Genomic DNA, 72089 nt, shown 5'->3' with positions numbered 1-72089 from the left:
CTCTCCAAATGTGCAAACATTGTGAAGGTCTAACCAGAAATTTCAAGAAAATTATGGATAAAGGCAAAAAGGTCAGTGAAGAGCTAGACCAGCTCCGAGACGAAGAAAAACAATTGAGAGCAACCATTCGAACCCTAACTAACCAGCTTAAAAAATTAGCTCCAGGAACAGCAACTGCTCCATTCCTTAACCTAGAAATCAGACAACTCACCAGTGAGGAATTTGAACACTTGAGTGCTAGAATGTATTTCTTCAGGCATTCTATCATTCGATCTTTTTGTGAGAAAAGCCAATAAATAGAAGACCTTAAACCCTCTATATACACCTTAGCCGAAGATAGCAGAAATAGTGAACTAGTCACCATACAACAGTTTCTTCAGGATCTTTCCATAGCAGGAGTTCACTGCCCTGGTATAGCTTATCAATGGACTTATCTTTACGAAGATGAAGAGCAGCCCTGCTTAGAAGATGAAAGATGTATGGACAGGCCAGTATATTTTGGTAGATGCCAGTGTAATTTAGACTTCAGCATTTGCCTTTGCCAGATAAATCTAGCAACATTCGAGCCGTTGGAGATAGAGATTAGGGACAAAACGCTTTATCTAACAGCTTCACAATTGTTAGATTATGGTTTTGTCTCTAGAATAATTTTCTCAGATCCAGATCAAATAGATAGTTTTGGAAATAAACTTGCCCATGCAGTATTCTGTGTAATGGAAGAGCATCATCCATATGTAAAAGCGCTAATTGATAACAAGCTACCAAAGTGGAAAGGAATAAGGTGCATCCTAGCTAAGCATAAAATGTACCTTAGAGTAATCTCAACATTTCCAGGGTACCCAGGATTTCTCAATCGAAGACCCTGGCCATGCAGAAAATTTTCACTCAGAGATCAGCTTAATAAATGGAGGAAATTTACTAATAATCCTCTATTAGCGTATAATGGAAATTATGGATATCTAGTTTGCAAAAATAGAAATCATAAGATATACTATAACTTGGCTATCCCAGGTTATCCCTTCAATAAAGAAACATTCGTCGATGAAAGTCAGTATCCCAATTATCAGCATAGCGTCTCTCATGAGTCACCACTAATGGGAGAAGATGACCAAGATAACCAATGGGGGATTGAACCAGCTATGGGGGATGATTTTTACAACCAACTTTCAGCAGCCGATCTTAACAATCTCTCAGATAGAATGTATGGGTAAAATAAAAAAAAATAAAAAAAGTACACACCATAATTAGACTCTTGTAATATTTGGAAAGTATCTTTGCCTCAGAGATTTTCTTTTGACTCTTTAAAATTTTGTAAATCCGCCTTGAAGACTCCCTCCATGTGTCCACATCAATTATTGGCATCTTAGAAGAAAAAGACAAAATCTATAGAAGATAAAGCCTCTCTTCAGCGGTTAGAGAAAAGCACGCCAAGAAACGACAAATAGCTATTGTATATATTTATGTCTATAATTATTTGTGTCTGTCAGTGATAAGGCTTCTCCTTCACTCACTACTTTAATAAAGCAGATGACCCCTACCCTGCTTCATTAAAGAAAAGCTGTGAGAATCCTTACACGTGTCCTGTAATAAATTATAGTGTCAAAATTTTATCAAAAATGGAGGATTGAATGATGTGCGATGGGGCCCAAAGCAGTACCCAGAATCATTATCCAAACCCTCTACTTGTTTTTATCTGCGTAGAAAGTTTGTCAAAATAGGCATATAATTGTATGCATAAGTCTTGTCTTTATTATAGATTTTGAAAAAGCCTATGTCTAGGCTTGAATAGACCTTAGACTTTTAGGAAAAGTTTGGACGTAAGATATGGAGTTTAGATTTTGGGTTTTGTTTTTATTTTCCTTCTATATTGTATAAATTGCCATTCAGGCCAACGGAAGATGCAGAATGAAAAATTTCCCTTCACTCCACTTTGCATAAATTTCCAACTCCTCTCAAAAAATTATAAGTGATCCAAATCTTTCAGAATTTCAGAGTCTGTAATATAGTCTTTATAAGTATACTACTTATTAATATGAAGTGTGAGTAGTCTCTCTTTTTCCTTAAATATTTCAAAAAGGTAACTCTTCTATTCTAAAAATTTATTTTCTTTTTGGAAAAACTAAGTTTATGGAATGCTTGTTTGCTTATTAATATTACATGCTTTGCACCTTCGTAGTATCTGTTGTTTTCTATTTTATTACTTAGTGACCTTAGTTGAAGAGCCCGTGTGAGCCGTGGTTAGGCATTTGAGGGCAAATTGTAGACAAAAAGGGAAAAGTAAAAAATAGAAAAATATACTATGTTGAACGAAGCTTAGCTTCAAAGTGGGAGTACATGTAATGAAAACAAACATTGCCTAAAAATAGTTTTGCCAAAGAAAAGAATTTTAGAATACTGTAGACACCCCATTTTTGACCGACCTTAAGATTCAGACGTCATCGATTGGGCGCTCTGTGATAGTGCATGTCGTGCTCGTTTCGAGGTTTCGAAGTTTTAGCTGAGAGCCTTCACTCCAGGCCTCTAAACTCTTTGTGCTTTGGCTCGGTTTGTGGACCGAACCTTGTTTCTCTTCCCTGGAGGGAGGGAGTGGTCTGTAGACCACCTTTTTGTGGTCGTAGACCACTTTTCCTGCTTGGAGACCAGTTTTCAATTTTCGGAGCCTTCGGTCGCGCGCCTTGACTCGGGACCGCTTAATGTTCTCTGTTCGGCGTGGCTTTTGAACCATGCCTTGTTGCCTCTGCCTAGAGGGACACTGTGGTCTGGGAGACCATTTTTTGTGGTCGTAAACCACTTTTCTTCCCCGCCAGCCAGTTTTCTGGTCGGCCAGCTGGTTTTTTAATCGAACAACCCTCACTAAATCAAGCCTATCCTTTTGTATACTTGGATTTCAGCTATGAAGCCACCACCATTGGAAAGCTTAATTTCGGGGGTTCATTTTGCACTCAAGAATCTCCTAAAGCCAAGTTTGGATGGGGGAGATATGGTTGGTTGAAGTAGGGCATCAATCCGGTTGGATCGAAACTGCACGGCTTCACCAAAACAGGCATAACTTTTTGCATAGTTGGAATTTTAATGCAAGGCTGGCGCCATTGGAAAGATAACTTCTGAGGCTTCAATTTGGACACCTGGCCAACCACTTTCTCTTCTGGCAGACCAGAAAAAGTAGCTAGCCAACCAGTAAAAGTAGCTGGCCGACCACTTAACTGGTCAGTAGCTTTCCTTCAGCTTTCTGAAGATATTTTCCTGCCAGCTGTGCTAGCTGGAAGGCACAGAAAGCATCCTTCATACACGTGTATGGAGGGATTGCTTAGAGCTCTTAGTGTGTTCAACAAGCTTGAACTTTGTTTTGCTATATAAGGAGCCTCCTCCCTTATGCCTGAGGTTCAGAAAAATTGCCTTGAGAGTTATAGATACACCCTTGTATCTATCTTGCCCTTTGCCTCATATTTGTGCTTCAAAAGTGTAGTTTTATCATACTTTTAACACACAAACACACACTCAAACACCATCCTTGTGTTGCTGAGGCTTCTTGAGGTTTGTTTTGGTGTTCTTGGATTGGTTTGAGCTCAAAGAAGTTGTTGGAGTTGCAGCTTTAAAGGTGGTCTTCAAGGGTGAGTTTCTAACCCTCAAACCCCCCATTTTTTCTTAAGCTTTTAGCCCAAATTGCATGTTGTTTTAAGCTTAACTCTTAACTAGAAAAAGTTCTGTTTTTGCATGCTTAAAAAGTTTGTTTAAGGTCACTTTTTCGTTGGGGGTGATCTACCCCCTCTTAGGCCTTGTTTTGAGCCATCCCTGTAGGCTCTTGTTGTAGCCTTTGCATGACCTTTTTACCACTGAAACCCAGAGGATTTTCAGTGGTGGAAAGGTGGTTTTGGAGTCCTAAATAGGAGAATGTCATCCCCTCTCCTTGTATTTTGAATACTTGCTTCATGTGCCTCATGTTTGAGCATGTTTGTTAAGCTTATGTTCGCCATATCTTAGCATGTATTTGGGGTTATTTTGCTGTGGCATGCCACTATTTTTACTTTGTTTGGTCACTCCATGCATGCCTTATACACTTGTAGTGTAAATCTTACAAACTAGCTTTGTGTGTCTCATTTTTGAGCATGTCTCTCTAGCTTGTTTTGGGGCCATCTCAATAGATTTTTGGTGTTGTTTTAACATGCCTCAGATCTGTTTTGGGTTGGTTTGGTTGGCTCTTACATGCCTTATACACTTGTAGTGTAAATCTCTTAAACTAGTCTTGTATGCTTTATGAAGTAGCATGTCATTCTAGCTTGATTTAAGTCCATTTCAACATGTATTCGGTGATGTTTTGCCATGTCATACCTCTGTTTAGGTTTGGTTTGGTTGGCCTTTGCATGCTCCTTGCACTTATAGTGCATTTCTATGAATTAGCCTAATGTGTCTCATGTTTTGACATGTCATTCTATCACGCTTTTGGCTTAACTTAAAGAAGCTTTGTTCATGTTTTAGCATTCTTAAGCTCTGATTTTGGTTGTTTTGGTCATGCATGCCATGTTTTGTATAGTTATAGTGCATTCTACCTTGTTAGCTTTATGTATCAAGTCCACTAGTATGCATTGCTTGGCCTATTTGAATGATTTGACATCATTTGTTATGTGATTTCAGTTCATGTTTCATGGCCATACACTTGTATTTATTACTCATTCAATACGTTGGAGGGTTTTCCCCTTTATGCCTTAACATGAACCATTGCGCATGCGTTCATGCCTAAAACTGTAGACGCGCTCTCGGGAACTCCTCGACATCCGCGCGCACGACAAGGCGGCGCGAATCTCGCTTTGTTCTCTGAGCTACTACAGTTCGGACTCAAATGTCACGGTGTAGACGCGCCCGCGGAGGGGGACCTCGCTACTACAGTTCGGACTCGATTTGTATCACGGTTCTTAATCTGAACCAAAGAGTCCAAATCCGGCAAATTGTTTTGAGAAACAGATTTTTTGAAAAGAAGTGCCAAACATGGACTGCTTTGCCAGATACAGAGTCGCTACCTAAATATTTTTAAATGGGGAAATTTAGGAAACCCTGACTCGGTGCCGAAGGCCACGTGTCCGTCATCACCAAAGTTGCCTCGGCTCGGGAACTTGGGTACGATCGGGGAAGGTCAGCTATGAGCACCCCCTCTCGCCCGGTCTGAAGACCGGCCTCTATTAACCGTGATATCCGATTTTGAAAACGTTATGTGTTCTTATTCCAATTTTTAGCCTAGAATTGCTATGTTATGCGCGCAGCAAACAAGTATAAACTAGATTGCCTGATTTGGAAATAAACATTGCATATCCGTTTGTTTTGGGAAAATGTTTTGGAATTTGTTACTCGCAAGTAGGCTAAAATACGGATTTCAACGAGTTTTTCCAACTCAAACAATCCAACCTTCACCCACAGGCATTCAAAGAATTTATAACACATAAGCATCTAGCCACATGTTAAGCATACTGTCATGGCAACACTCACACGCATGCGGGATGTTAAAGCATAAACACTTACATCATACTCCGTGCCAAAACAATAAACTAGTTAGCAAACATGCATGATCCTAGTTCATGTTAAAAATGGCTAATGCAACACATGCAAAGATGCACTCTAAACAGGCTCGGCTATCCTAAAGATGGCATGTGAAATGCTGCAACTAACAAGTACTCCACTTGGAATTGAAATACGAGTGCAGTTAGCATGATGTACCGAGCCTGGTGCATGCAAGACAAATGTATGAATGCACGCATGCATAGCATAAGGTATGCTAATTTAAATATGCCCTAGTCTACCATCATAAGCAGGTAAATAAAAGGGAAGAAAGACGTGGGGTTGGAAGACATACATCACACGCACGCACACTTATTACAAATATGCCCTCACTCGGAGGGACCAAAATAATAATACAAATTAATTAACTACGCAAGCTAATTAAATATTACAAATTGCTTAATTAATTAACAAATTAACTAAACTAAAGAAAAACAGTAAACCGCCTCGGGGCGAGGGCCAGATGCAACACATGCTCGGGACTGGCTCGGAATTGCACTACCATGCATAGTTTGCCTCTGTTTTCCCTGCTCTGCTCCTCTGAAAACTGCCAAAGTCTCAGGGATGCCTCTCAGGACACTGGGGGATATCATCGGCTGAGCAGAATTTCCATCGGCAGTAGCATTTAGTCATCGGCACAAAATAGATCCACCGGCCATCGATTGACTGCCGGTCGGCACTAAATACTGCCGGCCGGCAATAAATTCCTGCAGAACCTGCAACTCACAGCAGTAGAGGGCAAAATCTTGCATGGCATTACAGTTCAAGCAATTTATGCACCCATCACATTCCTTATCATGTTAATGACTCAAAGGAGGATGTGCCCCAATTCTCGGACCACCAATCACGCATTTCCATGCATGATGGCCCAAAGAATCAAGTGTGCAACTTCAATTTCAAAATGCATGCAAACCAAACAAACACACAAGGAGGCCTAACCTCTATCATACTCATCTCAAGAGGCAAGGTGATGCATGCAAGATGCAATGCAACTTAGGCATACGAGCTAAGGATGCAACATGCCGATACAAGCAAACATGCAAGGTGAGCATGCAAATAAGCAAAGGATGGTCTTAAACATGAATTAGGCAGCTCTAGTTAGGCCCAAAACAGTGGCTAAAATGCTAAGTGCATGGAGGCAAATGACATGCAAACATGCATAGATACATTGGTCCAAGACTTAAGCATAATGAAGCCACTTTTCGACGCATTTGAAAGGCACAAACATGGACAATTTGCATGCAAATTTCAGAGGTGATAGGTGATGCAAAACAGCCCCGAAACATAATGAAACGGCACTCAACGCATGGAATAAATCCCGAAATGCAAGATTTGGCACATGAAATGGCTTACAGCTATACAAAGCATGCACAATATGGACATGGAGCATGAAGACAGAAGCAAGACAGCCCTGAGACAAGCATTTTTACAGTTTATGACATGGCCAAAAAGCAAGCAAAGATAGGGCTAAAATGGCATACAAAAACGGCCCTAAACATGAGATTATGAAGCAACTCACAGCTGCTGACCCCAAGCATGTTAGGGCCCTTCAACAACATTGAAGAGGGGCCCAAAATAAGCCACTTTACAGAACTGTAAAAACCCCAAAAACAAACATAGATATGGCTAAGCTCTAATGCAAGAAAATGGGCCAAAAGGTGGCCAAAGAAGCAAGTGGTATATGCAAAGCCCAAACTGAAAAATGCCCTTCTACAACATTGAAGAGGGACCAAAAATATGCATATTTACAGTTCATGGAAGCCCCGAAATCAGTATACCAACATGCTAGAAATGCAATGCAAAATGAGGCTCCAAAGTGGCTATAACATGAGGTATACAAAGCATTCACCAAACAAGCAAAGACCCTTAATAAAATATGTTAAGAAGGTCAAAATAAGGCCACTTTCAGTTCTGACCATGGTCCAAAAATAGAAAAATGATAGGCTAGTGAAGCATGCAAGAATATTGACATACAAGTAGATATTGAAGCAAGTGCAAGATGGGGGGCTCAAACAGGGTAAGACCCTTAGTGAAAGATGAAATACAGCTCAAAAAAAGGCTACTTTCAGTTTTGGCCGGAGCTCAAATATACAAGCAACTATGGCTTAGATATGATGCAAGAATAGGCTAGAAAAGGGAAGAAGAGGACTCACCTTTGTAGACCAATGAACCAGCAGCTTTTGGTTGAAGTTTGGGTGCTCCTAGCCTCTGCAAATGACCTCCAATGTGCTGGAATGAAGTGTAGGGGTGTGGTGCTATGGATTGGTGAAGAAATGGCCCAAGAACAAGGGTATTTGATGATTGAATGAGAGAGATATGGAGAGAGATCGAGGGTTGTATGTTTGTATATCAGATATACATGGTATATCTCTGGTTTTTTTGCTTCAAACCATCCAACCTTGACAAAGGGAGAGGAATGGTGCTTATATAAGGCAAGGGAAGCACTTAACTTATAAGCTAAGTAAAGGGAAAGGGGTCAAAGGGGTTCATGAGGGGGTGCAAGGCTTCTAGAGGAAGCTAAAACAGCTGGCCAAGCTTCTCCAAGAAGCTTGGCCAAAAGGTTCAAGCTTCTAGAAGGTTAGGGGGTTCAAAGGGTGTGCAAAGGGTGCAAAACAGCCATACACGTGCATGGGGAGCAGGGTCTGTGCATTCCAGCTGTCACAGCTGGCATCCATTCAATCTGTAGAATACTCCGGAAGGTCATCGGCTAGCAAAAAAGGTCGGTCGGCTACTTTAATCTTCCGGTCGGCAATCTATTTGGCCGATCGGCCATCTGTTCTGGCCGGTCGGCCATCTATTTGGCCGGTCGGCCATATATTTGGTCGGTCGGCAGGAAAAATCTACTCTGCAGGTCCAACTTCAAACGGCATAACTTCTTCATATGAACTCCGTTTTAGGTCAATATTGTGTCCAAATTGAAGCCCCGGAAGTACTCTTTCCAATGGCACCAGCCTTGCATCAAAATTCCAAATGTACAAAAAGTTATGCTTGTTTTAGTGAAGGCTGCTCAGTTTCAGTCCAACCGGGATGATGCCCAACTTCAACCAATCATATCTCTGCCCTCCGGTCTTGGATTTAAGAGATTCTTGAGTGAAAAATGAAGCCCCAGAAGTCTTCTTTCCAACGGTGGTGACCTCATAACTAAAATCCAAGTGTACAGACAGATAAGCCCGATTCAGCGAGGGCTGCTCGACTCACTTCTACCCGGATTCATGCCGAACTTCTCCCAAACTAGTTTTCTCCTCTCCTTTCCTCTCTTCTTCAACTCCAAACCCCTAAACAAAGTGTTTTGAAGGATTTGCTTCTCTCCTTGCCGAAGAAACTGAACATTTGCCCTGCACACCTTTCTCCGCCAAGCAAAACATCAGTGGTGCCCAAGGCTTAAGGGCGGTCAAAAATGGGGTGTCTACACACGGTTCTGAATCTAATCTTACAATGTCCGATGTAAAACCGATAAATCACCAAAGAGTCCAAATACGGCAAATCATTTTGGAAAACTGATTTTTATAAAGAAGTGCCAAACATGGACTGCTTTGCCAGATACAGAGTCGCCACCTAAATATTTTATTTTAGGAGAATTTAGAAAGCCCTGACTCGTGCCTAAGGCCACGTGTCCGTCATCACCAAAATTGCCTCGGCTTGGAAACTTGGGTACGAGAGGGGAAGGTCATGTAATGAGCACCCCCGCTCGCCCGATCAAAGATCAGCCTGTACTAAACATGATATTTTGTTTTTGAAAACACATGCGCTCTTATTCCGGTTAATTAGCTAGAATTACTATGTGATGCGCACAACATACAAGTATAGACTAGATCACCTAATTTGGAACAAAACATTGCATATCCGTTTGTTTGGAAATGGTTTGAAGTTTGCTACTCGCAAGTAGGCTAAATCGAGGATTTCAATGAATTATTCCAATTCAAGCAATCTAACCTTCACCCACAGGCATTCAGGCAGTTATAGCAAATAAGCAATTAGCCTCATGGCAAGCATGCTTTCATGGTAATCGATAACGCACATGCAGTATGCTAAAGCGTAAACACTCACAGTGTACTCCGAGCCAAAACAAAGAACTAGTTAGAAATCCTGCATGATCCTAGTTCATGTTAAAATGGCTAATGCAACACATGCGACAATGCAACTAAAATAGGCTCGGCTATCTAGAATGTCATGTGAAATGCAACTTGATAGCATATTGTTGAACACGTATTCAAGTAAATGTATTGAAAATACAATGCTATTAGTATGATGCGCCGAGCCCGGTGCATGCAATACAGATGAATAGATGCACGCATGCAAGCATAAGGTATGCTAAATCAAATATGCCCTAAAGCTAACCATTGTAAGCGGTTAAGTAAAAAGGAGAAAGAAATAGGGATTTGAAGACATGCATCACACACACGCACGCTTACTACAACATTACGCCCTCTCGAGGGAGAGACCGAATAAGAAGCTAACTAGCTAATCTAAGCTAATTAAACTAATTATTACAAAACAAATTAATTAGCTAATCCTAGTTAACTAATTATTATAAAACAAATTGAAATAACTAAACGCATTAACTATTAAAGTATAAAACAAAGCAAAAGCTAGCTATCTAAGTATGGTAGCTAAGGAAAGCAGTAAATCAGAAGCCTCAGAAGGAGAGGAATGCATGCATGCCCGGTTGCCTCGTTCGAAAATCCAATGTGATGCCCCGATTTGCCTCTGTTCTTAATTGTTCTCAGAACATTGCACAAAGCTCCAGAAAGCTGAAACTCCACCTTGGGGACCTGTGGAAGGGTGGCCGACTAGTTGTTGGTGTTTGCAGCCATGGCCGACCACCTATCTTTGTTGAAAGCTAGAAAAAGTGGTCGGCCAGCTAGTTTTTCTGGCTGGCCGACCAGTTGTTGCTGCTGAACTGCAATTTGCTGCAACAGAGATCAAGAGCCTCGGCGACCGAGAATTAAGTCACGTTTCATCATTTCAAGTATGAAACGTCCCTCGTTTCCTGTGTTTGGACTAACACCTATTCCAAACAAAATGCAACACAAACATGCAACATGAACAACCTAATAAGGCTAATGGTGTGCACAATGCACAATGTTAATGTATGCATACTCAATACAAGACAACATAAGCATGCAACAATATGACACAATGCAAATAGCATACACAATGCAAATGCCACTTAGCATGCTCAATGCAATATGATCATGGCATACACAATGCGAATCAAGAGCATGGCATGCGCAATGCAAACAATAACATAACATGCACGATGCACGATGCGATGTAACATGGCATACACAGTTGGACTTAAACCAAAATGGATAGACCTCAGCCATGTCCAAAATAGAGGCCATAACACCAAAACAAAAGCACCAAAAGGGCAAGGCATGATGCACAATGCATTGGCCAACCAACTAGGCCTAAGAGCACAACCCTCAAGAGTGCTCAAGGAGTGATAAACATAGAAGTGTAACAACACTAAATGCACTGAAATTAAGTAAGAAATGATGCCAAATCATTCAAACAAAGTAAGCATAACATGCAAAGGTCCTTAAAGCATGAAGCTAGTAAAGAGGACTACAAAGGGAGCATGCAATACATGGCACATATGCATGAACCAACCATGGACAGAGCTGAAATAGGTCAAAACAATGACCAAACACATGCTAAGATGGAGGCTCAAAGGCCCAAGTAAGATGGCATACATGCTAGGCTTCAAGTAAGGCAACAATGCACAACACTTAAAGGCATTCAAAGCATGAAATAAGTGGGAATATAAGCATGCTATAAGCTCTGAAATGAAATATTAAATGATGTCAAATCATCTAAATAGCTCAAAGATAGCATGCATGAGCCAACAAAACACAAAGCTAGTAAGGCCAATTGCACTACAGCTATACAAAGCATGAAGGATATGGCAAAGGTAACCAAAAACAGTCCTAGAACATGTCAAAATGATACTAAAACATGCATGGAAGGAAGTCAAAACAAGCTAGCCTGAGGGGCATAAGGCATGGTGAATGCAAGGCAAATAAGGTGGATTACACTACACCTATTAAGACCAAGCATGAGATGACTTAACCAACAAAAATCAGAGTTATGTCATGGCAAGTTGTCACGACCCAAACCCACCCCTATAGGTTTAGCATCGTAACCGGCCAGTAATCCGTGGATTACCAAAGGCCTCTGAACAGATTAGCAAATAGTAAGGGGCTGCGGAAGCAATAATACAAAATAGACAAGGTCCAATGAGCTGTGATAACGTACATGGGACAGAACATTTCAAAACTTACTTATAGATATATGTACATGCCAGTCCAGATACACAATATTTACAAAATATTTACAAAAGTGAACTTCCCAAGATCTGACTTTACAAACAGTTACAGAGACTAGCATGAAAACAAAAATAGCCTTGGCGTTAGACTTCGATCGGAACCTCCTCGGCAGGTACAACGGTTGGCTGACAAAAACAGTACAAAAGGCCGTCAACTCTGGCCCTAGTCATGTGCCGGCTCACCTACATACATAATATAAACTGTGAGCGAAAGCCTAGTGAATAATAACAGAGTAAAGGGGTTATATGAATGATGTCCATCACAAGTTAGAATCCAGTATTTAAATCAGAACATAATCAGACTTCAAAACAGAAATAGATTCATATATATTTTCATATCCAGATTCTGCATAAGATCATACGTGGTACACCCATTAGCTATCAGAACAGATTGGTCCAGAGACCCACATACATACTTGGTACCAACAACCATAAAGGTCCATAACTTGCGCGCAAGTAGCCATGGTATTGTTACCCCCAGGCAAGGGCCACGTGCAGATTGGCCGCGGTATTGTTACCCCCGGGCGAGGGCCACATGCAGATTGGCCGTGGTATTGTTACCCCCGGGCGAGGGCCACGTGAACTAAGGGTGCCACAAATACTTTTTAGAAAATTGGACATTCATTCATCATTCGTAAGATAGCATTTCAAAAAACAAATTATACCATACCAATCAGAAAATACTTAGGTTAAACATAACTTTACAGAGTTATTACTCACAGTGGGCTTGGAGACAGACAGACAAAGCAGATCGATCAGACAGGACGTGGCACGTAACCTACATGACACATAACAGATACACACTTGAAACACACGTTCTAATTGTACAAAACTTATTTCGTTGGCTCTTAGTGTGTTTCTAATCTCTTAACCTCGTTATGGGATCTTAAACATGGCCTAGGAATGCCTAGGATGGAATGAGGATGCAAAGATGCGCTTTAAAACACTTTTCAGAATTTTCAGAAAACAGGGGTCTCGCTCGAGCGTGGCTTTCTACACTCGAGCGTGGATTTCTACGCTCGTGCGGACATGCAGACAAAGGATATCCGCTCGAGCGCTACTTCCTTCGCTCGAGCGGACTGTAAACTACAGTAAAAGTACTGGATGCATGAAATTCACGCTCGATGGGCGCTAGATACCCGCTCGAGCGTGAGACACAAGTCCTCGCTCGAGCATGCATTTCCCCGCTCGAGCGGACTGTAAACACAGGCAAAGTACTGGATACACGAAATTCCCGCTCGAGCGTAACTTTCCCCGCTCGAGCGTGAGTCCAAAATCTGGAATTTCCAGATTTGAACCTCAAGCTCAAAACTCAACTACAATGCATCAAATTCGATCCTTTTGGGCTAATTTTCTGGAAAACTCTTGTAAACTCATAACATGACATGTTTCAAAGATCAATTTGAGAAATCAAAGCCCAAAGGTAGTTCAATTAAACACAATTTTCAAATAAACTTCAAGAACATGAAGAACAATGCAAATTCAACACATGCATGGGTTCCTTGAAACTCCAAAGTTCTAAAACAAGTTAAAATGTAAGATTTAACCTCAAAACATGGTGAGTTCATGGACTATAGCAAAAATGTGGACATCCATGCAAGAATTTCTATGAAAACAACCTCAACTTCATGATATACACATGCATGCATTACTTAAGCTTCAATTCAACAATCTAAACCAAAACTTGACTTCAAACTCTAATCTTCCATGAACCATGCAAGAATTAAACTTAAATGCACAATTGAAAGGGAAATCTCCTACCTTAAGCCTTGAATTCCAAGTCTAAGAGCTCAAATATGCAAAGCCTCTTCAATTCTCCTAAGTTCCAAGCCAAAACTCTAGATGAATTCAACCTCCTACCTCTCCCTCTCTCTCTAGTCGGTTATAACAAGGAAAATGGCTGAGGAAATATGTTAAAGCTAACATAAGGAATCAAACAAATGGCTCATGGAATAGTCCATTAAGTGGCGTTCTTGTAAATAAGTCCAACTTTGATAATTTAGCTTATTTAATCCAATTTAATCATACCAAATCACATTTCAACTAAATTTACCATAAATTCACATAAAATCTAACTAACATAAAACATTAATCAATTTCGGAATCGAGCGCCGATAAGACTTTCAATTTGCAGTTTAAAGTCAAAGACATGAACAGATCATTTTATGGCAAACAGATAGAAATACATAAATAATGCAATACACATGCAGATAAATCCCAAATCCTTCCTAAATTACTGCTAAGCATAATTAATCTTGAATTAGCATTAATCGGAGGTCGGGGTCATTACACAGGCTAACCCCCAAAACACATTGAAATGATGGCTCGCAAGCTAAGGCATAAAGGCATACGCAATGATTCATGTTAAGGCATAAAGGGGCAAACCCTCCAACGCATTGAATAAGTGAAAGATGTAAGTGTATGAGCATGAAACATGGACTGAAATCACATAATAAATGATGCCAAGTCATTCAAATAAGCCAAGCAATGCATGCTAGTGGACTTGATACACAAAGCTAACAAGCTAGAATGCATTATAGCTATACAAAGCAAGGCATGCATGACCAAAACAACACAAATCAGACCTTAAACATAGTAAAACATGAACAAAATCTTCTTTAAGTTTAGCCTAAAGCATGCTAAAATGACATGCCAAAGCATGATGCATGTTAGGCTAATTCATGGAATTGCACTACAAGTGCATGGGGCTATCAAACCAAACCCTAACAGAGGTATGACATGGAAAAACATCACCAAAAACATACTGAAATAGACTCAACATAAGCTAGAAAGACATGCTACTTCATGAAGCATACAAGACTGGATTATGAAATTTACACTACAAGTGTATAAGGCATGCAAGAGCCAATGAAACCAACCCAAAAAAGATCTAAGGCATGTTAAAATAACACCAAAAACCTACTAAGATGGCCCTAAAACTAGCTAGGAAGACAAGCTCAAACGTGAGGCACACAAAACTAGTTTGTAAGATTTACACTACAAGTGTATAAGGCATGCATGGAATGATCAAACCAAGTCAAAAAAGATCTGAGGCACGCTGAAATAGCCCCAAATACATGCTGAGAACAAGCTAACACAAGCTTAATAAACATGCTCAAACATGAGGCATATGAAGCAAGTATTCAAAAAACAAGGAGAGAGGATGACCCTCTCCTATTTAGGACTCCAAAACCACCTTTCCATCACTGAAAATCCTCTGGACTTCAGTGGTAGAAAGGTCATGCAAAGGCTATAACAAGAGCCTAAAGGGATAGCTCAAAATAAGGCCTAACAAGGCCTAAGAGGGGGTAGATCACCCCTAACAAAAAAGTGACCTTAAACAAACTTTTTAAGCATACAAAAATAGAACTTTTTCTAGTTAAGAGTTAAGCTTAAAACAACATGCACTTTGGGCTAAAAGCTTAAGAAAAAATGGGGGATTTAAGGGTTAGAAACTCACCCTTGAAGACCACCTTTAAAGTTGCAACTCCAGCAACTTCCTTGAGCTCAAACCAGTCTAAGAACACCAAAACAAACCTCAAGAAGCCTCAGCAACACAAGGATGGTGTTTGAGTGTGTGTTTGTGTGTTAAAGTATGATAAAACTACACTTTTGAAGCACAAATATGAGGCAAAGGGCAAGATAGATACAAGGGTGTATCTATAACTCTCAAGGCAATTTTTTTGAACCTCAGGCATGAGGGAGGAGGCTCCATTATATAGCAAAACAAAGTTCAAGCTTGTTGAACACACTAAGAGCTCTAAGCAATCCCTCCATACACGTGAATAGAGGATGCTTTCTGTGCCTTCTAGCTGGCACAACTGGCAAGAAAATATCTTCAGAAAGCTGCCGACCAGTTAAGTGATCGGCCAGCTACTTTTACTGGTCGATCAGCTACTTTTTCTGGTCTGCCAGAAGAGAAAGTTTTGGCCAGTTGTTGACAAGGCCAAAAGTGGTCAGTTAGGTATCCAAATTGAAGCCCCAAAAGTTAGCTTTCCAATGGCTCCAGCCTTGCATAAAAATTCCAACTATGCAAAAAGTTATGCCTGTTTTGGTGAAGCCGCGCAGTTTCGATCCAACCGGATTGATGCCCTACTTCAACCAACCATATCTCCCCCATCCGGACTTGGCTTTTGGAGATTCTTGAGTGCAAAATGAACCCCCGAAAATAATCTTTCCAACGGTGGTAGTCTCATAGCTGAAATCCAAGTATACAAAAGGATAGGCTTGATTTAGCGAAGGTTGTTCGATTAAAAAACCAGCTAGCAGACCAGAAAACTGGCTGGCGGGGAAGAAAAGTGGTTTACGACCACAAAAAATGGTCTCCCAGACCACAGTGTCCCTCTAGGTAGAGGCAACAAGGCATGGTTCAAACATCGCGCCAAACAGAGAACATTAAGCGGTCCTGAGTCAAGGCGCGTGGCCGAAGGCTCCGAAAACTGAAAACTGGTCTCCAAACAGGAAAAGTGGTCTACGACCATAAAAAGGTGGTCTACAGACCACTCCCTCCCTCCAGGGAAGAGAAACAAGGTTCGGTCCATAAATCGAGCCAAAACACAAAGAGTTCATAGGCCCGGAGGCAAGGCTCTCAGCCAAAACTCCGAAACCTTGAAACGAGAACGAGCATGACATGCACTATCATCGAGGGCTCAATCGATGACGTTTGAATCTTAAGGTCGATCAAAAATGGGGTGTCTACAGTTGCCCCTCTTTGACAGAACTTGGAAGTCATAAGTGACAAGAGTGAATGTCAAAGCCTAGAGACGACCCATTTTTGACAAGGCCGAAGACTTAGACAAACAAGCAAGATAATAAAGAGATGTGCCCGCAGGCAGGGGCAAAATGCAAATGACATGCACAACGCTGAACATAACTTATGATCATGCAAAGAGAGTTACGATGAAGCAATTATGCAAAATAAATGCAACGTTTTAAGCGAATGCTATGCAAGCAAGTAAACACGAACCAAACTACATCTCATGCAGGAAGAATGTAGGAAAATTATGCAATCTTAGCAAACATGTGTGATAAATACACAAAAGGTGAACGAAGCGTACAATAGATACGCAAAGTGAGTAAGTATGTGCGATAGATACACAAAAATGAAGAGAGTGTGATGGATATACTATACGAATAAAGTGTGATAGGTACACTAAGTGAAGCAAAGTGTGATAGATACACAAAGCGAAAAGAGTGTAATGGATACACAAAACAAATATGTGATAGATACACTAAGCGAACGTGTGTGATAGATACACAAAGTGAACGTAGTGTGATAGATACACTAAGCAAACGTGTGATAAACACACACAAAGTGAGCGTGTTATAGATATACAAAGCGAGCGTGTGATAGATACACAAAGTAAGCATGGTGTAATAGATACACAAGGTGTACATAGTGTGATAGATACACTAAAGGTGAACACGAAGTGTGATAGATGCACTGAGTGAACAAAGTATGACAGATACACTAAAGGTGAACACAAAGTGTGATAGATGCAGTCAGTGAACAAAGTATGATAGATACACTAAAGGTGAACACAAAGTGTGATAGATGCACTAAGTGAACAAAGTATGATAGATACACTAAAGGTGAACACAAAGTGTGATAGATGCACTAAGTGAACAAAGTATGATAGATACACTAAAAGTGAACACAAAGTGTGATAGATGCACTAAGTGAACAAAGTATGATAGATACACTAAAGGTGAACACAAAGTGTGATAGATGCACTAAGTGAACAGAGTATGATAGATACACTAAAGGTGAACACAAAGTGTGATAAATACACTAAGTGAACAAAGTATGATAGATACACTAAAGGTGAACACAAAGTGTGATGGATGCACTAAGTGAACAGAGTATGATAGATACACTAAAGGTGAACACAAAGTGTGATAGATGCACTAAGTGAACAAAGTATGATAGATACACTAAAGGTGAACACAAAGTGTGATGGATGCACTAAGTGAATAGAGTATGATAGATACACTAAGGGTGAACACAAAGTGTGATGGATGCATTAAGTGAACAAAGTATGATAGATACACTAAAGGTGAACACAAAGTGTGATAGATACACTAAGTGAACGAAGTATGATAGATACACTAAAGTAAATGAAGTGTGATGGATACACTAAAGAAAATGAAGTGTGATGGATACACTAAAGTAAATGAAGTGTGATGGATACACTAACGCAAATGAAGTGTGATGGATATACTAAAGTAAATGATCTTAAACAGAACTTCTTTGCATGAACCGTACGTACAATATCGTGCATGAATGAGAAAGAAACTTGATAGGTATAATGCAATACAATGCATGATGTTTAAAGAAGGCAATAAACAAACATAGCGGCGCTTTAGAAAGCATCTCAGGGGATGAGTGGCGATGATCGCTCTACGCTGACGGGGATCTCCCCTTGTGTTCTTCGAACTCTTACCTTCAACACACAGTATAAAGGTTCTGAAATGCCAACAAGGATTCTTCACGTAGAACATTTCAGATGCCACTTTTCTTTCTGATCATACTCACAACTTTCCCTATTCTTCAACGGGGTAACAGACTAGGTTGGATCAGTATCCAGAATCGAGATGCATACCCGCTATCTCAACCTATGGGGCTTCCATATAGATTTCAAGCCGGGGATACACCCCTGGGTATTTAAACCAGACTTTAGTCTCGGAAATCCCGAACCTTTGCATTCTAGGCAACAACCATTCGAACTCTAGTTTCCACCGTCGCAATTGGTCTCTTACGAACTCATTGCAAACATGGCCAAGATGCCCCTGGCAGGGAATGATACTCGAGAGAGAGCACTTCTGATTGTCAATCTAGCTTTGAAACAGGCTTGAGCTTGGAGTAGAGGCACACTCACACTTCGGAGCATTGACAAGGCCTGAAGAGGTGCATCCGGAATGCAATCTCAGAACTTTCTAAAGTTGAAACACACTCAGATGCTTCGATTTTCGCTCTTTTCTTTTGCTTTGCAGTCTGGCACCCATATAGCTTCATATAGGTCCTAGTTTTACTATTCTCACGTGACCTGGGTTGAACCTTGCAGTTTTATGAAAGAACAAATCATGTTTTGCACAAATGTGGAGAACAGCACAACACTCTGAGCACAAAACGATTTTTGAAATTGAGAAACGAGTTCCTGACCGGGTATTGAGCCTACGACTGAACACGGCGCACCATGACTCAACAATGGAAAACAAAGGTAAACAACCTAAACACATCTATTGACCCTCAAAACGACTCAAAACAAGAATCGAAGCGATCAAAACAATACATACGACACTTAGACATGGACAGGGAGCCTGTTTCTTCGGGTATTGTTTCCTACTCTTTTCTCATTTGTGATTCTCACATCACTCTGACACTTTGTCTTTTTTTCTCTGAAAAGCCCTTTTCTCACTTTTCTCTCAGTGCACATCTCTCTATTCTTCAATCTCTCATTTTTTATCCTTCCCCTGGGTGGTTGATGAATAAACAAGAAGTTGCGGGCTCTTGCCCCCTAGCATTCTGCTAGATTCGCATTCTTCTGTGCACAGCTAATGAATTTCTCCCACAGAGGGGTGCGCTACAATTGGGTGTGTAGCAAATTTGCGGCTGACATCTGTTGATGATGCTCTGCTGGGGAGTTTGGACGTGATTAGATCTGTCCAGATGAGGGAGTGGAATACCCTGCTCTATTTTCAATTCATGCTTCGCACTCGGCTTGATACCTCGCTGCTTAGAGGATGGGAGAGCTTTCGGCCCTTTGCTGTTATCTTCAGTTGTGCCCTTTTCTGGGAAGTAGAGTGCCCTTCCTGGCAAGTATGTTGACAATGAGGAAAAGATAGAACACCTAACTCAACTGTGCCCCTAGTTTATCATTTTGACCATTTTTTGTTTTGGCTTTCTACTAAAATAGTTTTAATCAATATGAGAGTTAGATTAACATACTTGTTCGATTTTCTGATTCAAAATCATGCAAGTCGGTTTATGAGCACTGAAAATTTTCCTTTTTTAGGTCCAAGATATGGTTCAGTTTTGGAAAAATAGAATAATTTTCGAGAAAATTAGTCAACCTCAGTAAAAATTCTCAAAAACTGTTTTTGCAAATGGCCATTGCTCGACCAACACAGAATTTACTCTTGAGATGCACAACCTCAAATCGGAAACAATGGAAAATTGCCTCTTGTCTAAATGGTTCCGCATGGCAACGGAAAGTTGCCTCTTGTTTGAATGGCACCGCAGCACACTGTATGGCAACGGAAAGCTGCCCCTTGTTTGAATAGCACCGTAGCACACTGTAACCAGTTCTCATAGTGACGACCACTACCGAATTCTCGGATATAGAGAAGACAAAGTTGGTCAAAACTATTATATGGACACAATCGATTTGGAAGTGTTTATGGCTGGACTTCAGAATGAAGTTGCCTACATATCCCAAACATGGGAATCAAGCCTTACGTAGTTCCAATTTAAGGTACACTCGGGTATTTAACCTCTCCTTTTACGCTCTAACTTTTGCCAAGGCCGCCCTTCCAGATTTTCAACCTTGCGAGCTATGTTTTTCTTTTCTTTTCATCTTTTCTTTTCAGAATTTTTCATTTCTCTTTTTTTTTTTTCTTCATTTCCTTTTTTGTTTTTTTTTTTTTTTCTTTCTTACTCTAACTTTTGCCTGGGTCACCCTTCCGGGTTTTCGGCCCAGCGAGCCTCTAAAGGGTAAAAGTGTAGCTTTGTCCATGTCAAATGGTTTTAGGATCTTGAAGCCATCTGAATCCAGGAGAATGGCTGCTGTTCGCTGATGATGCAGAAGTCCATCTAATGGGGGCTGAATTTGCCCCTAATGTTGTAGATAGGAACTTAGTTGTCCTTCGGCGATACTTTCTTCTTTCTTCCCTTCTGGGATTTGGCATTCTTGCCGATCTTCATTAGCTTGAGAAACATCCTAATTTTTTACTCTTCAAGCACATCTGACATTTTTGCCCCTAGTTCGAGAGGTGCTTCTGATCTAGCTTCATAAGCTTCTTTTTGATCATATCTGACCTTCTTGCCCTTAGTTCGTGGGCTGCTTCAAATATGGCCACACAGGTCTCACATTGTGGTTGACTTTTGAACATTCTGAATCCAAGTTCAAGGTCTAAAAGCCAGGGGTCGAGTCTCGAGGCTGAGAGCGATCCTAGGCTGCACAATCTTAAGAGCGATTCCACACAAGTCTTCGCAAAACCACGCAAAACAATTTTTCGAAATCTTTTAAGAAAGTGACTAATCGCTCGCGCAGAAGACAATGTAGAACCAATCTAGATCAAGCCAGGATCCTTCTTAGTACTCACATTAACAAACATGATCTTATTCATTAAGGGCGTAGCACGCCTCTCTTCCTCTCAATTGATCAAATTTTTACAAATCCCGAGAAATTCCTTCCTCTTTGTTTTCACCGCAGTGTTCAAAAAGTTTTGAAAAACTTAGGTCAATGCAATGACTTCAAGGCACCGAAAAGACACAGTTTCTAGTCAAATACTGCCATCTTATTCAAAACTTCTGGCATAACTGGCACAAGACAGAAGCAAACACAAGAATGTGAAAAACCACTGCTGTTTCATTCAAATATGTTGGCACAACTGGCTCCAAGGCAGAAACAGACTCAAAAGAAAGGGAAAAGACAAACACAAAACAAGCAAGTGATGTCCGAGGTAACACCCCCAAAATCACCCGACTCTAACAAAATAGGACTGACTCGATACAATGAGACAGACTCAACTGACTCAGTACAAAAAGACTGACTATATACAAAACAATAAGACTGACCCAATACCTAAGTCAGAAAGCACAAAAACTAGCATTCGCAAAATGCTCAAAATAGTGCGTGCCATACACCATATCCAGAGTAAACTGAGCGCTGCCTGCAGGTGGTTCATCCCTCGATCACATACCCGTACTATCCCCTAAGTTCACTGATCCAGTGGCGATAGACTTTGCTGAGCTGGTGCGGCAATAACCTTGTTGTCAAACAGATCTTGTACATCATGGCGAAGACGAAAGCAACTGTCAGTCTCATGACCGGCTTGTTGATGGTAAGCACAGTACTTAGTCTGGTCATGCTTTAGAGGGATATAATCGAGTAAAGGCCGTTGTTCCAACGGTTTCAGATGTCCTTTCCTGAGTAAGACCCCTAGAGCCTTTGACAAAGGCATATAAAGTGGGGTGAAAACCCTCTTGACTCGGGGTGGATATTTGGTTTTTTGTGAGCTACTTCTGGATGCATCGGTGAATGGGGTAGCTGTTTTTGATGTGGTGGTGGTGACCATACCCACTTCAGAAGATCTTGTAACCGCATCACCACTGGTGGTTGCATTCAAACTGCGGGAAAACGCCCTCCTGGGCTGCTCCTTTTCCTGGTCAATGAGGCCCTACTTCATAGTGTCCTCGATCTGTACCCCAAGCTCATGCAAGTCGGCAAAGGTAGAGAGGGGTAAGACTATCATTTTTTGCATCAATCTAGGTTGGAGGTTGCGTATAACCATCATTATCTGGTCTTTGTCGGAAGGCCTTGTAGCCAGCATCGAGGCCTTTGCTCTCCATCTCGTCACAAACTCTGAAAAACCCTCCTTTGGCTCTTGGAAGGTGACTTCAAGATCACGAGTTGTGACCTCAATCTGTGTTATAGGAGTATTGAGCAATGAAGGCCTCAGCCATCTCTTCTCAGTTCTGTTTCACAGAGTTCTCCAGTTTCGCATACCAAATTGAGGCTATCCCAGACATGGTTCGGCCGAAAGTGACAGCTTCTAGGCTGTGGTCAAGCCCATTGGCCTCAAGATATCAGAAAACAGGTGGAGGTGTACCATTGGGTCTCTAGAGCCATCGAAGCGGTCGATATATGGCATTTTGAACCGGTCCGGCAGAGTCACGGCCGAATCGGTGTATCCATCCTCTATGTCCGGAATGAATTTCACGCCTTGAGCCTTCTTGAACAGCTTTTCAAGCTTGCTCACTTTTAACGCAGTTAGATCCACTTCGAACTCGAAAGGGGCCTCAATTGGGTAGGCTTGTGCTTTGGAAGTCTGTGGTAGAGTGGGGTCCATTGGAATATTTGTATTCTCCTGGGCATTAGCGGTAGGGGCAGGAGCCCTTGGTGTAGGAGTTTCTATTGGAGGTGGGTGGGATGCAGAAGCTGTTTCCTATTGTGTTTGTAGTTGTTGCTGTTGAAGCTTGGCGATGAGTTCGGCCTGTTGGGCCATGGCCTCGGTCTGGCGTGCAGTATCCCACTGCATGGCCTGCATGGTCTCTTGGAGTTGACGTATCATGTCCTCCATATTAACTGAAAACTGCTAATCTAACTGAACAAGTATGTATCCCCTTTCTGAGGTGGAAGCAAATATCTTAGCCCAACTGTGCACAGGCGACGTGGATAATGACTGCTGATCTGAGGACTGTTGAACTGGTGATCTGTGCCTGACTGGCTTTTTCTTGCCTTACCACTGGCGAAGGAAACACTGGTTGCTCTGAACTGAATCTCTGACCTGATAAAGTCTATCAACACAAGTCCAATGTACCCGGGGGATATTGGAGCCTTCTGAAGCTACGGTTCCAAGACCACCTAGCAAAAGAGAAAACAGACAGCACCTTAGCCTGATTTCATCAAAACAGATATGAGCATAGCTGAATGACTGCACTCTTTACTGAATTCTGCCCAAAATCCTGCCTGTAAAATGATACCCTCAGGTAAAATTGATTCCCCCAAAATACCGATGCCCTCAAGCCTGATACCCAAACTTGCAAACTGATACACACAACCTTGTAGGGACACACTCTGACAGCAAATATCATGCAAGTAAGAGCCAAAACACCCCTATGTTGGGGTGGGGTTTCCCTGTCCTATTTTGTCAGAAGCTAGGGTTTCACTACGCGCACAGTGGTTTCAAACAACCTATAATCGGGTAAGCAACCTGTCCTAGTTTGGAATAGTCACTATGGATTCCGATATGAACTAGGTCGAATGGTCAAAGAGGGTGCCTCGGTAAAAACCGAGGTTTGTGTTCCCGTTGTGGCAAAGCCCGCAACCGGTCAGCCTTATGGCACACTTTTCAAAGCGAGCCTTCGGCAAACCGTTCAGGAATAGCATACGGCAAACACGGTGTCCTAGGCGCACCAATGCAAATGCAATGCAAAGAAACACATAAGTGTAGTCAAAACAAGATATCATGAGTTCGAGTCAAGTTCTCTAAGTCCCCAGCAGAGTCGCCAGAAACTGTAGACGCGCTCCCGGGAACTCCCCGACATCCGCGCGCGTGACGAGACGGCGCGAATCTTGCTTTGTTCTGAGCTACTACAGTTCGGACTCATGTCACGGTTCTGAATCTAATCTCACAATGTGCAATGTAAGATTGATAAATCACCAAAGAATCTAAATCCGACAAATCGTTTTGGAAAACTGATTTTATAAAGAAGTGCCAAACATGGACTGTTTTGCTAGATACAGAGTCGCCACCTAAATATTTTATTTTGTGGGATTTAGAAAACCCTGACTCGTGCCTAAGGCCATGTGTCCGTCATCACCAAAGTTGCCTCAGCTCGGGAACTTGGGTACGAGAGGGGAAGGTCATGCAATGAGCACCCCCACTCGCCCGATCAAAGATCGGCCTGTACTAAGCATGATATTTTATTTTTGAAAACATATGTGTTCTTATTCCGGTTATTAACCTAGAATTACTATGTGATGCGCACATCATACAAGTATAGACTAGATCGCCTAATTTGGAACAAAACATTGCATGTTCGTTTGTGAAAATGATTTGGAGTTTGGTACTCGTAAGTAGGCTAAATCAGGGATTTTAATGAATTGTTCCAATTCAAGTAATCCAACCTTCACCCACAGGCATTCAGGTAGTTATATCAAATAAGCAGTTAGCCTCATGGCAAGCATGCTTTCATGGCAACATTAACACACATGCAGTATTCTAAAGCGTAAATACTAACAGTGTACTCCGAGCCAAAACAAAGAACTAGTTAGAAATCATGCATGATCCTAGTTCATGTTAAGATGGCTAAAGCAACACATGTGAGAATGCAACTAAGATAGGCTCGGCTATCCTAATCTTGTCATGTGAAATGCAACTTGGTACATGTATTCAAATAGGAATCGAAATACAATCTAGTTAGTATGATGTGCCGAGCCCGGTGCATGCAATACAGATGAATGGATGCACGCATGCAAGCATAAGGTATGCTAATCGAAACGTGCCCTAAAACTAACCATCGTAAGCGGTTTAAGTAAAAAGAAGAAAGAAATGGGGGTTGGAAGACATGCATCGCACACACGCACGCTTATTACAACAATACGCCCTCTCGATGGAGGGACCGAATAAGAAGCTAACTAGCTAATTTAAGCTAATTAAACTAATCATTACACGACAAATTAATTAGCTAATTCTAGTTAACTAATTATGACAAAACAAATTGAAATAGCTAACGCATTAACTATTAAAGGTACAAACCAAAGCGTAAACTAGCTAAACACATTAGCTAAGTAAGCAGTAAAAGTAGGAGCTTCAGAGGGAGAGGAATGTATGCATGCCCGGTCACCTCGTTTGGAAATCCAATGCGATGCCCCGATTTGCCTTTGTTTTCATTTGTTCTCAAAACACTGCATCAAGCTCTAGAAAGCTGAAACATCACCTTGGGAGTCCTGTGGGAGGGTGGCTGACCACTTTTGGTCTCTGCAACGACCTGCCGACCGCTTTCTTTGTTGAAAGCTAGAAAAAGTGGTCGGCCAGCTAGTTTTTCTAGCTGACCGACCAGTTGTTGCTGCTGAATTCCAGTTTGCTGCAACAGAGAGCAAGAAAAGGCATGGCAATGTATTTGCAAGATATGTGTCACCACCCTCCCTATCATGTCATGAACTCAAGGGAGTGTAGTTCTCGACTCTCGGGCCATCAATTGCGCATTTCAATCCGTAATGGCCGAAAGGCGAAGTTGTACAATTCAGGCCTAGTTTGGGAAGACTAAATAAGTGCACTTTTTGACTTTTTATGAAATATGGGTTGAGTTTGGGTTGGGTTTGAAGTGATGTGTTAGAGAGGTGATATGACTTAAATAAGATGATGTGACTTAAATAGGATAGTGACTTTTTGACTTTTTGTCTTTTTTGTCTCATGCCAAACTTGGCCTCAATATCGAAATGAATGCACAAGTAAACACATAAGGCCTAAAACTCTATCATGCTTGATCAAGAGCGTCGGCGACCGAGAATTAAGTCACGTTTCATCACTTCAAGTATGAAATGTCCCTCGTTTCTCGTGTTTGGGCTAACACCTATTCCAAACAAAATGCAACACAAGCATGCAACATGAACAACCTAATAAGGCTAATGGCGTGCACAATGCACAATGCTAATGTATACAAACTCAATGCAAGACAACATACGCATGCAACAATATGACACAATGCAAATAGCATACACAATGCAAATGCCCCCCCAGCATACTCAATACAATATGATCATGGCATACACAATGTGAATCAAGAGCATGGCATGCGCAATGTAAACAATAACATAACATGCACGATGCGATGTAACATGGCATACACAATGCTCAATGGACTTAAACCAAAATGGATAGATCTCAGCCATGTCCAAAATAGAGGCCATAACACCAAAACAAAGGCACCAAAAGGGCAAGGCATGATGCACAATGCATTGGTGTAACAACCCTCATACTGTTTACCGATTAATGACTGATTGATTACCGATAACCATCGATTACCGTTAAACTGAATTGATTATGACTGATGATTGAACTGATTAAAAGTACTGAACCGACTGACTGAAATTGAAACTGAATTAGCCAAGTATATCTATTGTGTTGCACATTCTATCTGTTTGATATTGATTAATTATATGTTCATGTCTTTGTGTTTAAACTGCTAATTGAAGGCCTTATCGGCGGCCGAATCCGGAATTGATTGAAGTTTTATGATCGTCATAATTAATGTGATTTTATAGTAAAGTTATCTGAAAAATGATTAGGTATGATTAAATTAGATTAAAACGAGTTAATTGCAAAGTTTGCCGTAATTACCAACTTGCCACTAAGTGGGCCACTATCTCACACACCTTTGAGCCTTGTATACACTCATACACTTGAATCAAAAACCATTTCCTCAGCCCTTTTCCTTGCACTAGCCGACCAAGAGAGGAGATAGGAGAGAATTGAGCTCAACTTGAGAATTGCTTGCTAATTGAAGTGTGGATTGCTAGATTGAACCTCAAGACTAGTAATTAAGGAACCTAGGTATGAATTTCATCTTTTGATTTTTTCTTTAAGTTGATTCATGCATGGTTCATGCCTAATTATAGAGCTAAGTCATGTTTTAGTTCATACATGTTGATATAGAGCTCAATTTATGCTTGCATGTTTGAATTGTTGAGTTGTGAGTTGATTTCATGATAAAATGGTGCATGCATGTCCATAACCTTGTAATGGTCCATGTTTTCAAATTGTTTTTGGATCAATGGGCTCACTAGAGCATGTTTTGAAGCTTTGAATCGATTTGAATTCATGCATGTTTGCATGTTCATATTATTCATGAAATTGGTTTGAAATTGGGTTTGAATTAAACACCCTTGGGCCTTGATTTCTCAAATTGAGCTTTGAACCATGTTATTCTATGTGTTTATAAATGTTTCCAGAAAATGGGCCCAAGAGGATTGGTTTTGATGCATTTAAACTTGGTTTTGGCTTGGAGGTGCAATCTGGGTTTTCCAGATTTTGCACTTCCACTCGAGCGGGGGAAAGTGCCGCTCGAGCGTGGAATCCGAGCATCCAGCATCTCTCTGCACTGTTTTACAGTCCGCTTGAGCGGAGGATTGGGCGCTCGAGCGGAGTCATGTCTCAAGCTCGAGCGGGCGTCGATCGGAGATTTCACCCATCGAGTACTTTTACAGTACGCTCGAGCGGGAAAGTTTACGCTCGAGCGTGTACCTTTGTTGCATGTCCGCTCGAGCGGGAAAACATGCGCTCGAGCGGGACTCTGATTTTCTGGAAACTCCGAGACTGTTTTCTGATCACATCTTTGCATCCTCATTTCATTCTAGGCATTCTTAGACCTAGTTTTAGACATCTTGTTGAGGATATAGATGTAGAACACACCGAGGCATTAGGGGTTAAAGTATGTTATCTCCCAACTGTGTAGCTTAGTGTGTGTTCAACCTGTGAACTGTGTAGGGTTGGCGACTGGGGAGACACGCTCTAGCATACTGTAGCCCAAACTCTGTGAGTAACAATTGTGTAAAGATATGTTCAAATGATTATCTTCTGAATACTGAACTGCACTGTTTACTGAACTGATATTGTTTGCTGAATAAATGTATGTCCTATCTTCTGAACTGTATTGTGGCATCCTTAGCACCTACTGTTCACTGTTACTGTTACAGAGATCTCTGTCGGTTCCCTCGTGGGACCACTACTGTTTACTGATTGATGGCCATCATTACTGCTCGGTCTTTAAGGCCTACTGTTTACTGCTATGCTAATGGATGTACCACATATGACTGAATAACTGTTCTGACTGAAAGACTGAAGTATTGATTAATGAACTGATTTCATTACTGTAAGGACATTTCATTTATAACCCCTTTACGCATTATGTTATTCACTGGGCTTTAGCTCACTGTTTATATATATATGTAGGTGCTCAGCCACCAGATCGGAGCTAGGAGCGTGGGTTAGACTCCAGTTTTGTCAAGCCAGCCTTTGTGCCTCACTGAGAGGTTCTGAGTTGCCATGCTATGGCTTTGGGGTGTCTTGTTTTTCCCCCGTCTGTCTCCATACTGTTTGGATCACTGTATAGACTGTTAACTGCTAACCGTACTGTTATCAAGGGATTAGGTCCCTGTACTGTGTGATTGTAAATTTTGTATAGACTGTACTGTTTGTATATGTGAATGCATGAAAAATCTTTTTGGCATACAGACTGGCACAGCTCAATGGACATTATTCATTCACTGTATTGGCTTCCGCCAGGCCCTGTACTCTGTTTTACTGTACTACTGTTCTGCAGGCCTTTGGTAATCTCGGATTACTGGCCGGTTACGGTGCTAAACCCATAGGGCCGGGTTTGGGTCGTGACAATTGGCCAACCAACTAGACCTAAGAGCACAACCCTCAAGAGTGCTCAAGGAGTGATAAACATAGAAGTGTAACAACACTAAATGCACTGAAATTAAGTAAGAAATGATGCCAAATCATTCAAACAAAGTAAGCATAACATGCAAAGGTCCTTAAAGCATGAAGCTAGTAAAGAGGGCTACAAAGGGAGCATGCAATACATGGTACATATGCATGAACCAACCATGGACAGAGCTGAAATAGGTCAAAACAATGACCAAACACATGCTAAGATGGAGGCTCAAAGGCCTAGGTAAGATGGCATACATGCTAGGCTTCAAGTAAGGCAACAATGCACAACACTTAATGGCATTCAAAGCATGAAAGAAGTGGGAATATAAGCATGCTATAAGCTCTGAAATGAAATATTAAATGATGCCAAATCATCTAAATAGCTCAAAGATAGCATGCATGAGCCAACAAAACACAAAGCTAGTAAGGCCAATTGCACTACAGCTATACAAAGCATGAAGGATACGACAAAGGTAACCAAAAACAGTCCTAGAATATGTCAAAATGATACTAAAACATACATGGAAGGAAGCCAAAACAAGCTAGCCTGAGGGGCATAAGGCATGGTGAATGCAAGGCAAATAAGGTGGATTACACTATACCTATTAAGACCAAGTATGGGATGACTTAAGCAACAAAAATCAGAGTTACGTCATGGCAAGTTGTCACGACCCAAACCCGCCCCTATAGGTTTAGCACCGTAACCGGCCAGTAATTCGTGGATTACCAAAGGCTTCTGAACAGATTAGCAAATAGTAAGGGACTGCAGAAGCAATAACAGAAAATAGACAAGGTCCAATGAGCTGTGATAACGTACATGGGACAGAACATTTCAAAACTTACTTATAGATATATGGAAATGCCAGTCTAGATACACAATATTTACAGAAGTGAACTTCCCAAGATTTGACTTTACAAACAGTTACAGAGACTCACATGAAAACAAAAACAGCCTTGGTGTTAGACTTCGATCGGAACCTCCTCGAGAGACACAACGGTTGGCTGACAAAAATAATACAAAAGGCCGTCAACTCTGGCCCTGGTCATGTGTCGGCTCACCTACATACATAATATAAATTGTGAGCGAAAGCCCAGTGAATAATAACAGAGTAAAGAGGTTATATGAACCTAAAACAAGCTAGCACGAGGGGCATAAGACATGGTGAATGCAAGGCAAATAACGTGGATTACACTACACCTATTAAGACCAAGTATGTGATGACTTAACCAACAAAAATCAAAGTTATGTCATGGTAAGATAACCCCAAAAACACATTGAAATGATGGCTCGCAAGCTAAGGCATAAAAGGCATACGCAATGATTCATGTTAAGGCATAAAGGGCCAAACCCTCCAACGCATTGAATAAGTGAAAGATGTGAGTGTATGAGCATGAAACATGGACTGAAATGAATACAAAGAGAGCAATATTAAGGAAATATTGTTCATAAAAGAATTTAAAAAATCAAAATTGTACACCTTTAGAAGAATAACTTAGGATTAAAATCAGAACCAGTGTTGAGCTTATACAAGAATTAGAAGATAAAAAATTAAGGTATCAATTTATATTATCATTAGCTTCTGGTAGATCTCTAGAAAATTATAATTTGAAAATTTCTCAAATAAATAGACAGATAATGGTAAAACAAGAAGCTTTGCAAATAGTTATACAACAGTTTGAAGACTTATTAACATAATAACAGAATTAATTAAATAATTTTCAATTAAATTTTAAAATAGTGGTAGACCAATGACTCTACCCTTAAAATATATATATATATATATATAATGGTAAAAAGCTTGTTATCACAAGTTATCTTATCACCTATCCATTTTTCTACGCTAAATTAAAAAAACCAAAACAAATATGAGCATATACAAACCACCCGTGTAGGGTGAACCATCGTAGAAGAGCGCCTCGCTCGTTCAACTGCGTTGAAGAGCAATCTGACTTCCTCAATATCTCTGCAGCCCAAGGAATTCCACAAGAGCACCTCCCTCCTTCAATTTCCTTTGTCATCTCTCTCTGATCAAAGGTGCGGAACACTCTCTCTCTCTCTCTCTCTCTCCCAATTCAACCCAAGCCCCTTCTATGCAAATCCCCTGTACAACCCTTCGCAACCCCAATTTCCCGTTCTCTGCATCCCCATCCCCATCCCCATCCCCATCCCCATCCCCATCTACAGTTTTTCCCTCTTCTTTGCAAAGCCGAAACCCCCCTCATCCTTTATTTTTCCTTAGTTTGAACTTTTTACAAATATATTCATGCCTAATTTTATTTTAATAGAATCCTACTGTAATTAGGTTTGAACACCCCTATATTTGAACTTCTCGAAACCCTAATTTTATTTTCATAACTATAAAGTTCTTAGTTGCCTATTTGGAATTTGGATGCTCATCTCATAACTACGCTCTTTCTCTGCATAATGTTAATACCACTTTTTGGAACCCTATAGTTCTACCTGTTTATTTGCAATTGTAGCTGTAGGATGTCTATTTAATTCCTATCAAGTCTTGTAATGGGTTTTCTTTGCAGTGGGCTTCTCAAGTCTTTTCTTGCTTCTTATTTTGGCTTCTGCTATGTTTTGTAGGTATATTTTTAGGTCTTGTAATCATGTATTGTTTATACCTCTTTTATATCTATGTTTTTGGGACCTGCTACCTGTTTTTAAATTTTTCTAGCTCCAATAATTTCTTTTGAAACTTCGTTAAGTTAGTTTTTGAAAGGGTAGGTAAAATAAAGATTAGCGTGTTGGAATACATAAATGAAAAAGTAACTATTAAAATAAGGAGTGTACTTTCGCTATGTAAAATAAACAATGGTTTATTACACTCTATACTTGTAAACTATTGCTAAATTGTCTACTTAATTGTCTAAGTCTTGAACTATTGATTGAGTCTACCAATTCCCTATAGTATATAAATCAAAGTCTATTTAATCCCTAACTATCGATTGAATCTATTGAGTTCGTAAAGTATTCAATTCAAACATATTTAGTCTCTAAAAAGATTACAAAAATAAAATATAAACCTGTAAGTATTATAAATTATTAAAATACCCTATCTAGTTAAAATTTATTTTAAAAAAATCTTAAATTTTTATTGTCTTTGAAAAGTGGGCATCAGTTGTTATGATGAATTTTCTTTGTAAGGGTAAAAGTAATTATCTATAGTATTTTCTAACTTATCTTCTACAATGGCTATGTGCTTGTCTTTATCTAGTATTATATGTCAGATTTCGTTTATAATTTCTAATTGATTGTTTTTAAGTTTTTCGCTAAGTTTTTTTTATAACTTAACTAATGTATTCTTTTGCTCTATTATTATTTGTAGTGAAGATTTGTTATTTAAATGATCTAATTCTACTTCTTCAGTATATCTAATACTAATCTAATACTAATTTCAACACACAACGAAATAAAATACTTTTTAAAGACAATAAAAATTTAAGATTTTTCTTCAATAAAATCTTAATTAGGTAGGATCTTTTACTAATTTATAATACTTCTGAGCATATGTTTTATTTTTGTAACCCTTTTGGGGACTAAATAGGTTTGAATCAAATAGTTAAAGACTTAATAGATTCAATCAATAGTTTAGGAATTAAATAAACTTTGATTTATAAACTTTAGGGACTGAGTAGACTTAATCAATAGCTTAGGGACTAAATAGATAATTTGACAATAGTTTAGGGGTAGAAAGTGTAATAACCCAATAAAGAATAATGTTGGAGTTGCTCACAAACATAAATATCAATATATATGGTTTGGGTTGGAAATACAATTCAATGCAGGAGACTTGAATTTGTGATAATGGGAAATTGGAAGTTGTGATTGGGAATCTTGACTAGGTTTATCTTATCTTGTGTATTTTGTCTGCAATCTATTTGTTAATGTCGTCTGAAATTTTTTCTGTCCTGGCATAGCATCTATTTGTACATTTTTTTTATACACTATTTTGATGGTATTAATGTTATCTCAAATTTTCTTCGTCTTGGCATTGCTATATCTCTCCAATTTGAAAGAGAACAATTTTAGGGTTTTCTTAATAAAAAGTTGTTATATAAGAATCAGTTGTAAGACTAATATACTGCTTCCTTCTGATTTTTAGATTTGAAAATATTGAAGGAGAAAGTAGCAATTGTGACTTGTTTACTATTAAGTGTAGAATTCTTAAACCTAGAGTCCTATGTGTTCTGTGTTTTAGGGGTTTTCATCTTTTTTTTTTTTTTTGCTTTGTTATGTAGATAATAAGTAATTTTAGTGTTTTTTTGGGTATAATTCAACAAAGTTCATGACCTATTATCCAATGGAATGGACAATTTCCATTACAATGAGGAAAAGAAGAAAACAAAAGTTATTAGCAATATATATTGTTAGGCCCAAGGTTTGTTGAAATGATTTTGATGATGACAAATTGAGTTATAGGGGTACATCAATTATTTTAATGTATCTCAAATGTTTTTGATAATATATAGCTTCATTTTTATCTGTCTAGACAAAAAGTTATGGGTCATAGAAATTATGGAACTGACCATATTGAGATTTGCGCCATAGCTCCTACACAATATAGTTCAGATGTAATTTCTCTATTTTGTTATTTTAGTAAATAACTTCTTAATTTGTATTCCAATCATAGTTGTCAGATTTGATACAATCACAAATCATGTTTTTGTTTTATTTTTCCAGGTCATGCATTGTATTATAATGTACATCATAATATTTTATGGGATTTGTTATTCCCACTCCACTTTTTGACAAATGCACTCCAAATTTTGTCTTATAATGTGCATTGGAAATCATGTCATGTGTAATGTTTACACTAAAAGCAGAATTGGGAGTCTGATTTATTAAAAAAAAAATGGGAATAATATTTCCTGTTTTATAACAATCTCAAAATAGGGTTGAAAAAATAAATATATGCTTAGAAATCAGAAATATTTTTCTAGTGCGAAGCATTAGATCATGTGTTATCAATAATATGTGAAGAAGCATGTATGCATCAATGCTTAATACATATAAAGCGAATAGTGAAGGTAAAATATAAAAAAAATTAATAGATATGACACTTAATTGCATTATTATATTCAATATTAAATAAATTGGTCTATTCTGTAATTATTAAATGATCAAGCACTCCACTACATAGTGAAAGTACTAGTTATTGAGCATCATATCGTCAATATTTTCAGCTTCCATTTTCCAGTTACTCCCAATATCGATATACAAAAAGAAAACAAGAGAAGAGGGACAAAAACTAGCTAAGTATTTCAAACTGTAACTACATGACAAACTTCCCCTCAATATGTTTCTCATCTTTTTTAATTATATTATTTGTGTTAACTCACCATTCAGATTTTTCTTTGTAATTTACAACTTTTAAGTGTTCAAATCTTGTATATAATAGAAATATTTGTTAAGCCATTTAGAATATGGTTAGGTTCACTTGATATAAGTGGGCATAAAATTCTTAATATCATGAGAGTTGATATTTGTGAAGAAGGTAGACCAAAGCAAGATTAATAGCTTTCTTTAATATTAATGAACTTTTTTCTCTGACAATATTAGTTTTTAAACATGTTTAATTGGTTACGCTTTCTTTGAAAGATGGCTGCTTCCAAGCCCACCTCCTGGTTGTCATCGCTCGATTAGAGCTGTGTATTGTAAGTGATCCAAACCTGCCTGGAGCAAGCTCCCCCCTAAAATTACTAAAGAAACTCGAAGTATGCGTGTATCACATGTATCATATATTGTATGTTTTGTACCTCAAATCATGAGATATTGAGAACACATTGCCATGTGATGATAGAATGAGTTTCTCGCTTGATTAACAAAAAAAAATAAAAAATAAATAATAATAATATAAAAAAAAATTTAAGTAAGTTTCCCTTAACAAGAGAAAGTTCAGGCCACACCAATTAGTGTGTTTTAAATAGAAGAAGCTATTCTCTTGTAATAATTAGTGAGTTTGTTTTAAATAAAAGCTTTTCTCTTAACATTTTAATCAATTATGATCTTGTACTATGGTGTTTAAGTATTTTGGAAGTGTTTTTCAACCAATTGGAACGTTGTCTACTTGTAACTGTCCTTTCTATCTAGCTTGCTTGTTTTTTCATCCCCCCCCCCTCTCTATATGTGTGTGTGTATATGTTAACTACTACCTGCATTTTGGTTTAGTTTGAGCATTAAGTGTCCCACTTGTGATTTACATGACTTATGCACGTCGAACACTTTTGTTTCTGTTTTAACTTTATTCACAACCTTTCATCAGGTTGAGTGATGGAAACAGGGGGCAATTCCCTGCCATCTGGACCAGATGGAGTGAAGAGAAAAGTGTTCTATTTTTATGACCCGGAGGTTGGCAATTACTATTATGGGCAAGGTCACCCAATGAAGCCACACAGGATTCGTATGACACATGCTCTTCTAGCTCACTATGGTTTACTACAACATATGCATGTTGTAAAGCCTGTTCTTGCTAGAGATAGGGATCTTTGTAGGTTTCATGCTGATGATTATGTTGCATTTCTGAGGAGCATCACCCCAGAAACCCAGCAGGATCAACTCAGGCAGCTGAAGAGGTTCAATGTTGGTGAAGACTGCCCTGTGTTTGATGGTTTGTATTCTTTCTGTCAGACTTATGCTGGGGGTTCAGTTGGTGGTGCCGTGAAGTTGAACCATGGATCTTGTGATATTGCAATAAATTGGGCTGGTGGTCTACATCATGCAAAGAAATGTGAGGCTTCTGGTTTCTGCTATGTGAATGATATTGTCTTAGCAATTTTGGAACTTCTTAAAGTGCATGAGGTTGGTGAAATTTTTTTGCTTGCTATTATTTATTTTTTATGTGTGATAAGTGTAATGCATTTGATTAGCATCTATGTATGGTTCTAAAGCCTCGTTTGTTTGAGTGAGGGGATTACTAGTGTGGTGATATTAGGTTCGAGATGTAAAAGAAATTGTATTTGTTTGTGCACTATATAGTGATATTAGTTGTTTGGGATTAAATCTATAAAATTTCGTAAAAGCCTTTGTTATATAGAAGGTGACTTAATTGTTTTGGTAAAGTTGGGCAAAATAGTCTTCTTACCTCCAATCCCATGAAATTAAATTTCAATACCATCTCCCCCATGGGATTGCTAGACCCCTCCTTGGAGGGGTTTCACAGTCCCATGGGACTCTTAATCCCATAGCAATTTTCCAAAACAAACATGATTTTTTTGAACTCACCTCATTACTAATCCAATCCCCTCCATTTTCTCAAAACAAACATGGCCTAAGAAAAATCCATATTAGTGTTCAGTATTTGTACTTGCTATTTCTATCGTTATTACTCAACTCAACTTATCAAGCCTTTATCCCAATTAGTTACGGTTGGCTACATGAATCTGGGTCCTCCAACTGGCTCTATTAAAAGCCATGCCCTTTGTTAAGTCTGAGGTAATCGTGTCATTTTTTACCGCTTCGACTCATGTTCTCTTTTGGATTTCTTCTTTTTCTTTTAGCTTTCTCAACATGAATAAAATCACTCCTCTTTATAGGCACGTTAGTTGGTTTATGCTGTATATGGGCATACCATCTCACATTCCTCATTTTATGTTCAATTGGTGCCTCTTCTAACTTGCCCCTAATGAATACAATTCTCATTTTATCTTTTCTTGTAAACCATTCATTCATATTAAAATTCTCGTTTTAAACTATACTAATTATTTTTTAACCATTTAATATCCTGTATCATACATATTAGCAGGCCTTGTAACAATCATATAAAACTTTCATTTCAACTTATTGGTGAGATTTTCATCTCATACAACTCCTTTCTTATGTGCTTAATGAAAATAATAAATGGAATCAAAATATTTAAATATTCTCATTATTAACTGAGCAATGGTTGTGTTTTTATAAGAAATTCTAGCCAACCTTCTTGCAAGAGGTCTTTTCTTGCATCAAGTGAGTTGATACTAGTTTTACGTACACCACTACCAGGAGATGCATGCAACATTTCATTTTCCTTTGTAGACGAGAGCAAGATGTAGTGTTAACACAATTGCCCCATTTTACCTTTTACAATTCTTGTCGTGTCCGTATCGTGTCACATGTCTATGCTACTTGGGTTTCAACAAACCTTCCATATAAAATTTTTTTTATTGTAAATTTAGGTCAATTTTTTTTTTTTTTGATAATTGGGTGTCCAGGCACCTCAACAAATCCCAGGGTCATGAAGTTAATGAATAGCAAACATCCAGTTGCCCCTTGGGGTGACTGGAACTCGAGACCTTGGATCATACCCTAAAGTCTTTACCACTTAGCCTAAATTTGTAATTTTTGACGACCTTAGATTGTATACTATTAATTTGTAAATTTTTGCTTTATTTTGAGAAAAATTGGCCTTTTCTTAAAAAAATTATTTATAAGGTTTTGATGAGTTACGAGTTTTGTTCTTGCAATTGCATCAAGTATTTTGCATATTAGAATAAGAATTCTTGCGCGCACACAGAGCATTTAGCACATTAAGCTCACATTGCTTACTTAGGCTATCACGTGATATAATTTGATATTGTGTTTGTGTTGATCTTGCAGCGTGTTTTATATGTTGATATCGATATTCATCACGGTGATGGTGTAGAGGAGGCTTTTTATACTACAGACAGGGTTATGACTGTTTCCTTTCATAAATTCGGAGATTATTTCCCTGGTACGGGTGATGTACGTGATATTGGATATGGAAAGGGGAAATATTACTCTCTCAATGTCCCACTAGATGATGGTATTGATGATGAGAGCTACCAGTCCTTGTTTAAGCCAATAATGGGCAAAGTGATGGAAGTTTTCAAGCCTGGTGCTGTGGTCTTACAATGTGGTGCAGACTCGTTGTCTGGGGATAGATTAGGCTGTTTTAATCTCTCAATAAAAGGTCATGCAGAGTGTGTAAGATACATGAGATCATTTAATGTGCCTCTACTGTTGCTGGGTGGAGGTGGTTATACCATACGTAACGTTGCTCGCTGCTGGTGCTATGAGGTATTATATAATCATATTGCAAGTGATTATTTTCAATAATTGAATCACGGTTTCATATTCCATTTGAAGGTGCTTTTTGTTAACCTTTAGATGGTAATATTTAACTACAGACCATTTTAGGAATTGAATAAAAGACTTAAAATTGTAGAAACACTTCCATTAAATGGAACAATGTCTGAATGACTAAAATACACCGACAACCCCAAAATACATGTTTTGTAGAAGCTAAGTGTGTCTAAAAGAGTTTTGTCCTTGATGTGAGTATGAACCCAATATCCCCCTTCTTAAAATTACATATTTTTTATTTTTTTTTGTTTTTAATTAAATTTGAAAGGGTAAGTCAGTGATTTATGTAATTCTCTGTTGAGTAAATTACAGTTTCACTGTCATCCTCTATTTGAAATTTTATTTTATTTTTTATAAAGTAAAACTTTATTTTGTTTAGTAAAGCTTTATTTTGTTTATTTCTTATAATCTATTAGGTGATGAGACTCTGCCAGTTTGTCTCAGATTTATGGTTTCTTTTCCTTTTCCTTGTAATAACAAAATCCTTTCAACATGTTTCTTATATTTGTGGGCCTGTTGCTCTGTCAGTGTTTTGATCTACATTGCCCTCTAACTTGTCAAGTTATATGCCAGTATGTTGGCTCATGGAAACGACTGGAACTTTCTTCCTTAATGTTATTATTTTGTGGTGGTTATTGTTACAAAAGAAAAACAATATTTGCACAAAGACACGTAACATGCTATACCAAAGAGACGTAACAAGGAATAATTAGGAACCTGACCATATATTTTTCATAAGGGGAGATACTTGAAAGAAGAGTTGTAGGCATACAATTGATAAGATAGGTTGTGCTGTGAACTGCCTTACCCCCAAAACCACGAGGAACCAATGAAGAGAGAATAGGCGGTGTTGAGAAGATGACGGTATTTAGTTCAGCTTTGCCATTTTGTGCGGAGGTATCAGAATAGGAAGATTGATGAATATAGTAGTACCACATGCATCTAAGAAAGCTATAAAATTAGACAAAATACTCCCAACCAAGACAGACTGTAGAATTTTATGGGTTGTTTGGGATGATCTAAATAAGTGCACTTTTTGAGTTTTTATGAAATATGGGTTGGGTTTGGGTTGGATTTGAAGTGATGTGATAGAGAGGTGATGTAACTTAAATAAGATGATGTGACTTAAATAAGATAGTGACTTTTTGACCTTTTGAGGTTATGACAAACAAGGCCTTAATGATAGTGAAAAACTGAGTCTGAACCATGGAAGAAAATGTATGATATATGCGAAAGAAGTCAAACTTGTGAGACATAAGATATACTCAAGAGAAATGACTATAATCATCAACAAAAGAAACATAGTAACGAGATCCACCTGTTAGTATCAACAAGGATGGCTCCCACACATCAGTATGAACAATAGAAAAAGGAGAGATAGAAATAGACTTGCTTTTATTATAAGGTAAAGCAAACGTCTTTGCAAGTTTTCATCTGCGACACTTGGGGACATCACTAACGGGGATAGAGCCCAAGACACCAGACTTAACTAAATTATTCAAACTATCACTAGACAAATGACCTTACTTATGATTGAGACAGAAGGAAGCCATAATGGCTGACGAAGACTCCATAGGAATGTGTTGGATCTCGAGAACATATAAATTCCAATTTGCTTCTTTTATGTTCGATCCCGAACAACACATCCAAAAGAAAAGAAAACATTAAAACCAAAATCAGAGAGTTGACTAATGGGCAACAAACTAAGAGACAATTGGGGAACATAAAAGACATCAGGAATAGATAAAGAGGATGAAGAAGAGGGAAGAACAGATCCAATGGAGACAACATACATAGGGGGGCCATTAGCTGTAACAATAGTAATAGGAGGAGAATAGCAGTTACTAAGACTAGACAAGCTAGAAGTCATATGATGTGAAGAACTTGATTAAAAAATCCAAGTAGTAGGAGAGATACTTGTGAAAGGAGAACCAAGCAAACCTGAATGAGTAGCGGTCATGGCGGAAGCATGAGGTTGGGATTGAAGCATAGACTGGAGCTGCTCAAACATGGATCGAATAGATGAATGAAAGACACTGTTAGAGGTAGGTGCAGCAAGAGCGGCAGGAGGACAAGATGACACCTGGGAAGAGGAGCGAGAAAGGGACTATGAAGAGGCATGCCCCTTTGAATTTGTAAGATGAGGGCAAGCAAACTTCCACTGACCCTTTTGATGACAAAAGCTACACTCATCATTAGCAATGTTGGGTTTGGGCTTTCTGGTAACCTAAATGAGGTAAGAAGACGGAGTAGGCAAGAGAGGAGGCTGAGATGAAGTAGCAAACACACACTGAGATGGAGGAGTAATATGAGAAACCTTAAGGCAAGTCTCCTCTACAATAAGTTCATGAACCACCCCATTAACAGAAGGCAAAGGTGACCTGTGTAGATTAGTACCATGAGGGGGCTCAAATTGATCCTGAAGAGCCATGAGAAACTGTACCAATTTGTGTCTTTCCATGTACTGAAGATAACTATCCAACAATTGTAAATCTGATGGTTCCATGAGCTAACCGGTTCCAATAATAGACATCTAATTATAAAATTCTTGAACAGATTTGTCCCTTTGCTTGGCACACCAAAAAGACATCTCTAATTCACATTACTTACCAAAATTTGACTTCAGATACAATTTAATCCCAAACTTTGGTGGTTGTCATATTTCAAAAAATTCATGTCTATGCTTGGCGCAATAGAATTATTTAGCCATTTGTGGACTTGGGCATTCTTCCTTTTCCATGTGTGAAGAGCCAACTGATAACCCTTAACCTTAGAATTTGTGGGTCTACATGTGGAGCTGGTTGCATAGCTCCCAACGATATTTTCCCAGGAGAAAGTTCTTAAAAACCTTGGACTATGAATAGTTTTCTCATTCAAACGAATACTAATGGCTTGTAATTTATTGTCAGCCATTGTGAAAAGTGGGCCAAATACTAAACTACTATTTAGCAGCAAACAATAATTAGTAAAAGAGATCTGAGATAAATAAAAATACCCAGTCTGTGTGAGAAAGAAGGCTTCAAACCTGAGAGAGACCTATCAATTGTGAAACTGAAAACAACAAACCGACCTATCATTAGTGAGTAGAGTAGAGTCAAGGATGGAAAACGATCGCGAATCTGAAAGAAAGCACCAGAAATCAACTGAGAGATCAAACACCAGAGAGAGATCAACTTCCCAATCATGAGTCTATCAATCGTGAGTCAAAGGTGGAAGACAATCATGAATCAACAAAATGCGATAGCTAGGGTTTTGGATTTGGATTTGGATTTGGAATACGGATCAAACTAAGTGCAATGATGAGCACTGATCGAGAGGAGTAAAGCGATGTCCTGCTTGACGACAAACACTGCTAGGGTTCAAACAACGACGAAGAATGAATAGGGGAACTTGCGATTGACGAAACCCTAACGCTGGCAATCAACCAGAAGAGAGAGAAAAGGTTGCGATCAATTAGTCCCAACAATGTATATGAAGTTATCTAACACCCTCCCTCAAGTGCAATCTCGTCTTGTAAGTGGAGAGACAAACATAGAAGCAAACAGAAGGAGAAGCAAACAACTAAACAAAGAAGAGGAAACCAAATGGGGATCAAATACCAAATGTCAATGGAGAGACTTGAATCCAAGACCTTTGTCAACTAGAGCTTTGATACCATGTTACAAAAGGGAAACGATATTTGCTTAAATCTGATCATATTATAAGCACTAATATATGTACCAAAAGCTAAATCCAAATTAAGAAACAACGATTAAACATAAACATATGAAACTACCCTTGTATATAATATACTATACTCTACCATTTCGCAGTATAACATTGAATTGCAGACATTATTTATTTATTTATTTTGGGTATGCCAAGATGCTCTAACCCATTTCGAGTAGAGATTGATCCTTGAAATGCACACAACCCAGAAACCGAACTCCAGCGTTTGGTTCTTTAGCTGTTATCTTGGCCAATTCACCTGCCCATGCTTGGTTATCACAGAATTGCAACTGCCGAGCTAAATGAAATTACTTGGCTGCCAATTCAATGATGAACACCACCTCCCTTTTGTTAATATGGAACTTGTACATAGATTCTTTTCTCAACATAAAAAATTGTTGATTATTGTTGAATCGTTGATAAGTGCCTTCTTCCCATTTGAGGAAGTTATTGGTTTTTTTTTATTTTATTTATATTTATATTTTTAATTTTTTAAAAGTTAAACAAATAAGCTGTTATCCTTTGAACAGACTGGAGTTGCACTTGGGGCTGACCTTGATGATAAGATGCCACAACATGAGTACTATGAATATTTTGGTCCGGATTATACTCTTCATGTTGCTCCAAGTAACATGGAAAACAAGAATTCACGTCAGCTACTGGATGATATAAGAGTAAAGCTTCTTGATAATTTGTCAAAACTTCAGCATGCACCAAGTGTGCAGTTTCAGGAACGGCCTCCTGATATTGAGCTCCCAGAGGTTTGTTTCTGCTTCTGGTAATGCATTCATATATTTTTGGGGCTATGTTTCTTTCCCTTTTTGTTTTTCCTATCAGTTTGAGACTTGGCTAGATATCTGATACTTGTTTAATTTGATTCTGGAAATGCAAAGTTTTCTCTTGGCAAGATACTGCCTGATATCTGAGGGAAAAGTGACTCAAAAGTTAGCTAAGGAAACCTTTGTGCTATGATGTTTTGGTTGCTGTTGTTTTTTACAGTTTGGTGGCAAAGCCTATTTCAATTTTTTTTTGTATTAATGTGATTTTTGCATTTTGCTTTTTGGGAAAAGGTTATATTGTCTTTGTCTAAATATTATCTAGAAAGTATGATTTAGGATGACTGAGATGTTTTAACAGTTTTGTAAGTGCTACGGAATGCAGCTAACCTAAAGTTCAAATTGCTAATTGTTTGCTATATTTAGGTACTATGATGTAGTTTAGGATTTATTTTATTTTATTTATTTATATTAGGATGACATTTTATGAATTTAGTTTGCTTATATTGATATGATATTGGGGTTGCCCACATTTGCCCAAAGGTCACGAGCTTTGCACTTGACTTGCTTAATTGAAGTGACACATGGCAGGGTTTGGTTTTGACACCTAAGAAAGGGGAGCTAGGATTGGGCCATTTTTGTTTGCTTTAGTTGATGTATTGTGCTTGGTTAGTTGATGTATTGTGCTGTTTGCTTTCTATTTGGAGCTTACTAGATTTTGGATATTTGGGACTACATCCGTAAAGTTCTCCATTAGTATAAATCACTATGGTTGACCTTTTAAAATCGCTATGATCGTGGGGACTATGCTTAGGCCAAGTTTGGCATCCTCAAGAAAATTCAAAAAGTCACTAAAAAGGCAAAAAAGTTCATACTATTTACCTCTTTTGGCGGAAAATCTGTCAATTGAAAAAAAAAAAAAAAAAAACAAAAACAAAACAACACTGCATTCAAAGTATGTAGCCACACTTTCCAACAAATTAATCTAGGTGACACACTTGCAGCCACACATGTCATATAAAAAATAAAAAAAAAATTGAACAGTGACAGATTAGGCACTGCACAGTACTGCTGTGCAGTGTCAGCGAGGGCAATTTCGTAATTTTACAATTTTATACAATATTTTAATACACATTTTGTCATAAAAAGTCAAAAAGTTAATCCAAACATCCATATTTTTTTTCTCTACTTTTTAGTCCAAAAAGATAAAAAGTACACTTATTTAAGACACCCCAAACAACCCCTTAGTGTTTTAATGCCCCCTTGCCATCTCCTGTCCCATTATAGCCTAGGATAAGGGTTGTGTGGGGTTGTTTTTAATATATCTTCTATTGCAAATTGATATAAAATATTGTTTGATGTTCCCTTTATGTTTTGTGTTTGATAAAGTTAGAGGACACCAATGTTTTCAAAATCGGACCGGCCCGGCTGGTTGACCAGTCGACCGGTCCGGATAGACCCTAAAACCAGGACTTGATTGAAAACCGGCTTATTTACTTGGAACCAGTAAGAACCGTGGTTTAACTGGATGATCACTCAAACCGGCGCCGGTTGAAGTGAACCAGCTGAACCCTGCAGATTGTGCACAACCTGCGAAATTCTGCATTCTCAACACTAAACTTATGTTACAACTTACAAACTTGAAACCTCTTCTGTGGAAGCGTGGTCTTCAACCACCAAGCCATCATATTGTCTTGCTTATATGTAAGGAACATTATATATTTGTTACAATAAGTTTATTTTGTCTAAACCACAAGTTTAATTAACTTTCCTACACAGAATAAATTTATATATATTTAAAATATTATTTTAAATATCTATGTATGTATAAGTATAAAAATAATTTAAATGAAATTTTTTTTATAGCTGTATTTTTATTTGATAATTGTCAATAAATTTATGAGGTAATCTGATGTCACGGTTTATTCTAGTTGACCCAATGGTTGAACCAGTGACCCTTGAGCCTGTCCCCTTTTCAGTTTAGTCAACGGTCTAGATTTCAGAACATTGGTGGGAGACGTTTTACCTCCCTAAAGTGAATCTTATGTTTTGCTTCTTCCTAAATACAAGCTCTGTTATTAGAATCTTACGATTATCGATTTGATTCATGATTCGATTCGCAATTTTTACAAAATCAATACGAATCTATGGGTGAATTTATTTTGGAAGTGAATCTCTAGTGAATTGCACGATTCATAATCGATTCACGATTCAATTCACTTTTTACGATTCATGCAATTTTTAAAATTATTGTGTCCGACATATTTTCGACTCTTTTTGTCTCCATCTTTTTAGTGAAAATGACATAATACAACTTTTAATAGCGTTTAATACCAAAATAACCAACATATGTACATGATTTGTTGTTATTTTAGTGATTATGGAGTTTTTAATAGGATCCAATCAGATTTAGTCAAATCCAACATATTTTTAACCTTTCTTCTCATTTTTTTCCCCCTTTAAAAAATTATAATATATATTCTAAAGATGTTTAAGATTAAAGTTACATTATGAATTATCTATTGCTATTTTATTAAATTGAATATTATATGTGTGATGTCAGTTATACCTTTTAAAATGTTTTAGGCTTTAAAATAAAAGATTATAAATAATTCTTTCTTATTATTTGCTCATTGTTACTTAGAAAAGTATGCATGCTTACTGTCCAAATATCAGTATCATTATTAATTATTGTTATTTTAGAACTTGATAGTTTGCCTATTTGGTTATTATCTTTATTAAGAATGGTTCATAAGAAATATCTAAAAAAGAAAAAAAGGTAAGATGGTGATCTTACTTAAAAGCCTTTGTTAACTTCTTATCTGTTAAACTACGTGATTATCATTCAAAATAACATTTTTATTGATTTAAGTGTGAATATTTTATATTAATAATAAGATATATTTAACATCTAAATGTGTAGATATATGTTTTTAAGTAATTTAGAAAAGGTGACCGAATCTTTGCGATTCACGATTCACGATTCGATTCGATTCAATTTGCGATACGGTACGAGGCCATTTCAATTCACAATACAAATCCCGATTTGACAACTATGGATACAAGACAAAAGTTGGCTGCCACTTCCTAAACTTATGTGGGAGCCTCTCTTAATTTAAGGTTAATGCACATTAATGTTGTTATGATAGTCAAGTAACATCTTCCCATCTTCAAATTGTTTTTTGCTTCTCCTTTTTCACTTTTTCTTAGGGGCTTAGAATAAAATTTTGTTTTATTTCCATTGAAACATATGGCATTTCCTAGGAGACCGACATGAACATTATTGGAAAACCAAAATTCTATTGTCTCTATAAGAACATATTGCAATGTATTGGAACATATCAAACAATGAGTTGTTTTAACATGTATCAAGAATTCTTAACAAAAACTAGTTGTTTATGATTGCATCTTTTCTTTTCTTTCTGTCTTCTTCTTTTTTTAATTTTATTTTAATAGAAGATTTAAGAACAAAGAAGACATCTCGAAATTGGTTTAGAATAGGAAAAAGTAGAATGGGAAAGAGAGAGAAACAAAAGAGAGGGGAAATGGTTAAACTGCTTATTCTCTTTCATTCCTATTACAAGTGCCTTTTTTTATTTTTATTTATTTTTTATTTTTATTTATTTTTTATTTTATTGTCCTATTGCTTCTTAGCAATGCTAGGTACCTAGAACATTTACTCAGAAAAATACCCAAAAAAGCAATGTGTGGTGGAGATTCATTTCAAGTATGTGTCCCGCTATATAAAAATTGAATCTGAGCCACGCATCACATTTTGGGATAATTTTTTTGGGTTCCTATCTTTTCTGATTGCTTCTAGAATTTGGCCTTTCTTATTTGTTCTCTTACAATGGAAAACCCTAGTGTCCAACCAAACATTTTAAACCTTTTACTTATTATCTTCTGGTACTTTTTGACCGATGCTGAGCTTTGTTTTTAACATTACTAAAAATACCTTTTAGTCTTGTGATCAAAAGGATCACCTTACGCCTTGGAATCCCTTTGACTTTTGTTTATTGTTAATTATTGTCATTATATTATTATTTTTGAATATATTTTTAGGGGTAAATAACACGAACACCCCTCCTATTACTCTCAAATCAAAATTTGACCTTCATTTTTTGAAATATCACTGATCTCCCTTGTTAGTTAACAAAGTTAAATGGAATTGATAAAATTACTATTATACCCATATGATTTTATAATATTCTACAGCATTCTTCTCACTCTAGAACTTCCTCTCTCTCTCTCTCTAGCGTGCGCGCATCTCACTCACTAGCCTTTACAACTACCAACCACCTTCATTTGTTGTTGGTTATGCCACCCTACCACCACATCAGTATCATCAGTGTTGCCAATCGCTGCCCTACCGCCATTTCTCATTGACAATAGGCACCCTGCCGTTAGAATCGCCAATTGCCGCCTTGCCATCTCATCAGTACTGCCAACGCCACTCTGACCTCTCTTTCCATCTCTTTACATCTGCAACAACCAGAAACCTTGGCCACAACCACTGCAAACCCTGGTCCACTGTTGCTAATCCACCACCTCAACCCTTACTGGAACCCACCACAACCCCCCACCGCTAGCCCCACTGCCCAACTATCCAAATTCCACAGGCACCACAAGATCGAAACATGGGTTGTTGTCTGGTGAGTTTAGGGTTAAGCTTATCTGATCAAAGCATCATCGATGCAATCAATCAGATTGAATACCATCAGTGTTTTTCTTCCACACATTCGGCCTTGTAGAATGAAAGATATGGGATGGCATGGCAGAAACGACACTGTCCAGTGTTTGACGAAATGGTTATTATGGAGGGTGTATTCCAACAATCTTGTACTTATCACAAAAAAAACAAGAAAAAAAAAAGTATTCCAACAATCCTGTAAGATTTGGAAAAGGGTTGGGAGGTTGGATTGGGGGTCTCTGTCTCAAATTCAATGTTGGCACGCTGATAGTTAACACCATTAACTCTCTCTCTCATTGTTGTTGAGAGCAGAATCAATGGTGGCATTTTTGGAAACAACCAGTGATAGCTATGGATAGTGGTAGTTGGCAGCAACGGAGTGGTCAACTGCAATGACCTTTCTCTCAACAGAAATTCATTCCTCAAATCTTAATTCCCTCTCTATTTGTTTTCATCAAGGGGCTGTGATTTGAGGGCAATTATACTTTGGCGGCATGAAAGTTGCGATGACTGTGAAGGGATTGGTGGTTTGGGGATGAGAGATGATATGGGTGCAATGAATTGATTAGGGGTTTTTATTGGTGGCGTGGCTGGTAGTGGCCTATTGCAAGTGGTTGGTTGCCAATGGTAAATGACTGATGGATGGAGGAAGATGGAGAAGATGGTGATGGATCTTGCTGGGAAAGGGAGGGGAGTGAGGAAGTGGTAGGTATGAGTATTGGTGGGTGGTTGGTGTCTGGTGGCAAGTGGCCAAATGACTAGTGGATGGTGGTAAATGGCTACTGGACGGTATCAAATGGTTGGGCTGTGAGATGGTTTTGTTTGAAGAGGGCATAGGGGAGGGGAATGTCTAACTTATATGGGCAAATTTGACATTTTATGTATTATTTTTGCTGTGGTCAACATTTTTTGTTGGTCAACAGACAGTTGACTCACAGAAGGACTAGAGTGTTACTAAAAAAGGGAGGGCAATGCTATTTCATAGAGTGAAGGGGTGTCAATTTGTTTTCAATAATGTGTTGTCAAAGTAATTTACTCTCTTTTTAAACATTGTTTAATAGGAGCTTTATGCACATTAAGAATTATAAAAGCTAATGTTTGATAACATTTATTTGTCTTATATGTTGTTTGTGCTGACAATGACATATACAACCAAATTGTACACTTGTAACGAATGAGTTCACCTCAAACATGTTCACTTGTTTAATTACTAGTCTTTATGTAGTTTAATTTTCAAACATTTTTGTATGTTTCCAAAATATTATGTTGTTTCCCTCGTGTTTCCAAAACATTTCCATTTGTGAGTTTATCAAAATGTTACACCAAGACAGAATTATATCCATGCTTTGGGGATACATTTCCTAGGTCAGTTTCTTATCTTTCCAAGCATGAAACCTTTCTTTTATAATAGAAATATGTGTCTTTTTTTTTGGTTCTATCCATGGTTTGAGGTTAGTTTCCAAAATACAGATGTTCTATCCACATTATCCTGACATGCTCCCTGATCCAAATGTGAATTGTCAAGATGTTGTAATTTAGAGTCATCAGTGTTCTTTGAAGGCATGAGATGAAAATAGCATCTGTAGTAGTTTTATAGTTCTAAGCTCAGTGGGTGGAACAGTGTGCATCAATTGCTGGCATGTAATTGGGATAAGTTTATTTTAGTGTTTTTCTTCTTCGTTATTTTGATGTTGGTGTAATTCCTTAAACCTATAAAAAAGTTACTAGGGAATTTATTAGAATTTAGGACCACTTATTCTAATTTTGGAAGAAAATATACAGACATTTTAGAAAGCCAGACATAATGGGATTCAAACCATGATACCGCCCACTCAATACTGTACCTAAATGATCACTAGGCCAAAGTACTAGTTTTGACCCATAATTTTAGGGTTTGAGCCTTTAATTTTAGGCATCATTCATGATTGCTACTCTTCTTGCTATTATTTTTATTATTATAATTTATTTTAAAATTAATGTCTGCATCCAATTTTTATTATTATAATTTGGTCTCACATTAAAAGACTGTAGTTGCATACAAAGTGTTCTTTTTCTAAGATGTTCTAACATTCAGGCTGATGAGGATCAAGAGGATGAGGATGAAAGGTGGGATCGTGATACTGATATGGATGTTGATGATGACCGGTACATTCTTAAATTTATTTTCACTTTCTAGCTTATGTGTTGTTTTATGGCTGCTAATCCATTATTCCTTAATTTTCCTGTATAGCAAGCATTTGCCAGGCAGAGTGAAGAGGGAATATCTCGAGCCTAAAGACACGGTATGCTCTGTTGCACTTTAGTTTTGCTTAGCATCAACAAAATCTAGTTAGAAAATGTTAGTGACGCCAACATGTTTACAAACAAACATATGAACACACAAAATCTTGAGTGGGCCCCATGCCAGGTGATGGTGGGGCTACCAAAGCTTTTAAGTTTGAATATTATATTCAAGAAAATTGTTGGGCACAAAGTTCTGTGTATCAGAAATGGAACAAAAAAAAAAAAAAACAACTGCTTTAGAGCTTTTGCATAGCCCATTATTCAATTGTTCTCTCTCTCTCAACAAGGCCCTTTGCTCGGTCGAATCTAGCATCTGGGAATGGGGTGTAGAAAAAGAAACCTTCCCTTAAGAGCTATGAGGGGCGTGGAAGGTAAGAGCTTTTTTTGAACAGTAACAAATGGAGTGACTGAGGAAATGGAGCTTACAGCCTTTAGTTTAGTCAAAACTTTCGGGCGAGGCCCTCACTCAAATCTTCAGAGAAAGAGGGGCAAGTTTGATATGATGGTTGTCCTTATTTAACAGGGGCAAATTTTTCTTTTTTGCCAAAGCTTTAGAGTGCCTTGACTGGAGATTTTATCTGTGCTAGGAGCTATAGTCCACTCATTTAGGCCTGAATTTGACATAATTAATTGTTATGTGTTGATTGGTAGCTGCTTATTAAGGTTTGAGAAGACGTTTTTAAGAAACCAGTTACTTGTGATTTTATGTGTTGATTGGTAGCTGCTTATTAAGGTTTGAGAAGACGTTTTTAAGAAACCAGTAACTTGTGATTTTATATGATATTTTTACTTTGAGAAACTGAGGAGGCAGGAAAATAACTCCAGCTTCTTATTTTATATACATGATGATGAACTAAGTTTAGGCCGCCTCATTTTCCATTTCATGTTATTTATTTCTGTTTTTGTTGCCATCTTCAGGAGGATCTGAAAGTGGAGTGCGCAAGAGAAATGGATATGCCATTTATGGAAACTGCATGCTCAAATGTGAACCTCTAACATGAGAGTTTCTGTGGTGGGAGTTTCTTTAGCCTCGTAATATTTTTCCTTTATTGAATTGAATGTCTTTTTATCAGGCTTCACATCCAGGAGCAATGTCGTCCGTAGATGAATCATCGCAGAAAAAGCTGGAACAAGAAAACATAAACAAGCCATCTGATCCGCCTTATGAGATGAATTCATAGAGTAAAGGTTGCATAGCCAACACTGACACAATCTGTATGGTGTTGTAAATGGTATGTTTTAATTTTATTTATTGGCTGTAATGATGACATGGACTTTTCTGTTCGGTGTTACAAAAAAATTTGTGGATTTTTGATTGACTAAAGGCAAAGATCATCTGATAGCAGCAGCTGCCGCCTTGTGAGATGATATAGTCAAGGCCTTCCCCTACAAAATCAACTATTGACAATTTTTTTTTTTTTTTTTTTTTTTTTTTTTTTTTTTTTTTTTTTGAGAACCACCATTGACATATCTTAATACTAAAAGATTTTCTTATAGGCAATCCAGGTTATTTACTCTCTCTCTCTCTCTCTCTCTCTCTCTTTATTATTATTTTTTTTTATGAGGATTGTTCCAGCACGTTAAAAGCATTATATTCCAAGAGGCTCCAAATCTCTCAACTCATGTTTCAATATTTTATCAGTGGATCTCATCTGCAAAAGAAAGGCTTCTACCCTTGAAGGGGGAAAAAAAAAAGGAATGTTCATGGAATTACTAGATAAAGTGATGCATTGATTCAATACCCTTCCAATAAGAACATTATCTGAAAGCTGTCAAAGTTGGGGTAATTTAGCTATGTATAGCCTGACCTGAAATTTCCCTTGGCGAGTGAAAAAACAATGCGCAACGATATTCTAAAAGAAAGCAACATCTTCACTACAAACAACTAAAATCTGAATGAGATGTTTTGAAGGAAAAATTATTTATTTGACAGCTGGAGAATTTAGTTAATATTTATAAGGGTTTGGTTATGGTGTGCAACTTACACCTTATACCTTACACTTACACCTTATACCTTACACTTACACCTTACACTTACACCTTTTGTAAAAAATTAAACCTTACACTTACACATTTTTTGAGGTTGCACACCATATGCAACTCACTTACACTTACACCTTACACTTATACTTTATACTTATACTTACACTTTTTGTGTAAGTGGCACATGGTGTGCACTTGCACACTTAAGAAAACTCCTAAATATAATTACTCTCATGATTGTATATATTAGAACTGATAAAAGTGGTTGTACATACATTTAAAAAAGGAAAAAGAAAGGGGGAATTAACAGCACCTTTGCGGCTACATAATAAAAAAGGTGAAATACTTTTGTGCCAAACATCCTCTCAAATCTGGTACAAAAGGGTGACATTTAGCAAAGAAAAAGAAAAAGAAAAAGCAAAAAAGGAACCTCGTACTCACCAGCGTGACAAAAGTTGCAGAAAGTTTACTAGAAACGATAGACCTGCAGTGCCTTCAGTGCACTTACAGCATATGTTTTACGTACACCACCACCAGGAGACACACAGCAGTTCATTTTCCCTTGTAGACGAGAGCAAGATGGAGTGGTAGCACAATTGCCCCATTTCACCTTTCACATATGAAATTCAAAACCTGCATAATAAAACATACGAGAAAGTACATTTCCTTCAGCTTTGATGACTAATCATGCCATGGAAAGTCTCCTTTTCCGTGTCTCAAGCTCCTTGCTCTCCTGTAGTCAATTTCTGCATTAGAGCTTGATAATCCCAGATGATGTTTCCTGCTAATTTTGGAAGTTCCCATCCTAGAAAATATGTTCTCTTCATCAGTCAGAATACAGTTACCACTACCAGGTGTACTTTGCCCAGAAGCATCTCTAGGTTGCCCCCGTGATATATGGCCTCCTAATTCACACAAGAAAAGAAACATTATTGCAGCGGGAAATAGGAGAGGAAGGAGATAAACTCGGAAGAACAACAAATACTACGATAATTGAATGAACAAGAACATCCAATGTATCCTCCAATTGATTGCTGAAAAACAATAGCAAGACAAGAAATTTAAGAGTCCAAGTTAATTTCCTTACTAAGATTTTCTTTTTCTTTCCTATGATTTATGAACAATCAACAAGGACATATTATATTTATCAACAAGAGATAATTCACCTTCAAAATTATTGCCAGAACCTGGCATTTCACCACATACAACCCCATAAACATCATCTAACTCTGACGAATGTTTTTTTTTACTCCGCAAGTTTGTACGTGTTTCCTTTGCCTTTTGTCCTCCTTCATTAGTAGCAGCCAATATACTTCCTCCTATATGTGGCTTATCGGCAGTGAAACGTGTCATGGTAAAGGAGTCCTCCAATATGTCAGGAATTTCCACATATTGAGCTGTAGAGATTATTTCATCTGCACTGAACCCAAAGGATGCCCTGTAAGCTTCTATTTCCTTCACATCTTGTTTGCAGGTCTTATTCTGCTTGTTATGATGCTCATTGCCACCATTAGAGTAAACATCCGATTCCCTAGAAACACTTAATGGGGGCAATGGATTCTGGTCCAGATAGAATTGTGCAAAGCAGGGCAGAAGAAATTTGAACCTTGAGACAACTTAGAGGCACTAACTGTTTCAAGCTTTGTAAACCTGCTTGATTCAAACTTGGGAGGGTATTTGGTGTCATGAGAAGAAATTGAAGGGTTCCATTGAGTGGAGAACTCACGTTCAGGGAAAGATGACAATAAACAGCCACTTGGGGTCCTTGAAACAGGTGATGGGAGACTACTGGCAGTGGTGGGACAACCAGGATGAAGGGAATATGTTGCTTGAAGATCATTTGTAGTGATGTAATTGGTCTTTTCAAGATCTTTATTAAGATCGATAGATGATGAAAGGAACTGAGCAAAAGGCACATCTGGAGAAGAGGGAGTAGTTAGGTGAGCCAACTCTGGCAGTCGTGTGAGAGGAGCAGTAGATGGTTCAGTTGTGAAGGATGAGAAAACAGGAGGAGAAACCAGTTACGTCTCATGGGAATATGGCCCTGTGGTAATCATTGTGGACGAAGGACCCCTAGATGAGTTGGTAGACAATGAAAAGAAAGAGCTGGGTGACTGGGCTGTTGAAGGAAGTGTAGAAATTGAGAAAGATGCAGGTGAGGATGGCGGAGCTAGAAGAGAAGGCACTTGCGTTGTAGTCTAGTTAGTCAACCCAACATTTTGAGATTCATTTGGTGCATTTGCCAATGAATTGGGCTCTGGAATACGAGATGCAGGTACAATACGTTTTGCACCTTTTTGTGAGCCAAAACCAGACAATCTACCCCAACATCCCCCCCCGCCTCTTCTGCTGTTAATACAGGGTAACATTAGAAATTTGAATATAGATTGCCCAACCAAAAGTAAATGTTGAAGAAGAAAAAAGTAGTAGCGCAGAAAGTTAGAAAATGAATGACAAATTAAGCTGAACAAAAAGGGTACTTCACATGCAATCAATCTCCCAACAGATCCTTATTTCCAGGAATCCTAATTTGCACTAATTAACTGAAACATCTCTTAAATATGTTTTCAAAAATCCAAAATTGCAATTACTTCACTCAGCAACAGACATTGTGTAACATTCTGTAAAACATGTATCTAGGTGGTTTATTTCTACAATCAGAACTTAAGCAATCGGCGCAGCCCAGATTTGTTGGATTGGATCTGACAATTAACAGATCGGATCCACATAGGAGGAATTCAAGATCCATCATAGAAGGGATTTGATTGGACATTGAATTTCACGGGGTGGACGATGATCACCACAAATCCTGCGTGAACCCAAACAAGTTTAGGCCTTGTAGGCGCATGAACAAACAAATGCCTTTGAAAATATTGAAGAAGAGAAAATAGATCCATTGAAGTTTTAGAAAATGGTATAAACAAACTGTAAGAAAAAGCAAGTTAAAACAATTTATGGTCATGGTCCTGTGAAAATGGTACACTTCGCATTGTAGCCATTCTTTCTCCATTTTTTCTCGAGTGCTAATGTCCATTGCAGTGGAATTAACAATATCAACATCCAATGGAATATTAGGTCATTGCCGAACTGGAGAAATTCTTGCACCAATCTAATAATTAGTATCTGTAGACGTCCCCGAACGTCTCGGGAGAAATCCCGTTTTGTTCATTTGGGCTCACTACAGTTCGGACTCAAATTGTCACGGTCTTGTATCTAATCTCACGGAGTGCGATGCAAGACCGATGAATCATCCAAGAGTCCAAATCCGGCAAATCGTTTTGAAAAACTGATTTTTAGAAAGAAGTGCCAAACATGGACTGCTTTGCCAGATACAGAGTCGCCACCTAAATATTTTATTTTAGGGGAATTTAGGAAACCTTGACTCGTGCCTAAGGCCACGTGTCCGTCATCACCAAAGTTCCCTCGGCTCGGGAACTTGGGTACGATTGGGGAAGGTCACTTTGTGAGCACCCCCGCTGGCCCGATCAAAGATCGGCCTCTACTAACCATGATATCGAGTTTTGAAAACATTACGTGCTCTTATTTCGGTTAATTAGCTAATCTTTACTACGTGATGCGCACAGCAAAACAAGTAGAGACTAGATCGCCTAATTTGGGACAAAGCATTGCATATCCGTTTGTTTGGAAATGGTTTGAAGTTTGCTACTTGCAAGTAGGCTAAAACACGGATTCCAATGAATTGTTCCAATTCAAGCAATCCAACCTTTACCCACAGGCATTCAGGCAGTTATATCACATAAGCAATTAGCCTCATGGCAAGCATGCTGTCATGTTAACATTCACATACATGTAAGATGCTAAAGCATAAACACTCACAGTGTACTCCGAGTCAAAACAAGAAACTAGTTAGTAATCATGCACGATCCTAGTTCATGTTAGCAATGGCTAATGCAACGCATGCAAAATGCAACTAAGATAGGCGCGGCTATCCTAAGACTGGCATATGAGGTGCGGCAATCCAATACATGTATTCAACTTGGAATTGAAATACAATGCAGTTAGCATGATGTGCCGAGCCCGGTGCATGCAATACAGATGAATGATACAAACATGCTATCATAAGTATGCTAATTGAAACGTGCCCTAAAACTAACAATTGAAAGCAGGTAAGTAAAAGGGAAAAAGAAGTGGGGGTTAGAAGACATGCACACACTCACGCACACTTATTACAACATTGCCCTCTCTCGAAGGGTCCGAACAAATAATACAAACCAAATAAATAATTAACTACTCTAGCTAATTAAATATTACAAAATTCTAATTAATTAACAAATTAATTACAAAAGGAGGTGGCCCGAACCCTGCCTCGGAATGATGGGATGATGCGTGCTCGATTCGCCTCGCTCGGAAACCCGTTGCCATGCCACATGTTGCCTTTGTTTACATTGTTCTGCACCTCTGAGAATTGCACAAGTCCCAAGGATGCTTCTGAACCACCTTCTGAGCACTGTGGAAGGTCACCGGCCAAAAGGAAAGGCCACCGGCCATTGGAAAATGGTCATCGGCCATAAGTGGAGCTCTTGGCCAACAATACATGGCCGGCCGGCACTGAAGATGGCCGATTGGCCATCTCTTCCTGCAGAATCCTGTTTTGCTGCAGCAGAGGGCAAACAGAGCATGGCAATGCATTTTCAAAGCAATGTATGCACAACCACCCTCCCTATCATGTTTAAGACTCAAAAGAGTGTAGTTCTCGACCCTCGGACCATCAATCACGCATTTCAATGCATGATGGCCAAAGAAGCCAAGTGTGCAACTCGATATGGAATGAAATGCACAAAACACATAAAGGGCTTCAACCTCTATCATGATTGATCAAGAGGCAAGGAATGCACACACAATGCAATGCAACCTAGGCAAGCAAGCAAGCATGCAAATAACTCAAGTATGCAACAAATCTAATGCAACATGAGCATGTTAACATACAATATGCAATAGGCATACAACCTAAACATGTGGACATGTATAGCATGCAACAACATGCAAAATGAAACAAGCATGCAACAACACGGTGAGATGGACTTACACTAACATGGGTAGCTCTCAAGCATGCCAAAATCAGTGGCCAAATGTGTTGGGATGGTGGCTCGGAATGCATTTACATGAAGCTTATGCAATGGCTCATAAATGGGGCATACAAGCACAACTCTAAGGAGCACTTAAAACATGGAAAATATGGAAGTGTAGCACCTCTATAAGCTCTGAAATATCATGCTCAATGATGCCAACACATGCAAATACTTCAAGTTAGGCATGCAAGAGTGCTCAAAACTCAAAACTAGTCAATGCTATTACACAACAAGTATGCATGGCAAGCATTTTTTGACCATGAGGCCACAAAATAGAGCTGAGGCAGCCCAAATCATGAACAAAATCAGTTTAGAGCAAGGTCAAAATGTGCTAGAATGGAGGGCCAAAACAACATGCAATGTAAGCTAGTAAGCATGAGTTACACTACAAGCCTATGAAGCATGTGAGGGACCACCAAACCAGCCAAAAAAAGATTCATGGCATGCCAAAATATGACCAAAAACTCACTGAAATGAGGCCAACATGAGCTAGAAGGACATGCTCAAACATGAAGCAAACAAGACTAGCTTGCAAAATTTACACTACAAGTGTATAAACCAAGCGTGGATTGACCAAGATAGGCAAAAATAGTGGCATATGACAGAAAAATAACCACAAATACCAGCTAAGACATGGCCAACATGAACTTAACAAAGGTGCTCACATATGAGGCAAATATGACAAGTATTGAAGACAACAAGGAGAGGAGATGGCCCTCTCCTTATTAGGACCTCAAACCACCATCCCCACCACTGAAATCCAAGAGGGATTTCAGTGGTGAGAAGGCCAATACAAGGTGGTCCCGAAGCTCACAAAAAAGGCACAAAAATGAGGCCAAACAAGGCCTAAGAGGGGGGAAACAACCCCAAACACAAAAGTGATCTTAAACAAACTTTAAAAGCTTGCAAAAATAGAACTTTTATCAGTTATACACTAAGCTCAAAATAGCATGCAAGATAGGCTAAAAGCTTGTGCAAAAATGGGAAATAAAGAGGGAAAAGAGATTACCCTTGAAACTCAACAAGATCAGCAGCTTTTTGGACCAAAAACCAGCTCTTTGAGACCTCTCAAGACCCTCCAAGAACCTTAGGTCAATGGTGGAGGTGTATGGCTATGAGGTGTGGTGCTAAAGGCCAAGAACAAACACTTTCTAAGCCTAAATTATAGAGACAAAGAGAGATATATGCTTCTTGCCTTAAACAAATTTTTGGAACCTCTCTAAAGGAGAGAAAGGGCCTCTCTTATAGAGAAACAAGAGGTTTCAAGCTTCTTGGAGAAGCTAAAGAGGTTCAAGCTTCTTCAAGAAGCTAAAAAGGTTCAAACGGTTCAAGCTTCCCCAAGAAGCTAAAACAAAGGTTCAAAATGTTCAAGCTTCCTCAAGAAGCTTAAAACAAGGGTTCAAAAGGTTCAAGCTTCCTCAAGAAGTTAAAACAAAGGGTGCAAATCCTCCATACACGTGTATGGAGGGCAGGGCCTGTGCCACCTGGCACTAAATATCTGCATAAAGCAGATGAACAGGGTTCGGCCAGCAGAAAAGGCCGATTGACCAACACAAAGGGCCGGCCGACTAAATACATTGTCGACCGGCCATCACTTTTGGCCGGTAGCAATAAAACAGGGCCGGTGGCCTCAGGCCATGGCCGGTGATGTGTGGGGATAGCTAACAAGCCATTTCCCGCCCTCAGGTGCAAAGACCACAAGTCCTTGATCCAACCAAGCACAAAACAAATAAGTCGAGAGATCTCGAGGCAAGGCGCGCGACCGAGACCTCTGAGAACTCAAGACGAACACGAACATGGATGATCATCGAGTGTTCAAACGATGACGTCTAAGTCTTGAGGACGGTCAAAAATGGGGTGTCTACAGTTGCCCCTCTTTGACAGAACTCGAAAGCCATAACAATGACGGAAGTGAATGTCAAAGCCCAGAGACGACCCATTTTTGACAAGGCCGAAGACTTAGACAAAGCATACAAGCTACAGATAAAGATATGCGCCCGAAGGCAGGGGCAAAATGCAAGAACAATACACAAAGCCGAGCATAACTTATGATCATGCAAAGGATGCTGTAATGAAGCAAATCATGCAACAGTTTTAAGCAAGCATATACAAACCAAACTACATTTCATGCAGAAAGGATGTAAGGAAATTATACAATTCTCACTGCGTCTCACGCGAAGAATACAATACCTGTCCGGTTCATCTGGTCGCGCTAGCTTCAAATGAACCGTACATACAATATCGTGCCTGAAAGAGGAAGAAACTTAACAGGTACAATATCGTTAGCAACATGCATAGTAATGCAAGTGAAAAGTGTGTGACAACGCAAGCAAAGTGTGGATGCATGACAATGCAACCTAAGTGTGACGCATAACAATGAGGGTTGGATGCAAGATGATATGCAATATTACAAAACAACGTAATGACATATAATGTATTGAAACAATGCAAATGATATGCAATGCATTTGAGATGATCAAACCACAAGCAGTATAAAACCATACAAATATCATGAAGGGATGAAGATGCAAAAATCAAACTACATCTAACATAGAAATGGTGCCAACACCCTCAACACTAGGCGCGCACACATAATCTCATAACTATGCATTTCGTAGATAAAACAAGTACTTGGGTGGCATGATATAAGTGAAGAATGACCCGCTGAGGAAAGATCGTGATCCTAAATGCTGGATGCAACACACTACACTACAATGCAATGAATGCAATGGATAAGGCGCGCGGCCAAACCGTACTTTGCCTAGGAAAGGCATGGACACAAACAAACCACGTTTAACACGGAAATGGTGCCGTCACCCTCAACACTAGGTGCGTACACATAATATCATAACCGTGCTTCAACCTGAAAAGTATGGGCACATACTAGACCAAGCTCAACATGGAAAGGTGCAAGTGATAGATGGAGGTGATGTAGTGAATGCATGCAATATGTGCTATGTACAATGCAATATACATACTAGCTAAAACGCAATGGATGCAGTGGATAAGGCGTGCGGCCAAATCAAATTTTGCCTAGGAAAGGCATGGACATAAACAAACCACGTTTAACACGGAAACGGTGCCGTCACCCTCAACACTAGGTGCGTACACATAATATCATAACCATGTTTCAACGAGAAAAGTATGGGCACATACCAGACCAAGGTCAACATGGAAAGGCGCAAGTCATAGATGGATAATACAGTAAATGCATGCAAACTACAATGTAATGTACAATGCAAGTGGAGGCGAAACATGCGTGTCGACGCAAGTGAAGAATGCATGACAATGCAGGTGGAAGCGAAACATGCGTGTTGACGCAAGTGAAGAGTGCATGACAATGCAGGTGGAAGCGAAACATGTGTGTTGACGCAAGTGAAGAATGCATGACAATGCAGGTGGAAGCGAAACATACGTGTCGACGGAAGTGAAGAATGCATGACAATGTAGGTGGAAGCGAAACATGCGTGTCGACGCAAGTGAAGAATGCACGACAATGCAGGTGGAAGCGAAACATGCGTGTCGACGTAAGTGAAGAATGCATGACAATGCAGGTGGAAGCGAAACATGCGTGTCGACGCAAGTGAAGAATGCATGACAATGCAGGTGGAAGCGAAACATGCGTGTCGACGCAAGTGAAGAATACACGACAATGCAGGTGGAAGTGCACTACAATGCAATATATATTCTATATGCAATGAATGCATGTAATGTATGCTATGTACAATGTAATATACATACTAGATGATGTAGTAGTTAGGAAGCGAAGATACCTTACAGAGGCAATTGGCAATGACCTACCTCATGCTGCTGGGGATCTTTTGCTTCTTCTTGGTTGAACCATATGTCACGACCCGAACCCGCCCCCGTGGGTTAAGGACGTAACCGGCCAGTAATCATGAGATTACCTACGGCCTCAAACTGTTCTAAACGTATTTTAACAGAGTTAATGGGGGCCAAACGGAAGCAAAATTAAAAACTTTGTCCATAGAGCCGTGCTTATATGCACATCAAACAAACCATACTCAGATACGCTAATAACTCACATCAAAAGTGCAGTTTCACAAAATTCATTACAGACAGGATCGTCCAAAACGAGTCAACCTATAACAGACTATGTACAGACATGCACTGGGCCCTTGCCAACAAGACAAAACATAGGTACATAGTAAAAGGGCAAGGATGGTCTCATGCGCGAGGCACAAGGCTGACTCTCCCAAAACTCCTGTTGTTCCTAGCAGACTTCACTGGGGCTGGGTTTGGACTTCCCTTGGCTCACCTACAAATACATGAATGAGCGTGAGCGATAGCCCAGTGAATAATATCAAGTATAACAGTTACATAACAATATGTAGATCAACATGCTCCAAACGGCCTTGGGCCCAATTCATACTTCTGTTTAACAGCAAAATACATATACATAACTATACAAAATGCAAGTCAAGTAACTGTAGTTCCAAACATTCTGGCCTTTGGCCCATCCGGGTTTCCATTCATGGCAAAACGGCCTTCGGCCCATTCATTCATGTCAAACGGCCTCTGGCCCATTCATTCATGTCAAACGGCCTTTGGCCCATTCATTCATGTCAAACGGCCTTTGGCCCATTCATTCATGTCAAACGGCCTTTGGCCCATTCATTCATGTCAAACGGCCTTTGGCCCATTCATTCATATCAAACGGCCTTTGGCCCATTCATTCATATCAAACGGCCTTTGGCCCATTCATTCATGTCAAACGGCCTTTGGCCCATTCATTCATGTCAAACGGCCTTTGGCCCATTCATTCACGTCAAACGGCCTTTGGCCCATTCATTCATTTATTCTTGTCAGACTTTTGTCCACAATCCCAATTAACAACTCATAATATTTATAGGGGAATAACAATTGGGCATTGACAAGTTTTCAAATATTGATATTACTCACAGTGATCGGCTTGTGGATGCGCCCTGGAGCTTGACCCTACACATTTCATGAATACAAAAGGGTCACTAACAGTTCAATCCGTTCTTTAATTCACATATTCCTCTTTAGGCTTTGTTCTTATCTCATTAACTCATTTACAATGCTTAACACATGCCTAGGAGTGCTCACAAGTGAAAGAGAACGGAAAACGAATCACAGAATGCATGAACAAAATTCCAGGAAACAGGGCCCCCGCTCGAGCGTAATATTCTCCGCTCGAGCGGACTCTTAAGGCCTGCAAGGTACTGGTTGCACAAAAGATGCGCTCGAGCTGAAGGTCTGTCTACAAAAATCCACGCTCGAGCGTGAAATGTCCCGCTCGAGCGGGCATCCAACTCTGCAAAAAAATGCTGGGAGCACGATTTTCCCGCTCGAGCGGCCATTACTCCGCTCGAGCGGACCTCAAAATCTGGGTTTCCCAGATCGTGTTCTTGAGCTCCAAATCAGTTTTCCATCTACATTTCTTGCATGCAATGGTTCAAATTACACATTTACACATGCTAACATGCTACTAATGCAGATTACAACATTAGGAAGCTCAATTACATGATTTATCTACATGCATGTCCCAAATTGTCTCAAACCCATCATCAACATGCTCAAATTCAACATTCAAGACTTATACTCCCATGATTTGTACATGCATGTGGGAGATGCTCATCATTCTCAACTTAGATGGTACAAATGGTGACTACAATATGAGCTTTACCCAAAACTCCACATGAATCATGTGTTTCAAGCTCAAACATGCAAATTCAAAGTAATTTCTTACATGCATGAGTTCTAAGACTTCAATCTCAACAAAAATCAACTCATTACATGTTCTTGATCACAAACAACCCTTGAACTTACAGATTACAAGTAAGATTTCATGAAATCACTTACCTAAGAGCTTCAACACTCAAGCCCTAGCCAAATCTTGAGCTAGATCTTCAAATTCCCAAGTCTTGAGCCCAAATTACACAAATCTCTCCCTTTTTCTCTCCATGGCCGGCCTCTCTCTCCCTCTCAATTGTCTAACTCAGATTTTGAGTTTTAAGAGAGCTAAAGGGGAGTGCAATGCAAATATAAAACAAGCCCCACTAATAAATATTTTAATATAAAATAATGGGGTACTTAATTTATCAATTTAATCAGTTTAAATTGGCCAGAATCAAATTTCAATTAAATTTCACCGTAGGCCCTAAAAATTATGCCAACCACAATGGCGTAATCAATTTCGGGTTCCGTGGCCGATAAGGCCCTCAATTAAATTTCCAAAACAGACTACTCAAACAGATATTCCTACGGTGAACAGATAAAATTTCAAACCACATATTTTCACATAGTGGAACACAAAATCATATCAAAATACATAATCACATCATGTTAAGGACTAATTAACATACTACGGAACAGGGGTGTCACACCATAGGTACTACTTTTCTCTCTGGCTATGGTCGCAGCTTTCCCTATTCTCTAACAGGATGACAGACTAGGTTGATTCGGTATCCAGAATTGAGGCGCATATACATGCTATCTCAATCTATAGGGCTGCCATACAGATTTCAAGCCGAGGATATATCCCTGGGTATTTAAACCGGACTTTAGTCTCAGAAATCCCGAACCTTTGCGTTCTAGGCGTAAGCCATTCGAACTCTAGTTTCCACCATCTCAGTTGGTCCCCTAGGAACTCACCGCAAACACAGGCAGGTGGCTATACCAGACCACTGGGAGTCGTTCGGGCACGACAAACACCAAAGGAATTGCACCTTTAGAGGATTTAAGGTCTCCTAGACCGGAGAATGCACAAGACAGTGCGAATGAAGATGCATGATTTAAGGTCTCCTAGACCAGAGGGTGCACAAGACAGTGCGAATAATGCAATGCACTAACAAGTGCAGGCAAGGTGTGCAAGATAGCGCGATAAAATGCAATGCACAAAATAATGCGATGCGTAAAAGAGCATGATTGAAATGCAATGCACAAAACAGTACGATTGAGGTGCGCAAGATAGCGCGATGCACAAAATAGCGCGAAATGAAATGCATGCAAAATGCAATGAGATGCACAAAACAGTGCGATGGAGGTGCGCAAGAGAGTGCGAGTGATAAATTGCACAAAACAGTGCGATGCGCTAGACAGCGCGATGCGTTAGACAACGCGAGTGCACAAGATAGTGCGAATGCGCAAGATAGTGCGATGCGCTAAACAGCGCGATGCGTTAGACAACACGAGTGCACAAGACAGTGCGAATGCACAAGATAGTGCGATGGAGGTGCGCAAGAGAGCGCGAGTGATAAATTGCACAAAATAGTGCGATGCGCTAGACAGCGCGATGCGTTAGACAACGCGAGTGCACAAGACAGTGCAAATGCACAAGATAGCGCGATGCGTTTAGACAACGCGAGTGCACAAGACAGTGCGAATGAGATACAAAGTGTAAGTGCACAAGACAGTGCGATAAAATGCATGTTCTATGCAAGTAAGGTGCATAACAATGTGGGTGGAAGGGTGCATAACAATACAAGATAGATGTGCATAATAATGCAAGTAACAAGCATAACAATGCTAGATAGATGTGCATAACAATGCAACGAATGGTGTGCGTAATAATGCGAGAAATGGTGTGCATAACAATGCGACGAATGTGCAACTTCAAAAGTGTGTTTGAAACAAAATGCTGAATAAGGAAATACAAGCCTTAATGAGACCAAATCCAAATGCGACCTCTGATTTACCTCTCGGAGGGGTTTGTAACACACTTCGCTTGAAAAGGGTACACCCTGTTTATATTGGTGAGAGATAACATCTGCTGCTGCTTTAATTGCCATTCTGACTTGAAGCAGGCTTAAGCTTGGGGTTGAGATACACTCATACTTTGGAGCACTGACAAGGCCTGAAGAGGTACATCCGGAGTACAATCACGACATGTACTGAAGCCGAAACACACTAAGATGCTCTGATTTTCCTTCTTTTCTTTTGCTTCACAGTCTGGAACCCATATAGCTTCAGATAGGTCTTGGTTTTACTATTCTCATATGACCTGGGTTGAACCCTGCGGTTTTTGAAAGAACAAAATCTTGTTTTGCACAAATGTGGAGAACGGCATGGCACGCTGAGCACAGAACGATTTTTTTGAAATTAAGAAATGAGTTCTCAACCAGGTATTGAGCCTACAACTGAACACAGCGCATAACGACTCAACAAAGAAAAACAAGAGGTAAACAACCTAAACACATCGAGAAACACTCGAAACGACTCAAAACAAGAATCAAGACAAAATAAAAGACACGACACTCAGACGTGCACAGGGAGCCTGTTTCTCCGGGTATTGTTTCCCACCCTTTCTCATTTGTGATCCTCACATCACTCGGCCCTCAAGCTCTGTTTTTCTGAAAAAGCCTTTTTCCTCACTTTTTCTCTCAGCGCACATCTCTCTATTCTTCAATCTCTCATTTTTTATCCCTCCCCTGGGTGGTTGATGGATAAACAAGAAATTGTGGGCTCTTGCCCCTAGCATGCTGCTAGATTCTTTTTCTTCCGTTCACAGCCAGTGAGTTCCTCCCACAGAGGGGTTGCACTAAGATGGGGTGTGTAGCAAATTTGCAGCTGACATCGGTTGATGATGCTTTGCTGGGGAGTTTGGACGTGATCAGATCTGTCTAGATGAGGAAGTGGAATATCTTGATCCATTCCAGTTCGTGCTTCATACTTGGCTTGATACCTCGTTGCTTGGAGGATGTGAGAGCTTTTTGCCCTTTTGCGGTCAGCTTTAGTGGTGCCCTTTTCTGGCGAATACGGTGCCCTTTTCTGGCGAATACGGTGCCCTTTCCGGCAAGTAGAGTGCCATTTCTGGCAAGTGCGTTGATAAAGGGGAAAAGACAGAACACCTGAGTCAACTGTGCCCCTAGTTCATCATTTTGACCATTTCTTGTTTTTGGCTTTCTACTAAAACAATTTTGACCAAAATGAGAGTTAGATTAACATGCTTGTTCAATTTTCTGATTTGAAATCATGGAAGTTAGGCTATGAGCACTGAAAATTTTCCTTTTTCGGGTCCAAGAAATGGTCCAGTTTTGAAAAAATTGGATAATTTTCAAGAGAATCATTCAAACTCAGTAAAAATTCTCAAAAATCATTTTGGCAAATAGCCACTGCTCAACGAGCACAGAACTTACTCTTGAGATGCACAACCTCAGATCGAAAGGAAAACTGCCCCTTGTTTGAAGGACACTGCATGGCAACGGAAAGTTGCCCCTTGTTTGAATGGCACCACAGTGCATTGTAGTCAGTCCTCAGAGTGACGAACACAACCAAACTCTTGGATACAGATAAGGCAAAGATGATCAAAACCATTACATGGACATAATCAATTTGGAAGTGTTTGTGGTTGGACTTCAGGATGAAGTTGCCTATGTATCCCAAACATGGGAATCAAGCCTTACGTAGTTCCAGTTAAGGGACACTCGGGTATTAACCTCTCCTTTTGCGCTCTAACTTTTGCCAAGGCCACCCTTCCGGGTTTTCAACCTTACGAGCTATGTTTTTCTTCTGTTCAATTTTTTTCATTCATTTTTTTTCTTTTCATCTTTTCTTTTTCTTTTCTTTGCATTTTTTTTCTCTTTTTTTCATTATTTGCATTGTTTTTTGTTCTTTTTGTTTTTTTTCTTGCTCTAACTTTTGCCTGGGTCACCCTTCCGGGTTTTCGGCCCAGTGAGCCTCTCAAGGGTAAAAGTGTATCTTTGTCCATGCCAAATGGTTTTGAGATCTCGAAGCCATCTGAATCCAAAAGAATGGCTGCTGTTTACTAATGATGTCAGAGTCCATCCAATGGGGGTTGAATTTGCCTCTAGTGTTGTGGATAGGAACTCAGTTGTTCTCCGTAGTACTTTCTTCTTTCCTCCTTTCTAGGATTTGGCATTCTTGCCGATCTTCGTCTTGGACTCTTCGAGTGCATTATCTGACGTCTTTTGCCCCTTGTTCGAGAGTTGCTTCTAATCTGGCCATACAAGTCTCACATTGTGGTTGACCGTTTGAACATTCTGAACGCAAGTTCAACTGTTTGAAAGCAAAAGGGGGTCGAGTCTCGAGGCTGAGATCGATCCTAAGCTGCACAATCTCAAGAGCGATTCCACACAGGTCTTCGCAGGACCGCGCAAAACATATTTTGAAAATTTTTAAGAAAGCGACTAATCGCTCGCGCTGAAGACAGTGTAGAACTAATCTGGATCAAGTCAGGATCCTTCTCAGTGCTCATATTAACAAACATGATCTCATTCATTAAGGGCTTAGCATGCCTCTCTTTCTCCCAATTTGATCAAATTTTGCAAAACCTGAGGAATTCCTTCCTCTTCGTTTTCATCACAATGTTCAAAAAGTTGTGAAAAACTTAGGTCAATGCAATGATTTAAAGGCGCAGAAGAGCAGGTGAAATGCACTATCGTTTCATTCAAGATTCTGGCACAACTGGCGTAAGGCAGAAACAAACACGAGAGTGCGAAAATTACTGCTGTTTCATTCAGATATTCTGGTGTAACTGGCTTCAAGACAGAAACAGATTCAAAAGAAAGAACGAACACAAAACAAAATAGTGATATCCGAAGCAACAACCCCGGAATCACCCAACTTCTATACAACAGGACTGACTCGATACAACAAGACATACCCTTAATCAAAAAGACTGACTCAAAATAAAGAGACAAACTCAAAACAAAACCACAGAACTAACTCAACACCCGAGTCAGAAACTACAAAAGTTAGCATTCACAAATGCTCAAAACAGTGCGTGCCATACGCCACATCTGAAGTAAACCGAGCACCGCCCGCAGGTGGGCCAACCCCTGATCACGTACTTGTATTATCTTCGAAGTCCACAAACTCAGTAGTGACGGACTTTGTTGAGCTAGGTGGGAGGATGACCTCATCATCGATCAAGTCCTGCACTTCGTAGCGAAGACGAAAGCAATTGTCGGTGGTGTGACCAGCCTATTGATGGTACGCACAATACGGGGTAGCATCATGTGAGAGAGGGAGATTACTCGGGGGAGGCCGAGGCTCAAGAGGTTTGAGATGACCTCTTTTCGCGAGGATTCGAAGAGCCTTGGACAAAGGCATGTAGAGGGCATGAAAAGCCCTGCGCCCTCGGGGTAGATACTTCGAAGTTTGTGGACCTTTGCTGGACGCACTAGCAAAAGGATCGACAGGTGCTGCCTTGGCTCTCTGATCTTTTCCAGGTGCAGGATTAGGGTTGAGAGGAACGGTTTTGGTATGACGGTCCCTATCTCGATTTTCCCTTTGGCTTGAACTGCTCTCGGTCTGAGTGGGGAAGATGTCATCCACAATCTTAGCCAAAACCGAGAGTACTTGTTGCTTATTCAACCCCTCGGCTTTCAGAGCCTCAACAGCTTACTGGAGTTGTGCATAGGGATCTGCATCTGCCTTCATCTTGTTCTTTCCACTAGCCTCAGCTTGGTGGGAGGTTTGGGTTGTTGCTTCAGTGCGAAGCCCCGTTGTTGTTGATACGTCATTGTCGGAGTTTGAGATAGCTTCAGGCTGGCTGAGCTCAATTACAATTCGCCCTAGTAGCAGGGGCTCCTGTGGCATGAAGTTCCCGGCATACGATGCAGTTGGTGGCGGGGCTGACATTCCATAGGCTAGATCAGCCACGGATCTCTGGAGGTCGCCAATCATTCCCATTAACTCAAACATGGTGGGTTCACGAGCTTGAAACAACTGGGGTTCCCAGATCGGGCGTGCAGTGGGCGACCTGGGCGGGTGTGGTACCTCAACATCGGTTTCACTCTGTAAGATGATCCCTTGGTTTAATGCGGCTGCCATAACCACAATTTCCTTTGAATTTTGTGCCATCATAAGTCCGCTGAACTGAACGGAGGTGATGTGACCGGTGATTGACGGATCAGATATCTGCCTTGCTTCGGCGAAGGAGAACACTGGCTATTCTAAACTAAATCTCTGAAACTCCCCCCCTGAAAGTGAAAACAGGCAGCATTTCAGCCCAATTTTACCCAAACAATCGGGAGCACAACTGAATAACTGTATTCGATCACTGATCACTGTTCCCAAATAGCTTATTGAAAAACTGAATCTGATACCCGCAGATATGACTGATTCTCAAAACACTGATGCCCGTAGGCTTGATACCCAGACTTGCAAACTGATATGTGCATTCCTGTAGAGGTCAACTCAAAAAGCACATAACAAACAAGTAAGAGCCAAAACACTCCTATGTTGGGGTAGGGTTTTCCTGTCCTATTTTCGTTAAGAACTAGGGTTTCACTACGCACATAGTGGCTTCAAACAACCTATGATCGGGTAAGCAACCTATCCTAGTTTGGAATGGTCACTATGGATTCCGAATATGCACTAGGTCGAATGGTCAAAAAGGGTGCCCCGGTAACAACCGGGGTTTGTGTTCCCATCGTGGCAGAGCCCGTAACCGATCACACCAATGAATCAGTACTGAACATCCCCCCTGTAATTGTACAGGCTCCCATAGCAATAACATATTTTGGTTCAGGCATTTGCTCATATAATCTCACTAAAGAAGGAGCCATTTTCATTGTTACTGTTCCAGCTGTTAAAATTAGGTCTGCTTGTCTAGGACTTGATCTTGGTACCAGTCCATAACGATCAAAATCGAATCGTGAACCTATTAGTGAAGCAAATTCACCGCTTTTTTGATCCATAACAAAAAAGTAAAGGAGAATGCCCATTTGATAAAAGATTTTTTCTCCCCTCCCCTCTGTTTTTACATATATGAAATTTTACTGATCAGTAATAATAATGCCAGTTATTTTAATCTGGTATATACAATAATCTGAATTTTTTATGGAATCCTAATTTTATCCCATAAAATTAATCAATCCAATTGAAAATAGGATTCGGATAGGGATACAAAAGAATAGTAAATTTTTGCATTTTCAAAAGAGAATAATTTGAATCTTAAAATTAAGAAAATTTTGTTGATTTGTTTCTAGATATAATTGATACGTTATTGAATTAGTATCATATATTAGAATGAGATGGAAGACAAGTCATGTGTGCATCTGTTTATTTTCATATAGCAGATATGGTACAGGATAGATAGGAAAAATGTATCATCAACGAATTTTCAATCGTGGGTACATATGTATCCTTAACATGCTGAAACGACTGCCATTATTGGTATCAAACCAATAGCGATTCATACAAGCTAAATCTTCTAATCGATAATTGGGCCAAAGAAAAAATTTGAATTTAATTAATTTATCTCTATCAAGATCTTTATTTTCATCAAAAAATCGACTCCAATTTTTGACCTTGTTCCCATTGCAAAATATTGGATTTCTATTCACATCATGCTTAGTCTTTGAATTGAAACAAATTAGAATTCTCAATTCTCTACGACATCTAGACGATAAAATATTTTCAGGAACAAGCAAATCATAATGATTTTTTTTTCTATTTCCGGTTATCCTTTGATGATGCCTTGAAATGGATTCATCAAAATCCTTATCCTTCTTATCAACATATCTTTGTTCTCGGTATCTTTGATTAGTTTGATGCCTACTCGTATGAACTAATGAAATACCTATGGTTTGATACATAATAAACTGTCCATCATTTTTTACAGACAGACGAAGGGGTTCGATAATTAATATCCCCCTTTTCATCAATTCTGTAAGAGTTAAATTCTTCTGAATCAGCATTATATCCAGATTCATTTCTCTCCTTTGAATAGAGGATATAGTAATTTTTCTTGGATTTCTCAGTCTAAGCAGGAGACAATATACTTTGATATTATTGATCATTCTTTGATTCAAAGCATTATCCCATCTCAATTGAAAAAGTAAATACTTTTTCAGGAAGAAATCTAGTTCTGCTTCGGTATTGCTCTTGTATTGTTTTTTCTTTTTACGGTTTTTCATGTTTGATTCTGAATAATTTTCTTCAATATCTTTTTGTTCGGTTGAGGGAACAGATACAAGATTTACTTGGTTTTGTGCATTTGATCTAAGATCTCTTTGGCCTGCAGATTCTTTTTCTTTTTTATTTTTATTCTTTAATTCCATTTTTTTTTTCATTCGAGGGTATAACCCCCTTTTGCTTTCTATTGATGTTTTTATTTTCACTACCATTTTCATTTATATTAAAAAAAAGTAATTTGCTTGGTATAAACCACGGTTTAATTTTATATGCATTATAAAGTAGTACAAATTCTGGGAAGAACCAAAGTTTCAGATTCAATATAGGACGACTTAGTATTTCTTCATTCATTCCTATCCAATCAAAAAATATTTTTTTTTGATTGGGTGAATTGATTTTTTGATCCTGAGGAATCGTAAGATAAAAAAGATCTTTTTTATCAATTTTATCAATTATTTGATAATTATTAGTCCCGGTTTTAGTATTTTTATTCTTGTTGGTATCGATCTTGATCCAGGCCTCAATATCGATTTTCTTTTTAAGACAAAAATGGAGAATTTTCCAATCAAAATATTTTCGATCCGGATTTTTTTCCATATACATAATATCACTTTTTCCTAAATAATTTTTGATAGGGATATCCCCTAGTATATCAAAAAATTTGCCCTTATGTTTATGTGTGTTGTAATTATAAAAACTCTCTCGATTCTTATTTACTTGGAATGGTGATCCATAAATATATGGGTCCCTCTTATTTTCATAATTAATAGATCTATAAGATAAAAGATTATATCTATAGTATTTTTGAAAATTCTCATTTTGATTTGGTAATGAATATACTTCGTAATCGTTTTGTTTTTTGTAATGAATTAATAGGTCTTTTTCATATGAATTCTCTTTGTTTAAATCTTGATTTTGAATTGTACGACATTTATTGATTCTATTTTTCCATTTTGCTGCTATTAATCTAGACCATCTAATCTGAGATAAATGGTATTGATAATGACCTCTTAACCAGTTTTTCCATTGATTTATTCCAGAATTCCGAAGTTTCTTATGTCTTAATTCATAATGAATTATTCCTTGTTTTCCAAAATAATCTTTTATTGAAGTCTTAAGAAAAAAAGACGTTCCGTGATATTGAAGAATAGATCTTAACTTATACAAGTTAAGAACTTGTGTTTGTGATATTTTGTAAAATACATATGCTTGTGACAAGGAGGATAAGTCAAAAAAATTCTGTGAATTCTTATTACTAATATTATAAAGTGACTTTTTTATAGTCGAAATAAAATGAATTTTATTTTGATTTGTTTTATTAATTCTTTTTTTATTTTTTTTATTATTGTAAATGGATTTATCAATCATTTTTTTTGTTGATTCAACAAAAAGTTGTATATTAATTCTGGGAATATTAATAATAGATAGAAGGATATCTGCGTATATCCTTTCAGTGAAAAATTTTATAAAATAATGTAATTTACGGATTAATCGAGTATTTCTTCTTTTTAATATTTGCCAATTTGGTGATTCCAATCTTTTAGCATTATAACTTGTTTTA

General features: G+C 38.9%; 1 protein-coding gene and 1 pseudogene across 2 annotated transcripts; one reads left to right on the top strand and one right to left on the bottom strand.

Moving 5' to 3' along the window:
- Positions 1-30845: 30845 nt before the first annotated feature.
- On the top strand, positions 30846-51087 carry LOC114283970 (histone deacetylase 19). Of its 2 annotated transcripts, none has more exons than XM_028226874.2 (8): positions 30846-31079; positions 35314-35849; positions 37623-38063; positions 42368-42598; positions 49378-49448; positions 49534-49585; positions 50505-50570; positions 50660-51087. In XM_028226874.2, the coding sequence occupies exons 2-8, from the start codon at positions 35322-35324 to the stop codon at positions 50765-50767; spliced, it is 1497 nt and encodes a 498-aa protein (XP_028082675.1). In that variant the 5' UTR covers positions 30846-31079; positions 35314-35321; the 3' UTR covers positions 50768-51087. The 2 variants fall into 2 exon arrangements, with proteins under 2 accessions (XP_028082675.1, XP_082729411.1); XM_082873285.1 differs by having other exon boundaries at positions 31031-31634.
- A 1066-nt stretch (positions 51088-52153) lies between these two features.
- Positions 52154-53641, bottom strand: LOC114280668 (uncharacterized protein At1g76660-like; annotated as a pseudogene).
- Between the last annotated feature and the right edge of the window lie 18448 nt (positions 53642-72089).

Source organism: Camellia sinensis, chromosome 6 (assembly GCF_055761805.1).
Source record: "Camellia sinensis isolate YWXY chromosome 6, ASM5576180v1, whole genome shotgun sequence".
Lineage (NCBI taxonomy): Eukaryota > Viridiplantae > Streptophyta > Magnoliopsida > Ericales > Theaceae > Camellia > Camellia sinensis.
This window is presented reverse-complemented; position numbering and strand designations above follow the sequence as displayed.

Excerpts from the sequence above, each read along its gene's own strand:
- LOC114283970 (XM_028226874.2), top strand. The coding sequence starts at position 35,322 with ATGGAAACAGGGGGCAATTCCCTGCCATCTGGACCAGATGGAGTGAAG. Across the intron at positions 35,850-37,622 it reads AACTTCTTAAAGTGCATGAG|CGTGTTTTATATGTTGATAT; the intron begins GTTGGTGAAATT and ends TTGATCTTGCAG. Across the intron at positions 42,599-49,377 it reads CTGATATTGAGCTCCCAGAG|GCTGATGAGGATCAAGAGGA; the intron begins GTTTGTTTCTGC and ends TCTAACATTCAG.